Below are 72,089 nucleotides of genomic sequence, written 5' to 3' on the forward strand. Positions count from 1 at the left end.
AAGAAAGTGTTGCCTACCTTAAGGTCAGGAAGATACTCTATATTTTCTGCTAGAAGCGTTATTGTTTTACCTTCCATATTTAGGTCTCTGATACACTTTGAACTTTTTTTAAGAGTTGAGGCCTTGTCACATTGCCCAGACTAGACAAACTCCTGGGCTCAAGGAATGCTCCTATCTCAGTCTCCGTCTCCTGAGTAGCTGGAACTACATGCTTGTGCCACCACACCTGGCTTTGAATTGACTTTGTGTATGGCATAAAATAAGAGTCAAGGTTCATTGTTTTCCCCAAGCAGATATCCAGTTGCTTCCTCATCATTTATTGTTAAAAAGATCATTTTTCTCCATTGAATTATAATGGCATCTAAGTGACTGTGTATATGTGGTTTAGTTTCTGAACACTCTGTTCCATTAGACTTTTTCTTTATCCTTGGGCCAATACAATGTGAAATCTGGCAGCATTAATTTTTTTTTTTTGTTTTTCTTCAAGGTTGTCTTGTCTGTAGTAGGTCTTTTGCCTACATTATAAATTTCCACACTAGTGTTAGGAATACATTGTCAATTTCTATCCAAAAAAACTGCTGGAATTTTAATTGGGATTACATGAAGCCTATAGATCAACTTGGAAAGAACTGAAATCTTAACAATATTGAGTCTTCCAATTCATAATGGTGTTTATTTCACTTATTTAAGTCTTTCTCAATTTCTTTCCACAATGTTTTACAGTCTTTAGCATAAAAATCTTGCTAATGTTTCATTAGATGCATCCTTTGATATTTGATGCTTTTTGATGCTATTTTAAGTAATATTTAAAATTTTTATTTTCCATTGTTTATTGCTAGTATAAAGAAATACAGTGGATGTGTATTTATTGACCTTGTATCCTGTGATCTTGTTAAATTCACTTATAAATTCTTCTAGTTTATCACTTTGAATTATCTACATACAAATCCTTGACTGTTTGTTTATTTGTTTAAACAGGGTCTCCCTCTGTTGCCCATGCTGGAGTGCACTGGTGCCATCATAGCTCACTGCAGCCTCAAACTCCTGGGCTCAAGCAATCCTTCTTTCTGTCTCAGCCTCCCAAGTAGCTGGGATTACAGGCATGTACCACCAAGCCTGGCTAGTTTTTTCTTATTATTTTCGTAGAGACAGGATCTCACTATGTTGTCCAGGCTATACTCAAACTCCTGGCCTCAAGCGATTGCCCTGCCTCAGCCTCCTAAACTGCTGGGATTACTGGTGTGAGCCACTGTGTCCGGCCATAGCAACATTTCTAATAGAACTATTTCATATTGAAATCATAGATTAATCAGTGAACTTTTAAGTGGGATGGAACCTCAGAGACTACCTTGAATGCACTGTGATGCTTCTGAATACTTCAGTATAGAAATATAATGTATGCTTTCATTTTGGTCACTCATACCATGCAAGAAAATGAATAACTGAATACTTGGAACTTTGATTTTAAATGTAATTATGACCTTAAGGAATAACAACTGGTTTAAAAGTGGGCCAAAGTATAAGTAAGATAGGCAACTGACATACTTCAGTTTCCAAAGAACATTTATAAGAAACAGTTGTTTTCACTTTGCAGCTCTCAGTCTTAGAGAAAAGACTTCATCATCTTATATGTGATGAGGTTTTCTGGGCCCCTGACATCTTCAAGGAATTTGACTGAAATTTCCTTTTCTTGAACATGAATGGGCATTTTCTTGCTCTCCACGCTCATGAGCTTCACTCCCATGTGGCCCAATTGTACATAATCCTGTGGTGAACAGACATAGGAGAGGTTATTCAGCAAGTTACCAGCCTTGATAGATCAGGTTTTCTTTATTATAGTTGGCCTTTAACTGAAAGATTTCATTGCCCTTCTAATTGCCTGAATGCTGTCTCACATATGAAATATGAGAGCCACTATAATTTTTTAAAAACCCAGAACACTCAGTAAACTTACAGTAGGGCATACATAGTAGGCAAGATTTCCCAAAGAGCAGGCAGCCAGACTGTCAGGCTTATTTCAGGGGATTGAAGGAGAAGGGGTACTGGCTAGAGTGGGGAGACAGATCCTCTGCAAGTTCTTGAACTGGTGGAAGAGTATTGGCTATATAATCATGTGTTGCTTTACAACAAGGACAAGGATACATTCTGGGAAATGCATCGTCACTCTGTTTTGTCATTGTGTGACCACCACAGAGTGCACTTACTACACAAACCTGTATGATATAGCCTATTGCTCCTTGGTTACAAAACTGTACAACAGGTTACTCTACTGAATATTGTAGGCAACTGTAACACAATGGTATGTATTTATGTGTCTAAATATATCTAAAGAGAGAATGTGTTGCAATATGATGTTACAATGGCTACAATGTTACTAGGCAATAGGGATTTTTCAACTTTACTGTAATCTGATGGGACAACTATCATATATGCAGTATGTCACTAACCAAAACATGTAGCGCACGACTGCATATACATAGTCTTCTGCTGGCCAGGATATAACCACAGAAGAGTTTTCTATGTTATCCAGGAACAAAGGGAAAGATTCTGCATACACCACTTTGACTATAAATTTCCTAATATTGAGCAAATTCTCCATGATTTTCATACTTTTTACAGGATCTTAGGCTATTGTACAGATAATACTTACCACATTCTGCCAAACTATAGTCTAAGGTACCAACAATCAGAATTAGAAGTCTAATTTGTGTGAAATTCCACAGCCAACCCAAAACTGGGTTGACAGAGCTCAGGTCCTACCCAATGTCCCTTCCTCTGAGAAGACTTCCAAGCCATCATTCTTGCTTTTAAATTCCTTCAACACTTCAGCAAACCTTTTCTGATTGCCCACTATGTTCCAGGTCCTTTATCAAGTTCTGAGTGCAATGATAAGGTTACAGACTGGTCAGGGAGACAGGTACAGGCAGCACATTTCCTCTTATATAGTAATTATTGATTTTTAAAATCTGTCTTCTATGAGCCTGTAAGTGATTTGAGAGTAAGACCTACCATACAGTCATCTTTGAGACTTCATTTCTTCCTGTTCTCCCCTTATATTCTCAAGCATCTAACAAGTACCTGGCATGTTGTGGGTTTCTTGATAAATATTTGTTCAAATTTAGAAGAATACAGAATGAAAAAGGAAGATGATGTTTTATTTCTCAAAAATGCCTGTAATCGTATTTAGCTTTCAAAATATGTATTTATAGAGCTATGATAAATGTAAGATAGGAGAAATGCAAATTGATGACAGCTACCATGTATTTCAGAATCATCTGGAGGAAAACTGAAGTAATGCACAATGGCCATGTAGTTCCACCACATCAAAAACTCACAAGGAAAGTAAGAAGGTCTTTCATTCAACTAAATGGTATAGAATTTGGAAATTTTGTACACAATTATCTACTAGGCTGAGATCATCATGACATACCACAAATCATGATTCCAAGGTGCTCATGGGGGTATCTGGGTGCCAGAGAGACTAAAACTTTAGTCGTTAAATGGTCGCTTCGTGGTAGCAGGACTGAACTGTAGCTAAAATGTTTGTGTTGGTTTGTTTCCTCTGCTTTCTTACATCATTCTTTCTCCTACTTTTAAAGTTTTGGTAGTATTGAGAAGGAAAATAGCAAGGTGTGGCTGTGGGAATAATTGGAATATTCCAAAAAGAGGGTTTTTTGTTTTGTTTTGTTTATTTTTATTTTTAATCATTATGGGTACATAATAGCTGAATATCTTTATAGGGTACATGTGATGTTTTCATACAGGCATACAGTGTGAATTAATCAAATCAGGGTAATTGTGGTATCTATTTCCTCAGGTATTTATCATTTCTTTGTATTAGGAAGGTTCTAATTCCACTCTTAGTTATTTTAAAGTATACCCTAACTTATTGTTGATTATAGTCACTTGTTGTGTTATCAAATATTGTTCAATCTATCTAATTATTTAATCATATTTTTGCACCCATTAACCATCCCTAATTTATCCCCCCATCTCCACTACCCTTCCCAGCCTCTGGTAACCATCATTCTACTCTCTGTCTCTATGAGATCAACTGTTTTTAATATTTAGCTCCTAGATATAAGTGAGAGCATATGAGATTTGTCTTCCTGTGCCTGGCTTATTTCACTTAACATAATGTTCTCCAGTTCCATCCATGTTGTTGCAAATGGCTAGATTTCATTCTTTTTGTGGCTATATAATATTCCATTGTGTATATGTATCACAATTTCTTTATACATTCATCCATTGATGGACACTTAGGTTGATTCCAAATCTTGGCTATTGTGAATAGTGATGCAATAAACATGGGAGTGCAGATATCTTTTTGATACACTGAATTCCCTTCCTTTGGATATATACCCAGCATTGGGATTGGTGGGTCATATGGTAGTTCTATTTTTAGTTTTTTGAGGACCAAAAAGTGGTTTTAAAATTAAAATGTTTAATACTCCAGGTTTTTTTTTTTTTTTTTTTTTGAGACAGAGTCTCACTTTGTTGCCCGGGCTAGAGTGAGTGCCGTGGCGTCAGCCTAGCTCACAGCAACCTCAGACTCCTGGGCTTAAGCGATCCTACTGCCTCAGCCTCCCGAGTAGCTGGGACTACAGGCATGAGCCACCATGCCCGGCTAATTTTTTTGTATATATATTTTTAGTTGGCCAGATAATTTCTTTCTATTTGTAGTAGAGACGGGGTCTCACTCTTGCTCAGGCTGGTCTCGAACTCCTGACCTCGAGCGATCCACCCGCCTCGGCCTCCCAGAGCTAGGATTACAGGCGTGAGCCACCGCGCCCGGCCTATACTCCAGGTTTCAACTAATGATATATGTGACAGTTTGTACTTTCCAACGATGGCCTGATATATATCCTACCCCACATGCTTTTCCTACAAGGTGATGCTGACACTCCTCCATCAAGATAGGAGGAGCTATGTTCTTTCCCCTTAGGTGGAACTTTGTAACTATATCAACCAATGGAATATGATCAAAGTGATGGTATATGATTTCCAAGGCTAAGCCATATAAAACATGGCAGCTTTCATGCTGGTCTCCAGAATTGCTTGCTCTGGGAGAAGCCAGACACCCTAACAAAGAGAACTCAAAGTATTCTGTGAAGAGGCCCATATGAAGAACTCAGGCCCCAAGCTTAACCAGCATTAACTTGCTAGCCATATGAGTAACCCAGCTTGTAAGTGGAATCTCCTGCCCCAATCAAGTCTTCAGATGAGTGCAGCCCCAGCCAACAACTAATTACAAGTGCCTGAGAGCCTATGTGAAAACTGTCCAGTGGAGCTTCCCAAATTCCTAATCAACAGAAGCTTTGAAAAAGAATAAATATTGTTATAAGCCACTAGGTGTGGGGATTATTTTTTATATAGCATTATATAACTTACATTGTATACTAGTAATGGAGGTCTATAAATGAATATATGTAACAAATTGGACAAAAGTAGGAGTAAAAATATTATCCAATGACAGATATAAATGGTAGGCCAATTTTACTAATAATTGCAAATAGAATTTTTTAATATCCATATTTTAGATTAATTTTCTCAATTGATTAATAAAACAGCATCCTCTTAGTAATCAAAGGTATGTTCTCATGAATCTTACCTTGAAATCCCTCTCATCCTCATATAGTAAGTATGAGCCCCCAAACTCTGTGCATAAACTCTCCTCTTCATCTCTCTTCAGGTAGTGGACACTTCTGATACTATCTTTCTGACTAAGATGGACGATACTGCTCTCAACTGATGAGCCCATCGTGTCTTCCCTTTCCACTTCTGTGAGTTGCAATTCTGACTTCTCATCTTGGATGAAAACAAAGAAATTAACTATACATTTTGAACAGATAAAAATGTAATACATTGTCACATTTTTAATTTGGAAGAACTTTGAGAATTAGAAGTATAGAATTTAAGTATTAAAGTAAGAGGGGGTTCCATTTTTAGAAACCCTAAGTTATATTTCCTTCTGTTAGCTAATAAGTTACAGTAATCATATGGGAACATATGTATACATTGGCATTTTGGTTGGTTACACTGGTCCCCAAACCTTGCCAGTGTAGACAACACCCCATCCCTCATCCCTCTTGCCAGAATTTATTTAATTCACTGTGAAATGAAACATGGCGATTTTGATTTGAAAATGGAACTAAAAAGGGGAGACAGGTGAGGTGGGAAACCTATGGCCTTAAGGCCACATGTGGCCTTCTAGGTCCTTAAGTGTGGCCTTTTGACATGATTTTACAGAACAAATCCTGTTATTAAAAGGGGTGCAGCAGAGAAAGATGAAGCTTTTCTTGCCTGCTTTGGTGCTTAAAAAAGAACACTCTTGAAATCAGAAGGCCACAGGATCCCCATCTGAAGCTGGCATGTGTCTATTCCCTGAATAACTCTTGTATGTGGGGCACCTGCCCATAATAGATAAGTGTTTATTAAATTGAAAAATAAGTGTTTTAAAAGAAATCATCACCATTGCAATAAAATAATACCTATGTGTGTTTCTGGCAACTTCAAAGGCATTTTTTCAGGCGGCACTTCCTGTCCAGCAGCTTGGGTTAGATATAGTTGCCTAAAAGAACAAATAAAAAAAACTCTCTCAGTGAATAAATATTGTATTACGTGCTCACTACTGTCTGTGTCTCTGCTGGGTGCTAAAGATGCACAGATGAAAAATGGGACATAGTTTCTACCCTGAGGAGCATAGGGCCGAGTGGCTTTACAGTCAGTCTTGCATTAGTTTAAAGTGATGGTTTGTACCATGATGGGTAATTAGCATAGTGCGAAAATGCTTGTGAGCCGAAAGCAGCAGCACTTGAGTTCTAACACCTTAGGAGGTAAGGGAAGTTTTCCTGGAGGAGATGAAACTTGAGTTGAGTCTTAAACCTGGAGGTGTTCGCCAGGGAAGAGCTAGGGGTGAGAGAAGGGCCTTCCACGATAAGAAAGTAACAAACTTGGCCGGGCGCGGTGGCTCACGCCTGTAATCCTAGCACTCTGGGAGGCCAAGGCGGGCGGATCGTTGGAGCTCAGGAGTTCGAGACCAGCCTGAGCAAGAGCGAGACCCCGTCTCTACTAAAAATAGAAAGAAATTATATGGACAGCTAAAAATATATATAGAAAAAATTAGCCGGGCATGGTGGCGCATGCCTGTAGTCCCAGCTACTCCAGGGGAGGGGGGGGGGGGGGCTGAGGCAGGAGGATCGCTTGAGCCCAGGAGTTTGAGGTTGCTGTGAGCTAGGCTGACGCCACGGCACTCACTCTAGCCTGGGCAACAGAGTGAGACTCTGTCTCAAAAAAAAAAAAAAAAAAAATTAAAAAAAAAAAAAAGAAAGTAACACACTTGAAGTTCCGGAAATGGTTTCACTGATCATCACCTAAGAGCACATTTAGGAATAACATTAATCGGGTGTCGGGCAGATGTGGGGGGGGAGGGGATGGGTGTATACATACATAATGAGTGTGATGTGCACCGTCTAGGGGATGGGCACGCTTGAAGCTCTGATGGGGGGGGCGGGGAAGGGCAATATACGTAATCTAAACTTTTGTACCCCCATAATATGCTGAAATAAAAAAAAAAAGTTCCGGGAATGAGAATGAGAATGGCACCAGTTAGGTCACTGTTGTAGTAATTCAGGTGAGGAATGATAGGGACCTGAATGGGATGGCTTTGAGATGAAAAGAAAAAGAGGAAGAAAGAAAAGTGAGCAATAGGAATCCAAGATGTCATCTAGGTCCTGGCTTTCACTTAGTGGCACGTTTTGGCTACAAGCCCTGTGAACCGATATGTGCATGCTGTTGCAGCTCTCTGTGTGTATGTTCGGTGCTCTCCTTTTTAGAATGCACTGAATTTTTCAATAAAAAAATATGATGCCTTGAAAGTTCTGTAGGGCATTTCAATGATGTTTGCCCGAAAACAGCATGAAGCATTTGAACCCTTGCAAATATGCAAACACGTTATGCTTAGCAACTGAGCAAACAGTGAATCCCCTGAATTAGAGGCCGTCGGTTATTTTAAAAATATGAATGAAGTGTTATCTAGATGCTTACTGCCCCAGCAAATACTGTAACTACATGCAATATTTACATCTGTAAAACCTTCTAAAGACTTAACTTCGTAAAGACAAGTTTCATGTGTAGCTCAGGTCTGCACGTAGACATGTCTGAGGCCATAGAATTCTTTCCTTTCTTTGTTTTATCATTTTTAATAATTAAGAGCTTAAGAAATGCCGTCACCTTCATAAATCTAGGCTTCTCTCTTAACCATTAGTTTATTGTCACTTCTGTACCACTATAAGCAACAACACTTGATATTTAATGATATAGAAAATATTTTTAAAGATGTTATTATATTGTTAGTGTTAGATAGATGTGTAGGCATTGGCCCACTTAGTCTCAGCCATGTGGCACTAGAGTCCCAGGGCAGTCACCTCTGGCTGACAGTTGCCTCATCTTTTTACCCCAACATGTCAAACAAATCCTACGACATACCTTTTGTTTTTCTTTTTCTGATGAATGACAACTTTATTTTTTTACACTTAAAAGCTGATGAAAAACCATTACTAATCCTATTAAAGAAAATCCAGCATGTCAATTAAAAAGTATGCTAACTATATTTCTTCATTAAATATTATTTAAGTTTTCTAAAACACAACTTGAAGACATCCAGCATGCATGTTTAATTTCAGTACAAGGAATTCAAGACCAAGTATACCTGTTACATGCATCAAGGCTAGATTATAGGTTATCGTAGTCATCGTCATTATCATCCTCATCTTCATGTTTTACTTTCAGTGCATTTGATGATTTTGTGATGACACCATATTCGTGGTAAAATCAGAATGTTTTTGGACCCAATAAATGATGGATTAGTCAGAACATTCTGAACTGCTGATGTTGTGGGAACTGCTGCTTTTACAGCTGGGGACTGTGAAACAGGCCTCTGTATTGTAAACCTTTGCACTGTGAGGGACATTGGAGTCCCTACTTTAGTTGAAACAGACATGGTTTTTGGGTTTGGTGTGCCTAGTCTGCCACTACCTGAACCGACACATAACTGAGGAAATGTTATTCTTCCCGCAGTAGCAGATGCCTTTTTCTGTAAAGACTTAAGCCTATAGTTTGGAGCCGTTAAGCAATATCTATCAAGTGGCAATCTATAACCTGAATACAGCTTGACCAGTGGCAAACACGTTTGATTTCTTTGCCTTGAAATATCTAGTAAAAAATCTCTTGGGGGAGGAGAGATAACAGACTGGTCAGCATGGACACTGGATTGCCAATCAAACATCATCTGCATCAACAGTAGCTTTCTTAGTATGGCTTGAATAAATTTTTTACATCATCTAGAATTTTGGTCACATGTCAGAAGGCAAACTCCAACATCTGACTTATATCTCTCGGTCATATTGTGTAATCTCCATATCCTTCTGGACTTGTGCCATCATTGGTGCATGTTTTGGCATGCTCTTGGGAGAAGCCATCTTGCCAGACTCCATGATATCCGTGATCAGATTTCTTGAGCTAAATCATCCATATTAATGTATTTTAGTCCTGATCTTGATGCAAGTTCTTTGCACAGTATGGTTTTTCCAACCCTTGGTGCACTGGTGAGCAGGATGTTTGGAAGCAACATGGTCCTCATCACAATGGCTCCAAGCACCTTGCTATGACATCCTATGTGAGTTGTGATGGAAAAAAATTTTGACAGCTCTGCATGTGAAATGTAGTAACTCTATTAACCACAATACCCCATTCTCCATCCAAATAGGAAAATAGAACTTTTTATATATTCAGTGGGGACAGTTCATATGTATTTCTCATCACACTATTGGTATTTTATAGGACTTCTATTATACAGGAATTCTCAACAAAGAGGTGGAAAAGGCAGTTGTCATAAAATATACAATATATGTTATATTTCTTTAACTTGGAGATATGTACTGTAAAAGCTCCTGAATGTTCTCAGGTTATCTTTCTGGATAAGAAGTCAATGAATAATTGAGGGTTTACACATTTTCCTCTTTCTTTTTGCAGATCTTTCTAAAGTGTCCTAAATAGTTGCTTTAAGGAGTTTATAATCTAGCAAGGAAGCAGACATTAAATAAGTAATCAAAAGTGTGATAAATGCTGATTGCAAAGGAAAAGTTCAGGGTGCTATAGAAGCATATACCAGACACACCTAACCTAGGTTGTTTTTTTTTTTTAAAAAAAAATCTCCTAATATTCCCTAGGACCTAAACCAGTTCTTATAAATGTCACCCACACTGTTTCTTTTCCCTTGGAAAGATTTTTGTTTCATCTCTTCCAACTCTGAAGCAGGACTAATTACTCCATGCTTCTCACTAAAGAAAATCAACTCCTGAAGCGTTGATGAGCAATGTGGATTTTACTGAAGATTTTTTGTGGGGAAGACAGAGGAGAGGGTAAAATCACATACTACACAGCGAAATATTAACAATGATAATCCCCATTAGAAGTTTCTCATCTCCCTTCTTCTCCTTGCCAAGTCCTCTCTGGCCAATGGAAGAATTCCCTTTGTTATGATTATTAGCATTTTGTTATAATTACTAGCACAACCACATCAGCACCAAATCAGATATGCCAAACTGAACCTATTGAAGCAGAGAAGTGGGGCTGGCAATTTAGAGGGTAGCTCTTTCCTAAAGTTTAGCCAATTCAGAAAAGAGGACAGTGGACAGCAGGTATACCTACGGATAGAAGCCACACACGAGCAATGGCTGACAGAGATTAGACACGATCACAAAGAAGGCAGCAGCAGCAGATGACAAGGACTAGAGGCAGGACAGGAATGTGAGGCTAGAGACCTGATCATAGAGAGGAGGGCTGGTGAAAGAGCATTGCCTACTGGGAAACAATGAGGCACCTACCCTTAGGGGCCCTCCAGGGCATCAGCTCTAGAGACAGGAAGTCCAGGAGTTCAGTAATCAATCGATTCACTCAGCCTCAGCTCCTACATCATCTACGTTGGCATATACTCTTCCTGGAGTACATGTAACTGTGAAAAGGAGGCAGGTGGCCTCTTTCTCTATCCTGCCCCACCCAGCTTTCGGCCTATAAAGTAATTACACTCCCTCCCAATTTCTGTATCCTGACACCCATCATTTAGCCTGGCAAACAAAGAACTCACAACTTACCTGTACCCACCTGTCTTGGAAAACATTAGGAAGTTTGTAAATAATAAATACAATATCGTGTCACATGCATGTCACACATGCAACAGGAACTACTCGGGTAGAACATTTTTCCTAGCTCTTCTGCTGGGTTCAACGTAATATCTACTTTAATTCCTAGACCTAGACACTTCTCTCCTGTGCTTGCACATATACACCCTACATTTGTGTGATCGATCTCCTCTCTCTTCCTAAACATGCCACTATTTAGATTAGTTCCTGTTTTTGACTACTTGTCTAAATTATGAATGCCACTTTGAATTTGAATTTTATATTCCAGGGCCCTAGTTTTCCATCAAGATTGGTATATCAAGACTCTTTTTTTTTTTTTTTTTTTGGTCAGGTAAGAAAAACGGCTAACCTAAAATATAAAGCCATATACACCATTTGGTTTCTCTTGTGCAGGGATAAATGTGACTTGAAATGCCAGGCTATTTTCTCTGCCTACAAAGTAGCTTAACTCTTTCATCAAAGGAAATAATTCTATAGTCCACAAGATAACCAGAAGCCCAGAATACCTCCAAGAAACTTCCAGAAAGTTGATCACCCATTCCTTTGTGCTAACTTTGTACTTCAAGCATCTTCTGATGCACTGTTATGCATTTATTTTCATCACAATTTCTCCTGCTGGCATGAAGGCTCCTGATGTTGACAGTTGTCATGTTCATGTCGAGTGTTTGCTATTATGACTACAGTGCATTTGCTAGAATAAATAAGTCAAAGTTTACACTGTACTGATGGTCAATAGCAATAACCTTGTAACTTCATTGTGGCTATTTTGTGAGTTTCTTTCTTTTTGACTATTGCAATATGGTTGGAGCACTGGAGAGTTAAATCATCTTTTAAAAACCCCAATTTTTTACAGATACAAGTGTTTCCAACATACTTCCATGATATATTAACAACTTTCACCTGGGTATTTTGAGATCCACAAGTCTACATTTGAAGAGTTGATCAATAAGCACCAAATTTTCTTCTTCCAGTTCTTGAATAACACTTTCTAATTCTTCAACTTCCTTCCTGTGAATTTCAATCTGTTCTCAGAAGAAGAGAATGGAGATGTTGGTACTTACTGACTTAGGTCTATTAAGTCTTCTACAATAAATTCAACTTCTAAAAATGCATTTGCCTGAGGGTAAGATCTATCATGTATTATTTATTCCTGGGTTTGCTTTGTCCTTCTTCTCTAAGAAGGAACAGATGGGACTCTTTTCTAGATCATCAGCAGAACTTGTCTGCATGATTAGGCAGTTATTACAGAATAGCAGGAGGCGTCCTTTTCTACTCTTCAGAAACACTGCTGGACCTAAATAAGAAAACGTGGTTAATTAATTTAGCGATATGGTATATTAGTAGCTAAAGGAGGACCTATCTATGTGTAATTATAAATAATACAATTAAAACTAATAACACTGGGGAAATGCTATTTTTTTTAACATGTTTAAAAAAAGACGCACAGGTCTAATAGTCCTTTCTATCAGCCTCTACAATATAATTATGTTCTCTCTGAGTGCTAGGTAGTTCTGAGAACTGCCAGGTAGATGAACTATTATTTGTTCATTCGTTCATTTAATTGTTTTGTATGCCTACTGTGTGCCAGAAACTATAGTACACTTTGGGAACAAAGGATCAACAAAATACAGTAATCTTCAAGGATCTCATAGCCTAGTGGCAAAGATGGTGATGAAAACAGAAAACAATGTTATAAAAACTATAATGGAAGCTGTCCAGGTGCTGCAGGAGGAGAGAGAAGTTCACCTTATTTCTGTTAAGTATCAAGGGATAAGGGAGAATTCATAGAAGAGATGACACCTATTCTGGATCTTGAAAGCTGAGTAGGAATTCCCTAGGAAGACACGAGAGGGTGCAATCTAGGCAGAAGGAACCATGTGTGCAAAGGCACAATTGTTTTGATGTGAATAGATAACAAAGTGAGAGTGGGGATAAGTAGAAGAGGAACTGGATAATTAGGGAAGAGCCAAATAATGCTAGAGAGTCTGGTTTGTATCCTGTAGGTGACGGAAGGTCACTGATAGACATAGCAGACTTAGTTAATGTTTACTGAAGAAATATGGCTAACTCTGCCACATCAACTGGACCTGCAAAAAAAATAAAAAAGAAATATAACTAACTCAAATATAAACAAACTTGCTGGTTCTGTTCAGAGTTTTTATCAGTTATTAAAGAGTGTATTTTGATAACTTTTATCTAAAGAAGGCTTGGTAGTGGGAAGAATATATAGAAGCATGTTACCAGACAGAACCCTCAACCCACCTCTGCCATCCACAGCAGCGTGAGCTATGTAGGCGTTGGATCAGGAGGTGCTCATAGGGAGAAAGGAGGACAAGAGAAGAATTAGAAGTAAGAATATAAAATAGAAAGTGGTAGGCTGGGGAGAACAATAGAAAGATAAACTGGAGGAAGTAATAGGAGTCTCCAGGGATTATGATGAAACAAAAAAGACACAGGGATCTAGATTTAATAACCCCTTGTCAGGAGTTGCCAAGAGTGTAGCTGAGTGTCAGTGAGATGAGTACTTAGGAGATGACTAACATTTTCTGCCTTGTCGTTGAGATTTAATTGTATTTTAGAATTTTGAAGCATTCAGTATTATTACCACACATATATCTCTATCACATAGTCATTTATTAAATGCATGAATTCTTATTATAGGCAAGATTCTGAGCTAGATGTAGAAGGATACAAGGGTGACTAAGGCATGGCTTCTTCCCCCAAGAGAATTTACAATCCAGTGAACAAAAACACAAATAATTACAATATAAAGCAGTACCAGTGTCATAGAAAAGGCTCAAATACTGCTGGTGGCTTAGACTTAGAAAGAAAAACATATATTATTTACCTGCCTCGAACAATTTAGCAAGACCATTTAAGTCCATAATACTAAATCACAAAGCTAGGATTTGGTGTTTTAGGACCTCATATGTTGAGACATAATTAACCCGATTACAAGCTTGAATGCCTTAAGGAAAAGTTTATGATTTTCAAATGTCAAAGGATGAGAAAGAAATTATAGTTAGAGGTTGTAAACAGAAAGAATTAATAGAACATTTGGAAAATGTTGGACCTACGGGCTTGGCATGCTTGGGAGGCAGCATGCACAGTTCTTGGTCTCTTTCCAAAGCTGGAAATGGGGGCGCTTTTGGGGAGTTACATCAAATCTTTCAGGCTAATGATATCCTATGACATCACCTACCCCTTTAGAGTACTAAGCTATATTCTCCTCAATTGCTATCTCCCTGGAAGCCTTTTGAAATGTTAGGGGAAATAAAAACTAGTTCTTTTTCATAACCATATAAATACTTTTGGCTTTCTGGGGTAAGAAAGAGAAAAGGAGGAAAAAGTGGAAAATAACATGACTTCCCTGCCAAATATCCAAAAAATGCACCAAGAAATTGTGAAAGATAATTTAATTAAAACTATTAGAGGTCAGGGATCTCTGTATGTTCTTATATACATGTTCCTGAAATTTTCTCCTGGAAGATCCAGATTAATTTATGCCTCCTCATACTTAAAACTCTGATTACTAACTTCTTTCAATCCCTTTGTCTAATTTCTCTGGCTTTCCATTTGTTAAGTTAGTCTAAATCATTTGGAAATTTCAATTTTCTTCATTGTCCTAAAAACAAATAAATAAAACTAAAAACTAAATAAAACTAGAGAATGAAAATCATGCAAGAGAATATCCCCAGAGATCTAAGTTTTGGTTATTGTTGTGAGATAAATGGAGAAAGATTTTCAGGAGTTCCATTATTAAATACCCTTTGTTACTCATTCTAAACCTTCCCCAAAGAGATTAATTGACGTACATTGTTTTGTTTCCAGGCAATTTTTAATTCTTGTGATAGTACTTATAACCATACCTAGTTTTAATTAATTTTGTGAATGAATTTAATAATGTTAAAATGAATACTTATTGAAATAAAGAGATATTGTTTATTGGATTTCTTTAAAATAATTTTGTCTTTATTACAAAGCTTGTTTTGCTTATGACTCAATTAAACTTATCATTTTTTGGTCGGGTGTGGTGGTTCATGCCTGTAATCTTAGGATCCTCCCGAGGCGGGAGGATCACTTGAGCTCAGGAGTTTGAGACCAGCCTGAGCAAGAGTGAGACCCCGTCTCTACTAAAAATAGAAAAATTAGCTAGGTGCACTGGTGTGTGCCTGAAGTCCCAGCTACTCAGGAGCCTGAGGCAGGAGGATATCTTGAGCCCAGGAGTGTGAAGTTGCTGTGAGCTAAGCTGACGCTATGGCACTCTAGCCTGGGCAACATAGTGAGACTCTGTCTCAAAAAAAAACAAAAAACAATAAACTTGTCATTTTTTTTTCTTCTGTTTCCATTGAACTATGAGAAGTAAAAAATAAAACAAAACAAAACATAATTTGTGGCTTCAGTAGGAAGAGTCAAGGCACCAAAACAGCCCTTCTTATCAAATGCAAATTTTTGTAGTCATTTTCGCTACCCCTAAAATCTATAGCATCTTATAAGATTAAGAGTAGAATTGTTAAATGATTATGCTTAGGATCATACTGTTGTATTTATTAAAAGTATAAGAACTAAATTTCTCCCTAATATTCTTTAACTATTGAGCTTACCTTGAGCTTTTTCAATTGTTAATACCTTTTTTTTTAAAACTGGGGATTAAAAAAAAAAAACAAAATAAATTGGGGATTCATCCTGATTAGTTTTGGGGGATAGTATGAACTCCTATTCACCATGACTTTATAAAGGCAATTTAAAGATAATTGTCAGTTATCATAGAAAGCATAAGAATTTTCAAATTCCTTGTTTCCTAGACTTACTAACTGTGCTTGGTCAAATTGGGAGCAAGGGAAGGAAAGAGGAGAAGCTGACAGTGACATTTTTATCTTGGGTTTCTGGGCAGGTGGTGAAAAAGGAAATGTAGGAGGAGAAAATTTAAGGAAAAATTTAATGAGTTCTGTTTTAGGTATGTTGAGTTTGAAGTGCCTCTGGGACATCCATGTGGAAATATTTGGCAGGCAAATAAAAATGTAGGTCCAGAGCCGAGGACACGTACAAGTTAGTGCTGAAGATGTACATAAGAATAACTTGTTAACAAGAGCTGCATGTAGTTGGAGTGAGTTCTCTCAAAAAGCAGTGACTTTTGTTTCACAGATGGCATGCCAGCACAGGTTGGGTGGCTACTTGTCTGAACATAAAGCGAATGTCTAGTAGAATGGTGGTTGGGCTAGACAAGCTTAAGGTACTGCTGTCCTCAGTAACCAGAAACACTGAGGCTGCTAAGAAATAAAGTTCACCAACTGTCTATTACCTACTAGATACAGTCCAAACTTCCCTGCATGGCACACAAAGTGGGCCTGACCTACTTCTCCGGGAGACCCTTTCATGCTCCCTGGCACCTCTGAACTGATTGGAGAGTCAGTCATGGAAAGGTTTTAAGCAGCTGATTGACATGAGCAGGTTCATGTTTTAGAAAGATGACTCCGAGGCAGTGTGAAGGAGATACGGGAAGTTTCCAGTTTGCAGGGAGGAAAACCAGATATGACTAATTAAAAGATCTAGGTGAGAGATAATGAGGCCTGAACTAGGACAAAGGCAAAGAAGTTAAGGAGAGGTGGTCAAAAGGAGAGGTGGTCAAAAGTAGAAGTGATGGGACTTAGAGGCCTTCTGGATGTGAGAAGTGACAAGGACATTTCTCTAAATACAGTTGACCCTTGAACGCATAGGTTTGAACTTCGAGGATCCACTTATACACAGATTTTTTTCAACCAAATGATAATTCAAAGTGCAGTATTCGCAGGATGCAAAACCTGTATATGTGGAGGGCCAAATTTTTGTATATTTGGGTTCAGCAGGGCAGACTGAAGAACTTGAATATGCACAGATTTTTGTATGGGGGCGTGTCCTGGATCCAATCCCCCAAGTATACTGAGGGACAACTTTCTGATTTGGGTGACTGTATATTGGTGGGATCCTTAATTGGGACAGATAGCATAGGAGAGTAGGCAGTTTTGAGAAAAGGGGAAGATGAAGTCAATTTAGGAGTTTTGAGATGTCTGTGGTTGTGTGGTGCATTTAGGTGGAGTTGCACAACTGGTTGTTAAATATGTGGGTTTGGATCCCAGAAGTGAGATCTGTTTCAATCTGGACAGGATGCTTTTTAGGCTTGCAACAAAATTATCATCTTTAGACATTTCTTTCCTAGTACATTGGGAAGTACACTGTTTTCTGTGTGAAGTGAAACTGTAAAATAAGACCCAAGCTCTCCAGATGAGATAGACTCCTTGTGCCTAACGGAGATGCTCTAAATTTTTCTTTTTTTTTTTTTTTGAGATAGGGTCTGCAATGTCGCCCAGGCTGGAATGCAGTTATGTGATCATAGTTCACTGATCGCTTCGTGCTACAGCTAATTTAAAAAAAATTTTTTTGTAGAGATGGGGGTCTCGCTATGTTGCCCAGGTTGGTCTTGAACTCATGGTCTCAAGTGATCCTCCCATATCAGCCTTCCAAAGCACTGGGATTACAGACATGAGACACCATGCTGAACCAGAGATGCTCTAAATTTAAAGGAAGAACCAGGCAGCCATAGCAGGATGAGAAAAAATGGTTCTAGGTTCTTGTAAAAAGCAGCTCTTGATAAACATGCTGCTTTACAACCCTGAGCCAGAACAGATCCTGTAACCACGGCCAACATAAACTGCGGCTGGAACTCCTAGCCCTCACCAGCCGTCTGAAAGAAATATGTGAAAAAGACTTTTGGTTTGGGACTAGGAAACCACCCAATCAGGACTCAACTATTTTGACCAATCAGAATGGAACAAATTTGAATCCTTCACTTGCATAAACGGACCTGATTGAAAACCTGAGTGAGAATTTTTCCCTATTTAAGCCAGACATCTCCTTTGTTCTTTAGACAACACTCTTTCACTTGTTTTGAAGGTTGTGGCTTCCCAATTTGGAGAATTTTTTTTTTTTTTAATAGGAAATAAAGCTTTTCCTTTTTCCTCTGAAGATCTCGTGGTCTTTTATTAACACCTGTTGTTCTCTTACTCGGTTCACTTTCTTGTTTTGCAAAAGTGCATTGTTCAGTAAATTTTCCTGAAAAAAATTGACAATTAACTATTTTGAGCCTTTGCTTTTCCTAAAATAGTTTTATTTTGTCCTTAATCTAGTTTAGCTGAGTATAGAATTCAAAGTTGAAAATAATTTTCCATCTGAATTTTGCTATTGAAAAATTGAAAACCAATTGGCTCTTATTCTTTTGCAGTTAACTTACCACAACCACCAACTTTTGCCAGAAACTTTTAAGACTTTCCTTTTGTTCTTAAGTGTTCTAAAAACTCATGTCCTTTTAGTGTCCAGAAATTCAGAAATTTTCCTTATTTCATTGATGATTTCCTTCCCTCTATTTTCCCAATTTTTTCTTTCTGGAATTACTATGTATTAGTTGGATATTGTACATCTTACATTAGTACTCTATATCTCTTCTTTTTCTTTTTCTTTTTTTGTACTGTGGTATTCCCTCCCTGTTCTGAAAGAGTGTTCTCTGTTTCCTATTTGGTATTTGATTTCTGTCTTGAAGCATCTTGTTTTATAAATAAAATGCCTTCTCAGATATTTTTGATTATATTAATAGGAGACCTTTTCAGTCCCCTGAATTTTCTCTGTTTCTTCCAGGAACAGGTTTTGTTGTTATTGTTTGCTTTTTATTTTGTTGTTAGGTCACCTGGTCTTTCTTTTCTGTTGTGCCTATTGTATTTATATGCCTCGTGATCCTTGGCTGTCTATTCGTATTTAAGAAAGGTCTGGAGAATGGTATGGATTTTCTGTACCGCTGTGTTTTCATGCCAAGTTTTTCCTCTGAATGGAAATGTGGACCAGAGACTCTATGTAGTACGGCAGGGCAGGTGCACTGGCAAACTCCATTTTAGGATGAGAAAGCAGGAGTAGGATATTAGGTTGTGACTTCCTAAATGCCAAGATAGGAAGGATTTTCTGTGGGGCACAGAAATATCTAATGTCTAAAGAAACCTTAGCTTTTATCAGATAATTTGTTCTATGTTCTTAGAGGACGGCCATCAGGTTTTTAATCTAAGAGTAAACACACTTGTGTTGTATGTGAGGGAAATGGTAGAGGGTAATGGGAGATGCTTACTGATGCAGATGTTCCTTATTCAGACCATCAAGTAACCCCCTTGTTTTCTGCTGCAGTTCCCATTCCTACCATCTATAGCTCACGCAGACTCTCAGAAGAGAATCTTCCGGGTTTCAGAAACAGAACAAGTTTTGCACATCCTCTCTAGCACTCTTGTAACATCTGGACCAAATATCTGCTCATTTTATTCAGCAACATGCTCTCACATTTGCTTTTTGTATTCCAGAAAATTGTTGAAATCTCACCTGCCAGTTAACTCCTCCTGTTCTCTTTGTGAATAGGTTCCTTTTTGTACTTCTATAATTTTATTTCAGTGGGCCCTCAGGAGACAGACGATGCAGTCTGCTGTCTTGAATTACAACATAAACAATTCACAAAGGTTTTAAACATAACTGCTTCCTTCACCCAGGATCTGAACTATTTATTTGATTCATTCCTTCAGGGAGTATACTATATTCACTGACATTCATTCATCCAGTAACTAATGAGCACTGATTATTTCTCAGGTGTCATGGATATATAGTTGAAAAGACATAGCCTGCTCTGTGTGTTAAGGAGACAGGTGCATAAACAGACAATTTCAACATATTTTAGCAAGAGTTACAACAAAGCAAGAGAACACTGAGGAAGGAGCATCCAAGACTTCCTGGGGGAGTTACACATTGATTCACAAGGAAATTGATAATGAAAGTCCATGCCTGAAGGAAGAGTTGGTGTTTTTCAGGCAAATGAGAGTAAGGAGGTAATGGAGGTAAGGGCAGAGGGACCAGCATGTACAAGGCAAGGAAAACAGGGCAGTACCTGATGATAAAGAATGATCTGGCTCAGAATGTCAATATTGCGGATATTGAGAGACCCTACTCCTAGAAGTCCTCATGTGACCATATCCTGCAAGAGCAGTACTGTAGCACTGCTTTAGGGAGGTGGGTAGACAGCTGAGTCTAAGGCAGCACACCTGGGTCCAGCAGTTCCTGTCTGCTCTTGAGAAGGAGGTGTGAAGAGCACCTAAGGATCGGCTGGAGTGAGATATAGAGGCTGCAGTGGGCAGAGACACGTCGACCACAGGCAAATGCTGTAAGTGTGGGTTTGGGATTAGCTCCAACACAATATCCAAAAGGCCAAAGCATTTCAGAAGTTGCGAATGCAGGGAGCAGAGCAAAGCACTCTCTCCACAGCAGAAAGGCAGAGGGCACAAGGATCCAAAGAAAACCCCATGGATCTGAACCCTCTTTAGCAACACACCCACAAAAGGCCATGGAAGCCCCTCTTCCCTTATGTCAAGCGTCCATCTTGGAGACGAGCAGGGGAGGAAAGAACATCTAAAAGACTGAACCCTTATCCAAAGGACACCATGTCACTTCAAAACAGGAATTTAAATCAGCAGAGAATGAAGTTAGAATGATCCTTTGGCCTTGCCCTATCAACCAGGAGGAAGCAGGCTAATGAGAAAGACCAAATCAGTTTCAGAACCTAAACTTTGCACATGTGAGTATATTGTGTGAATTGTAAACCCTCAAATTATTTCTGGTTATTATTGAGATTATTTCTGGTATTTGCTGAGTAATGGCTTTTATTAAGAGTAGGATTCCACTTGAATTTCATTATATCTCAGTCATAGTTCCATGCATTTCCCGTGGCTTCAGTTCATAATTCAAAGTCATTTCTAGCTCAAAAAAATGAGAAGAAATTCTTGGTTTTGGCAAATTCCACTTACCTCTTTTTTTAGCCAATCATTCTCCCAGATCTCTCGATAACTGTTCTTGTCAATGAGCTTTACAGTGTTCTAAACAAAAGTTTCTGTATTAAGGCAAGTTGCCACATGGTAATTCACAATTTTAGCAATGGTGATGCACAATAAGTTTATCTGATCACTCATTTTAAATTATGTTTTGGAAATTATTTGAAAACATACCCAAGAATTTTTTATTCAGTTGTTCATTCTTTACTACCACATTGTATTGTTTTTTGCTGATTTACACAAATACAGGTGATTTGGATGATTGACTGTATTTCTCTGTGAGATGCTTTCATATGAATACCATATTACAAATTCAATATTCAGTAACTGAAGGACACAATCAAAAAAAGAGAAATTAAGAAACAATATTCCAGATCATAAACATGGACAGAAATTATTTAAAAGCATGTTAAGGGTAAATTTATCTGTTAAAGTCTTTAGAGTTGAAAAATTTGCAATAAAAATTTTTCTCTAAATCATGCTTATTGAGGGGGCCTATATTTCCTAGGAACCAGGAACTTTAATACTCCAGCTACGACTAATAATTCCAGTTTTTTCCAACATAGAATTTCATGTGAACAAAAGCAAAAAGTAGCTCCCACCTGAAGTTAGTTAGCTAATGGCTTAATTGGCTAACTGGAATTTGCTAACAGTGTCTTCAAACTTGGCTAAACATCAGAATCTCCTGGAAGCTTTGAAAAATCCAGAAGCCCAGGCAGTATCCCAGGGCAATACATTAGCTTCTCTATAGGATGGGTGGAACCCATGTACCATCTGGCTTAAAAAAAAAAAAAAATTTCTCAGGTGACTCCAATGTGCAGCTAAGGTTGCACAGCACTAGATCACAGCAAGTTGAACTGTGTGCTAAAATAGCCAGCTAAAAAGAGGAAAATTCATTCAGGCATGTGAGCGTTTGGCATTATGTAGAAAAAAGAAAACGTATAGTGTAGTGATTGTGAGCAACGATATGAAGGAGATCTCCTTAATTTAATCTTGATTTTCTCGGTTGCTCTGGGCAAGTCACAAAATTTCTCTGTGTTTCAGCATCCTCATTAACAAGTCCTTACTCTTTATTGGATTGCTGAGAGACGTAAATGCAAAATGCTTGGAAGAGTACTTGGAACAGTCCTCATGATATATGCTTGAAATCTTATGCTTATTTGATCTACATGTGCATTTTTAATCATCTTAACGATGGTCAGATCACTTTAATGGTTGATTTCGCCATTTAGTTAGATTCTGTTGCAAAGTGGCTGAATTGCATGGGCAGACAAATCATTGATCAGTTGTCCATAATCCTCTGTATTTGTGTAAATTAGTGGAAATAATTCAGTAAGAGAGTGACACTGACAGAATAACTGAACCCACAGGGATTCAACAAACAATAGCAACGGATATCCAGTAAAGAACTTTTTAAAAGAAAGACCAGATTTTTATGATTCTGAAAAAATGATATCCCAGATGAATAGACAATCTTGGTAGGGATCTCACTGATTTTGAAGATAGTTTGGAGACAGGATTGTGAAAAAAAAAAAAAGTCAGATATTTTGTGTAAAACAAAGGGATTAGAGAACATATAACATTGGAAATTATACCTCAAAAAATGTTTTATAGCCCCAATTTTTAAAGCACCAGCAATATATTGTATACTCTCTAAGGTTTATGTATGTAAGAAAGTACTTTTTAGACAAATTATGTTTCATTCTATAATTCATCCAAAACTTTTACTTAAATATTTTGTTATAGCCATTTTACAAGGTTGAGCATCCCAAATCCAAAACTCTGAGATTCAAAATGCTCCAAAGAGTATTTTCTTAGAGCATCATGTTGGCACTCAAAAAGTTTTAGATTTTGAAGCATTTCAGATTTTGGATGCTCAACCAGTATAATGCAAATATTCCAAAATCTGAAAAAATCTGAAATCTGAAACACATTTCAGATAAGGGATACTTGATCTGTATTATACTTAAGAAGTAACTGAATACTAGTTCACTGAGCTCATTAGTGTTCCTTAGGCAACACTATGCCATTTAAATCATCTCATTCAGTCCTCACACTATCTCTAAGGTAAATAGTATTGTTGTCCTCACTTTATAGATTAGGAAACAGAAGCACAGAAAAGTTAAGTAAAAAAATTAGCTGTATAGTCAGTAAGTGAAAGAACTGTGATTTAAACTCAAACTGCCTACCTTCAGAACCCAAGATCTTAACCACTATAATCTATCCAACAAAAAAATTGGGGGACATTTTTTTTTAAGAAAATTGAAATATACCTGTGTGGCCCATTCCTTCTTTTGGTCCAGTTGCAACAAAGTTTCTCCAATTATTTTCTTTCTAGCATCTTCCAGAGTGATTTTATACTGTTCTTTAAAAAGAAAATTAGAAGCCTTAACAAGGCTTATCCTGGGTAAAACTATGATGTTAGTAAACTTGATCTTCCATGATCACCTCTCCTGTCCACCCATTTTTGTCTGAATTTTCAAGGTATATTTTTACTGAAGCATCTAGTCCCTCCAATTGTAAGAAACGCTCTAATAATTTACTGACACCTTAACATGAATTAGTTTAAGATCTCTCTCCCAAGAATGTTTGAATTTTCAAAGGACTGTCTCTTCAAGGGAGAATTTCAAACACTTCAGTTTTATGTGCGACAGTCTATCCTTCATATTATACAACTTATGATTCTACAACAGAAATATAAAGAAGATTTTATTGCTTGCTTGAGTAGCATCCTATACATCTGACTCCATCTAACTAGATTTCCACTATATTTAGCATGTGTTTCCCGGGGCAGGAAAGGCAGAATGAGAGGAGAGTGAGGAGGGAGTAAGGGGCCTGACAATGTCAGTAGACCTGGTTCTAATCTAGACTCATAGCAAGAAAGGAAGACAGGGATGAAGTGCAAGATTCTCTATCCTCTCCAGAGTCCCTTTCCCTTTCCCTTCCCTTTCCCTTTCCTTTCCTTTCCTTTCCTTCTTTTTTTTTTTTTTTTTTTTTTTTTGAGATAAGGTCTCAATCTGTTTCCCAGGCTGCAGTGCAGGGGCGTCATCATAGCTCACTGCAACCTCCAACTCCTGGGCTCAAGGGACCCTCCTGCCTCAACCTCTTGAGTAGCTGGGACTACTGGCACATGCCACTATGCCAGGCTAATTTTTCTATTTTTAGTAGAGATGGGTTCTTGCTCTTGCTCAGGCTGGTCTTAATCTCCTGGCCTGAAGTGATCCTCTGGCCTCGGCTTCCCAGAGTGCTAGGATTACAGGCATGAGCCACGGCGCCCAGGCCTTCTCCAGCTCTTCGTAAGCTCATAAATGTTACTATTGAGACCGCAAAGAATCATACAATTTTAGGCCTTTAAAGATGCTTAGAGATCATACAATCAACACCTTTTTTTAAGGAACACGAAGCACTGTGACAGTGAGGCTGCTTAAGAGAGTGGAGACAAATAAAGCTGGATAAATGAGTCCAGTTTGCTCATTGTTTTTTTCAACAAATAATTATCACGCTGTTCCTATATACCAGACACTATTGAAGATGCTGGGAATATTGCGGATTAAGACAGACAAAACCTCTGTCCGTGTGATACTTACATTCTAATGGGTAAGCTAACCCATAAATAAGTAAACAAGTAAATAAATAATATTTCAGGTGGTGATGTAAGTGATGAAGAAAAACTAAAATTCTCTAAATTTCTCTAAAAACTAAATTTCTCAGAGAAAGCATTTTTGAGGAGACAACATTTGAGGAGAGACTGAAGGAAGTAAGGTAGTCAACAATGTGAAATACGAGGAAAATGTGCTATTCTAAACAAGATAATCTGTGAAGAATCAGAGTTAGTTGTGTCTTATTATAACATCTAAACACATGTCCCCAATAGTTACGTGTCCCCAATAGTTGTACTTTATTTATAACATATGCAGGACAATTATTTGGAAATCAGAAACTATTAATATTATCACATATAAATGATGTTGAAAATCATGGTTGCTAGATTTCTTCCCATCCACAGAGGCCCATTTAACTTATTCTGTAACCAAACAACAGTATTGTCCTAACAGTGCTGTAGAACCTAACTTCCATTTAGAACATTGTTTCACAGGGAAAATTTTCTTCACAGACCAAGGCAGCCAAAGCAGAACTCTCAGAGATCCTGTGCTGCAGGGAAGGAGATCTGCAGGCCTCGTCTTTCAATAGACCAGGAGCCAAACTTGAGGTGGCAGCTGCTGGAATCAGAGGCCCAGAGAGCTGGACAAGAGTTATTCAGCCTCATCTGTGCTTTGTACTGGCATAACTGTTTCCCCTACTCGATGAAGACTCTGAGAGCAGTAAGTCAAAACTTCTCTTCCATATCTTTCTATTCCTGTATCCCTGGGACACAATAGATATTGAAAAATATTTTGAAGAAAATTAAATTTGGCAAACTAAGTCTTTGGTGGACAGTGACCTGAGGCTTCATCATCAGGGTAGCAATCAGCAAATGTTGGCTCTTCAGTGGCAACTTTGGTGGAGACGGGATGGGGGAGTAAAAAGAGAGAAGAGGAGAGTTCTCCCAAGTTGTGGCGTGGCCAGAAAAGGGGGTCAGGAGAGGGCAGTTTCTGCCTCTATTAATAGAGCTGGACAAAGGTGTCTGAGGCAGTGGTTCATAAATAAGAGTTCAATAGGTTTTGAGAGCTAGTCTAACTTGACATCTGGAAAATAAGAAACAGAAGTTTTTATTATTCTAACCTACATATTCTTATCTATATAACCTGTGTTTTTCTTACTCTCATTTGAAGTAATCTCTTGAATATTTTAATCATTCCAATCTCATTTCTGATGAAATGTCTTTTTCAATTCAGGACCTAGCCCATCAGGTTAATGCTAACTTTATTTGAAACTTCTACCCTATAAAACACAACAATGAATCTAAAAGTTGCAGTGGATCAGGAGTTTAGCTATAATGGATTTTACATTCTTAGCATCTGAAAGAAACCATAAAACCTGGACCTTGGTAACATTAAATATTAATTCTTTGCTGTAAATCATAAAAAACAGATTACCAAATATGCTCTGATTAAAGTTGTAGCTCTCTTGGTTGCCATATTAATACTGAAAAAGCAATATTAACATTTGACTCTGTTCCAAATTCCATATAAAATTCTATGGACTGTTTTTCTTCTTAAAAGCAGAGTAACCAGCACAAATGTGAATGTGAAAATCTTGTTATCCTTTGTGATTCAGACAATGTTTCTAGTAACACCTATTAGCTATTCATTTGTGAATGTAGCAAAAGATAGTAGGGGTATATAAAAGTCTCTTTCTCATGAAAGTTTGAGAAGTGGGAGTTTGGGAGATTATGGCTTTGTGCATTAAGACGCCTTGCTTCTCAGATGCCCAGTCTAATGTGGTCACTTCTCAGAAACTGATCCCAAACCTCACTGGCTAATGCTTGTTTTGCATTGTTCTGCCTTCCTGTTGTGTCTGGCTCTGCTTTGACCTCCTCCTCCACAGCCTGCTGGGAGTCTTGTTATCTACCCTTCTCCGGCTTCTGGGTGTCACACGGCTCCATTGTGCTGATCCTCTCCTGTGGTGTTGGCCTCCTTTCACCTCCCTCTGGAGAAAACTGAGCAGGGGCCATGGAAATACTGGCCAGGTGGCAATCCCTTCAGAGCCATATCTAACTCACTGAATCACAGAGCTGGGAGGACTATTTGAAGCATATGGGTTTGGGCTCTAACACTCCTGGGTTCAAATCCCTGTTCCTCTATTTACTAAGTTTATGAGTTTGGCTAAGGCAGTTAATTTCTCTGGGTCTGTGTTTTCTTATCTTTAAACTGAACATAAATATTAATGTATCTAACTCAAAGGAACTTGTAAGGATTAGATGAGATAAGACATGGAAAAGCAGATGCTGGAATGAGTCCTCTTGGTGATCACCTGGGGACTCTAATTTTATAGACAGGGAAATTAACATTCAAAAGAAGTAATGTTATTTTTTGTAAGCAGATTTTTTAAACTCAATTCTTTTAACTTGCTGTTAGTGTATAAAGAACTTTTAAGAATCCCTGTCCTGTGCTCCTGGTAAAGGACAAAAATAAAAATGCTCTGTGACTATTATTATCTAATGACTTGTAATAATCTCAGACTCTCTCTACCCTGGACCTAATCTAAGGTCCTTTTTCCTATTAAGGAGAATTAGCCTTGGCCTGGGTATATAAGTGACTGTTTCCTATACTCAATATCCCAACTGCTCCTTCTAACTAAAGTTCAGGGAAGCAGCTATAGGTACTGTCTCCTCCTGCCCCCAGGGTTCAGGTGACCAAAGAACAGTTTGTGCTGGGCCTGACCAGTGACCCAAGAGAAGACATGGACAAAGATCTTTGGTCATCTTTGATTAGGTAGATGAAGACACCAGCTCTTTTCAGAATCTGGCCTGGGGAATACTGCAAGAATTGATCCATGGAAATCAAGAAAAGAATGGGGACAGGCACACTGAGCAAAGCCGAGGTGCCAGGAGAGGGACAGTCCTAGACCATGAGAGATAAATATAGGGAGGAGCCATCCCTAGAGCAACCACTGATCCGATGGCTTTCAGATTCTGTCTTTAGTCCTCCCATTCCTCGCGGTATGTTACACCCAACAAGCACGAACTTTGGGAGGTCAAACAACTTCATTTTTTCACTTACCCCTTAAAATTCACACTGTGAAGCAGATTTTAAGTGACTTCCACTCAATAAAACGTATGGCAAATCCTATGACTTTTCTGGTTCCTTAGTGGTAATGAAATGCCCTCTATTAAGTAATTAATATGTCCCATCTATTGCAATAATTAACACTTTCAGCTTCCTTCAAAGTTATGGCTATTCCCTTTCTAAATTGGGCCTGCTGCTATTTCTTCTGCCTTGAGATTTCATGCCTCTTGTCTCAGGGCTGAAGGGAGTTGGGAAGCATGGAAGAGGGCAAGAAAGCTCTCATGGACTGCTGCTGTCCACTCAAGCTCTTGTCCACTTTCTGCTCCTAGCTGGCATTTAAGGCTGACTCCTTCTCTTGAGCGGGTGTTTTTATAGGTTCTTCGGAGGACCACCTTCCCCATTTCAAGTGATATTTGACCTGCATTCCCTTGAAGCCAGGGACATACTGTCCTTGGTGATTGCTGACAGTTGTTCTGTTGGCCCCTGGCTCTCAGTGCTGCACTCCCACCAACACACACATACCAGCTCCCCGCTTTTCTGTTGGGGAACTATCACTCCTGCACCGCCTATTTGGCCCTCTCAGGCAAGATGCAACACGACTGTGCCCCAGCTCTCTCTCATAACAGGTCCACAGGAAACACTCCTCCACTCTGTGCCCTGACAAACTCTGGGGTGCAGGCCTAGCTCAGGGAGCAGCCACACTTCTCTGTTCTGCTGTTGGAATGGTTAGCTCGTCAGCCACTTATTCCCTAGATTTCTCAGAGATGAGTAATAAACTAGCCCTCAATGACCCCCAAACTGCAGGGGACTCATATTGAACAATCTGAGAAGTTTTCTTAAAGACCTTCCATCTTGATTTGAGGTGAAAGAGGAATTACCTTTTACCTGCTCCTTTGGCGGGTAAGTGTAGGACTTACAGCATACCAAGAGCTATTTCCAAAAACTGTCCCCTAATTTCTAAAAAATCTTTTCTTGGCCTCTCTAGCTTCTTTTATAGACTGGAATTTGGCAATAAAAGGTGTGAAGCTGGTTTTCTGTTTCATTATAGTGCGAGTCTTCATGGTGGTGTCTCATCTTACTTTGCAATATGGTATCCATGTTATTGCCACCTCAGTTTAAACTGAGACTAAAAAAAGTTTTATTTTAATAACCTGGGCTGGGCATGGTGGCTCACACCTGTAATCCCAGCACTTCAGGAGGCCAAGGTGGGAGGATCCCTTGATCCCCGGAGTTAGAGGTTACAGTGAGCTATGATCATCTGGCTACTGTAACCTCAACAAAAATAAAAAAAAAATAAAAGGCTTAAGTTGGACTGTTAAAAAATAAAAATTTAAAAAAATTAAAAAAAGGAAAAATAACCCATTTTGCTTATAATAACTGCTCCCCAAAACCATCCTGAGTCAAGCTCTGTTCCTTGCAGATAAAGCAGGCTAACTAACACAAACCCCATAATCATGGTGTCAGAGAAGGATTCCAGAAAAATCATGGAAGGAGGCCTGTGTAGAAGGGGGAAGATAGGAGAAAAAGAGGGGATAATGGTAGTAAGGCTTCAGATAGACTGATTTAGAAATTCTGTTCTTACACATTGTGTCCCACTAGTGGCCCCCAAAGTGTTTTAACAGCTCTCGGGCAGATTGGCTGCTGCTACCTAGATGGTTAGGAGAATTGCCTAAACTTGGGTAAATAGGGCAAATAAGACAAGCTCATAAAAATCATTTTCTCATGGCACCTAAAATTGGCTATGCCCCATGGCTGGACTAGCAAGTAACTCAATATATGAATGATATCACCATCCCAAAGTTAGACTTAACAGCATGAAAATTTTCAATTCAAAGAAATCATCCAAATTTCTGATCAAGATAATGGGTTAAGTTTATATGAGAAGATAACTCTTCCTACTTTAAAAATATAAAATAAAGAAACACTGGCTAAAATATTTAAAAATTTTAAAACACATCCTAACAAAAAGTATCATGCTGGGGCACAAATACATAGATCAATGAAACACAATAGAAAATACAGAAAGAGATTCAGGCATACACAGAAAAATTAAAATATGATTAAGTTAGCACTTCAAATCAATAGGGTAAAAATGGATTATTTGATAGATGATGTTGGGACAAGTGGAAAACCATCCGGTAAAAAAATAAAGTTGGACTCCTCACACAAAAACAAAGACTTAAATATCAAAGCCATAAAAATTCTAAAAGAAAATATTGGAGAATTTATTCATAGTCTTATAAATCATAAAATCAAAGACTGATAATTGGGTACTATAAAAGTACAGAATTTCCTCACTTAAAAAACCCACCAACAAAAGACTAATGACAAATGGGGTAAATATTTGCAATTTATATCACAGAGCTAATCTTAAAATGTTAAGAGTGCCACAACACAATAGAAAAATGGGCGAAGGATGTGAACAAACAGTTCACAGAAAAGGAAATTCATATGGCTCTTGAAGTTATGAAAAGACACATTCAATGTCACTTTTTTTTTTTTTTTTTTTTTTGAGACAGACTCTCACTGTGTTGCCCTGAGTAGAGTGCGGTGGCATCAGCCTAGCTCACAGCAACCTCAAACTCCTGGGCTCAAATGATCCTCCTGCCTCAGCCTCCCGAGTAGCTGGGACTACAGGCATGCGCCACCATGCCTGGCTAATTTTTTCTATTTTGGGTAGAGATGGGGTCTAGCTGTTGCTCAGGCTGGTTTCTAACTCTTGAGCTCAAGCAATCCTCCCGCCTCGGCCTCCCAGAGTGCTAGGATTACAGGCGTGAGCCACCGCGCCCAGCCCCACTCTCTCCTTTTGAGGAGAACATTTTGAGAAGTCAGAACTCCAAGCCCAGACTGATATGGAGCCAGGTTTACACTACCATTGTGGTGCAGGGCCCGGACTGAGAAATTTACATCAAACCTGGTCCAGAAGCAGAGCAGGTGACAGGGCCCCGACAGGGGATAACGGGAACCACCCCACAGGAGCCCCACCACGTCTCTGGGTCTCCAGTGTTCTTCTAAGCCACTACCCTCGCCTCAGCAACAGACCCCTGGCCTCAGCTGTCCAGATCTGTCCCGGTAAGCTTCGCCACTCCTAATGCCGTCTGCTCCACATCCTCTCCATTTCTCATGTTTGTGCTCTAGTTTTTTCTGAGTATGACTTAATTTACTTGGGCATTTCTCTATAATGATTTGGGTTATCTAGCCTGGCTAAATTGCCTTAGCTTGCCTCAGCTGAGTTCTCTCGCTAATACAACCTGGCCACAGGGCCCTTCTCTCTCTGTGGAATAGCCCCAGGCCCAGGAGTGGAAACCTACAGACACCACCCCCTGAATGAAGCTTCTTTCTTGACGTTAGCAGGTCGCAGGGTTTCTCCCCCATCCCCTATCCCTTTATCTCCCATGCTCAGTTTCATGGTGGTTCTGGGATTAGTTTTCTACTTCCTCTCGACACCTTTACCCTTAGGCTCACAGCTGCTTGTGCTGACAGCAGAGAGTAATGAATAATTCAGGGAGTAGCCACTTTTTCCTCCCCACCGATGTATGCCCTATAAAGATTATTTTGTTGAACTTGAACTGGCTTTGTTGCAACTGACCTGACATTTTCTCTGCATTCTCTTTAACTGTCTTGATGTCATTTTGTAAGGAGATAATGTGATTAGCATGTTGTTTACTCCCTACGTTCTTGTACTCTTCCCAATATTCCTTTTCACTGAGTTTCTCAAGAAATAGTTTCTCAGCATTGCTTATTTGTGTGCGCATATCTATAGAAAAGAAAATCAAGACACCATATCATTTCTATTATCCCTGTAACCATTATATGTTGCGATCTTGTTTTATGAAGTTAAGAGCTGATATCAAAATGCTGTTAATTTGAAAATACTATTTTATATCTATAATTTGGGGAAATATAAACTATTCAAACTGTTGTTTATTTATTCCTCATGATTCAAAATCAAGTAAAGTTAAACTTCCAATTATAAAGTAGATGTGTGGTTTGAGGCTTGATTGAAAGATATAATAGACAATTAACCCTAGGAAGCCGCGAATGTAGATTATTCCCATGATAGCTTAATAAGGGTCCTATTTTGTACAACCTACTATATCATATGTCTTCTTTATTAGTAAATTGTCATTTTTCTGGCCTTTTTGCCTCTGGGCAAAAGTGATTTCAATTTGTGTCCTTCCCAGGTCCTTGGCAGCCGTTTTTATAAGTAAATTGGTTGATTTGGTCATCAAAAGTTCATTTATTTGGAATTCCCTTGTGTGAAATGATAACATTGCGATATAGGACAAATTAGGATGGAAAGCAGAAAAAGTAAAATGAGAGCAAAAAAAGAATAATAAAAAAACAAAGAAAAAAACAAAAAAAAAACCCCATTATGATAGTTATAATAACATGTCTTCTCCCACCCCAACTTAGTAAAACTTTAGAGTGAAAGATAAGTTCGCTAGTTAAATATATACAAATATTGAGCTACCTCAAGCATATAAACTTTGTTTGCCCTGGTGCTCTTGCTAAACATGATATTCTATTTAGTCTTTAGGCCTGAGTATCATGTTGCTGAATATTTTGGAAAAGGAAGCATTTCAAAGAGCAAAGAGCTGATGAACTTAACGTCTGTTTGGCTCACTACCATACGTTACCTTGTTTGAGAGTTCCTTAAGGGTAGACCTTATCTTGTTCATCTCTGTAAATCCAGCACTTGGCAGAGAGCCTGGCAATTATTACTAGTTAGTGTTCAATAAATGTTTACTGAATGACCGAAGCATTCCAATCAGGCCAGAGGTATGTATTACAGTCCAGATGTCCTGGAGGATTCAGTACACATCCTTTTCCAAAGATGTACATAATACATATTTTTAATTCTCATAACAAATTGTGCTTGTTATTGTCATTAAACAATTAATACTACTATAACCCAGATGGGCAACTGTCCTTTCACTTGAGCAGACTGTTACTGTCTCAGCCCTGTGCCACATGCAGCCTTTGAGGGGACAGTTGGTAGAAGTCACTTAAGATTTTGAAAGAGAAATGAAAGCAGTGGGTGTTTTTCTGTTCTCTTAGAACCCCTTTCCCTTCCCTTTTAGTCATACACACACACACACACACACACACACACACACACACAAAGATTTTTGAAAAATAAGCTGAGCTCTGACAGCCTGTGAGGCCCACTTTGTTATTTCCCTCTCCTGTCTATTTACCTACATGTGTTTGTAGTTATGATGGCAATAATGTCATTTGAAATGTGTTCACAGCATTTTGAACATATTGAAAGACAAAAAACATTAATATATTCAATAAATATTTTGATACAACTTTATAATAATTTTCTAAGTTCCTAAGTCACCTTTCAAGTTTTTTTCCTGGTCTCTTTCAAACTTCCATTTTTCCTTCATTGCTTCTTCAACATCCTCTCTTGTTACCACTGCTAATCCCTGTGACTTGTCTTCACTCAGTTCCTTTAGTAGGTTTCGTATGTGCCACTTCTGTTCGTCTTTTAAGCGTCTATTCTGTCATGAAAATTGACTGTAGTTAACATCTGATAAACTATTTACATTGTTTTTCCTCAAAATGGAATCACACATTGAGGCTTGCAAAGTGAGAAAGAAACACTTAATGAAATAAATTATACAATATCTCTAAGAGCTTATGGATCAAGGAAGACCCAGCATATAATTAAATTCACCAACATGGTAACCACTGGATAGAATTTTACACTTTAAAAGTTGTGTCATTAATCTACAAGTCTATCACTCCATCACAGAATCAATTAACATTAAAGTTAAACCTTGATGTCAATTTTTTCAATTTCACACTAACAATGTTTTCTAATATTCATTATCCATTTAGTCAACTACCATGTGCCAAGGAGTATTCTGGGCATTAAGACTATATTAGTGAACAAAACAGAAAAATATTACTGCTCTTTTGGAACTTACATTATTCTTTGCTTTTCTCACAAATAACCCCCAATTCTGTTCTTTTAGGCTGATGGTTATTTCACCAAAACTTCATACTTGAAATATACACTAGGTTCCTCTTGTGGATATCCCATTTGTGTTTCTAACCTCATTTAATCAACTGAGAGTTCACTCTTGCCCTTGCGATCTTATTATGTATGTACAGGTAAGCAAGAACTGAGATTAGCCGGGTGTGGTGGTGTGTGCCTGTAGAGGCAGGAGGATCACTTGAGCCCAGGAGTTTGAGGTTGTAGTGAGATACAATGATTCCACTACATTCTAGCCTGGGCAACAAGAGAGAGACCTTATCTCCCCGTCCCCTGCACCCCCACAAAACTGAGAGAATTCATCACAAACAAACCTGCTCTACAATAATTACTAAAGGGAGTCCTTCACAATGATGTGAAGGACGGTAGACAGAAACTTGAAACTATGAGAAAAAACAAGAACACCAATAAAGGTAAATATGTAGGAGAATATGAGAGACAGAATAAATGTATGTTTTGTAATTCCTTTTCCCCCATCTGATTTAAAAGACAACTGCATAAAGCAATAATTATGAATCTATGTTTATGGGCACACAATGTATAAAGATGTATTTTGTACAACAATAACAACACAAATGGGGGTAAGGAATCAAGTAAAGTTTTTGTATGTTATTGAAATTAAGTTGACATTAATCTGAACTAGATTGTTATAAATTAAGATGTTAACTAGAAGCCCCAGGGCAACCACCAAGAAAATAATTCAAAAATATAATAAAAGAAACACTAGAGCATTAAAATGGTATACTAGAAAATATTTAACACAAATGAAGGTAGTAATGGAAGAAGAGAGCAACAAAAAGAACACGAGACATAGAAAACAAATAGCAAAATGTCAGATATAAATCTTCCCTATCAATAATTACATTAAATGAAAATTGATTAATTTTATTAATGGATTAAATGGCAATTAAAAGGCAGAGCTTGGGAGAATACACAAACAAAGACCCAACTATATGCTTTCTATAAGGGACACACTTCAGATTTAAAGAAACAAATTAGGCTAAAAGTAAAAGGATGGTAAAAAGATGTACCATGCAAACAGTAACCCACAGAGAGCCGGAGAGACTATACTAACATAAGATAAACTAGGCTTTAAGAAAAAAATTATTACTAGACACAAAAAGGACATTATATAATAATAAAAGAGTGAAACCATCAAGAAGATATAATAATGACAAACATATAATGCATTGTATTAGGTATCGGTGTCCCCTCAAAATTTGTGCCAACCCAGAACCTCAGAATATGACCCTATTTGGAAATAGTCTTTGCAGATATAACTAGTTAAGATGAGGTCATATTGCATTAGGGTGGGCCTTAAATCCAATGACTGTTATCCTTTATTAAAAGGCAATAAGAAGCCTGTAATCCCAGCACTTTGGGAGGCTAAAGCAGGAGGATTGCTTGAGGTGGGGAGTTCAAAACCAGGCTGGCAACATAGCAAGACCCCATCTTTACAAAAAAATAAGAGAAAATTAGCTGGGTGTGGTGGCACACACCTGTAGTCCTAGCTACTTGGGAGGCTGGAGCAGGAGGATTGCAGGAGAGTTTAGAGTGACAGAAATGGGTTGAGATTAGAACCTGGTAAATGCCACAATTAAGGAATGGGTACAGGAAAAGAGAACTGAATGGAAAACAAGAAGAAATGGTCAGAGAGAGAGGAGAGTGAGCTCCTGGATCCCTAAGGAGAAACAAGTTTTAAGATGAAGGGAGTGACTGCTGAAGGGATGAGGAGTAAAGTCTTGGTAGTCCTTACTTTAGTGCTTATTAATGGACCTGGCTAACTGGTCATTAATAACTTTTGCTAAAGCAACCGTGGTAGGGCTAGAATGAGTGACAATGAATTGGGAGGTAAAGAGGTAGACACAGAGAACTATGAAATCAATGTCTAACAAGGTGAGTGGAACAATGAATGCAAACAAAGAGAAAGATAATAAATGAGGTGATGATCCAAACAGAACTAAATACACATAGGAAGAGATGATGAGTAGGAAGGAGGAGGGGCATTTTTGATTTTGAAATAACTGAAGAGAGGCCGGGCATGGTGGCTCCCACCTGTAATCCTAGCACTCTGGAAGGCTGAGACGGGAGGATCACTTGGGACCAAGAGTTTGAGCCCAAGAGTGTGAGCTAGGCTGATGCCACAGCACTCTAGCCCTGGCAACAGAGCAAGACTCTGTCAAAAAAAAAAAAAAAAGAAAGAAAGAAAAGAAATAACTGAGGGAAAAAAATATCTTCCTATTGAGTCATGTTTAATTTAGCAATTTAAATATCTGTAATCTCAAAAATTTTTCCTTCCACTGATGTTAGTGTGAATCAATACAACAAACATTTATTAAACACTTACTCATTCTGGGCTCTTCCAGAGAAACAAAGATAAGTAAGATTTGACTGCTGCTACCTAAAGAGCTTTCTATTTAATATGTAGATATATTTTTACACAATATTCCAGCTTAGATTGGAGGAATAAAAAGGAGCTGTCCAAGAGAAAAGCATTCCAGGAAGAGGAAATAGCATGGGTAAAGGTACAATAAGAAAGAAATTGGTTTTTCAAGATTTAAAAGAAACAGTGGAAGCCAGAGGATGGAACAGCTGGAGACAAGGGTGGAGAAGAAAGCAGGTGTCAGATTTTGCAGGGCCCTGAAGACTTTAGTAAGGACAATACATTTTATTTTCTGTGCAATAGGAAGCCACTGAAGGGTTTTAAACACTGAAAGGTTTACAGTATTCCAAGAGTAATTCTGGTTGTACTGTGGGGAATGTACTGGAGTGGGAAGGAGGGGTAAGAGATGACGGTGGCTTCAAATGGGCCAGTAGCAGCACAAATGGAAAGAAATGGATGGCGTTCAGATATGTGCAGTAGGAGCTAGAATCAGCCTCTTCATGCTCCTCATTGCTGTGTCCACTAATTTGGAGACTTAAATCTGTCTCTTTCTTGAGCTAATCTTCATGGAAACAAGAACTTTGTTTCTGGCTCCCAATGGTGGGGTAATGGGGAAAGTGATTATTTGTTGTACTTCCTACAGCCAAGTCCTGACCTAGCAGTCCCAGTGCTGACCACTGGAGGGTGTGCATTGGTCCCTTGATGGTGTTCACTCTTCTTTCGTGCTTCAGCTATCGTCTTGTGGAACCTGCATTCAAGTACCTATGCCAAACTGAGTGTCTGTTTCAGTTCCCAATACAAGTGACCGAACCTTGAAAAGTGTGACAGTGTCAGAGTCACAGTCATATCACCACTAGGGGCTTGTCCAATAAATACTTGTTGAATGAATGAACAAATTGGCCCTATAGAAAAGACAGGAATCCCCATTTTGCAAGAGCGAAATTGAGGCTCATACCAATTTTGGCCAAAATAACATAAGCAGTAAGTTGTACAGTCAGGATGCAAACTCAGGTCTCTGACTCCAGATTCCATTAAAATTTGTAGATAGTCTTTTTAGACAAAAGTCAAATAAAACCATTAACTATGGAAGTTTCAGGGTCCATATAAAAAAATTTGTTAATCAGGGGCGCCTTCAGTATTTCCTCATTCATGAGCTCCCTTGAGGGATAAATTGTGTTATTAATAATTATCATTGACTGCTTCCAAACTTTACTTCTGTGGATCTTTAGTCCTGATAGTCAGATATAGCATCCTTTTGATATTCATTTTAATCTGATTTTATAAAAACAATATGTCATCTTAAATATCCAATTAGTCTTTTTTTTTTTTTTTTTGAGACAGGGTCTCGCTTTGTTGCCCAGGCTAGAGTGAGTGCCGTGGTGTCAGCCTAGCTCACAGCAACCTCAAACTCCTGGGCTTCAGCGATCCTACTGCCTCAGCCTCCCGGGTAGCTGGGACTACAGGCATGTGCCACCATGCCCGGCTAATTTTTTCTATATATATTTTAGTTGGCCAGATAATTTCTTTCTATTTTTTTTAGTAGAGATGGAGTCTCACTCTTGCTCAGGCTGGTCTTGAACTCCTGACCTTGAGCGATCCACCCGCCTCAGCCTCCCAGAGTGCTAGGATTACAGGCGTGAGCCACTGCGCCCACCCCCAATTAGTCATTTTAACAACTGAGGCTGTACTGTTCAAATGGCATTTACATATGCACACTCAGAAAATCTAAAAGAAAAAAGACACGGAGACAAAAAAAATAGAGAATCAATGTTTAATAGTTTGGTTACATAAGTAGTCAAAAGATAAATGTGGTTTCAAAGCTTTAAAATTTTTTTGAACATAGATTGAGTGTCCTCAGGATCTAAATAACATAATTCAAGCCAACTTCCATTGACATTATAATTAATACAATGGGAACAGCAGTACTCTCTTGCCTCACATGTACAAAGAAACTTAAATGGATTGTAAATCAACCAATTCCAAGCTTTGAAGAAGATAATTTCGTAGAGTATATTTCATCATAATTCACAATTTTTTAAAGCATGTGTGTAAATGTTTAATGACTATATGTACAGGCTCTAAGTTTCATACTCACTCTTTCATGATACTTTTTGTTCTTTTCCCTAAGTTTCTTTATTTGAAACATGAATCGCTCTAATGCATTTTCCTTTATTTGACAGCTGAGAATAAACAAAGATGTGTTACAATTATTTATCTTAGGAAAAATTAATAAGACAAAATTTGAAAATTAAACTAAATTATTTGAATTTATGTAAGTGATTAAATATATTATAAAAACCCATTTAGGGATAAGAATCTTTCCTAAATGATTTAGTATTTCTAAATCTATTTTACTCACTGAAATATATATTGAAGAGATAACTTCAAGGTATTTTGTTTTGTTTTGAAAAAAATCAATTTCTATTCATATTTTATAGTTGTAATTTTTATACTTTCTAATTGTCTATAAATCAGCTCAAAGGAAACCTAGGAGAGGGCACACAGAAAACATGCTTTCTAGAATTCTAAAAACATTAAGATAAAAATGACAAACAAAACAAAGACTTTATAAGGGCAAGCACACCTTCTTGCAGATGTGATACCATTTCTCCGTAAGAATGCAGCAGGCAAATTAACGTCAAGTACGTGGTCTTCATTAGTTGAGACTGAGTCTTTGGATGGGCTGTTTAATAGACTGACTCCCTGGCTGCTGCCGAGAGCTGCCTTCTTTGGTGATAACCGAGCATGCATGCAATGATCTGGCTGGAGACCACATCCAGCCCTAACCCAAGATATTGCATGGGACATACATACACTAAAAAAATTATTTGTTGTTTATCTGAAATTCAAATTTAGTGGGGCATCTTGTATTTCTATTTGCTACATCTGGAACCCCACACTTAAGCCCACCAACCTTCCCCCTAGAGCATGTAAGAGCAACTGGCCTAGGGCTTTGTCTCTTGTTCGTTTTGCAGTGAGTAGTTTAGGGTGGTCTAAGTGGCATCGGCAGGCCTCGGGAAATTCTGAGAAGCTTAAATGTTTTGGTGGCTTGATTGGCCCCCTTGTGGAGCTCATGGTAGTTGCAGGTCTAATTTAGCGGCTCACAAGGTGGATTTACCAGGAAGCAGATGAAGCTTAACTTCTGAACTACACGCTATTAGCCCCTGTGGGGAATTCAAACTTCACTGTTCTCTATATACTTTTTCCTTTTCATATCTCCCCCATCTACTCAGTTCCCTAATACCCACATGTCATATTAAATGCTGAAGCAAGTGGGATGATAAACCTATATATATCAAAGTTGTTTGAAAAGGATATAGCACTATTCCAAAGCACAGTGATATTAACTTGTTAGTAATATATAGTGTCACCTTTCCCCTTTCCTCTCTATGTTATTTATTTATTTTGTCTTTTTTTTTGAGACAGAGTCTCACTCTGTTGCCCTGACTAGAGTGCCATGGCGTCAGCCTAGTTCACAGCAACCTCAAACTCCTGGGCTCAAGCAATCCTTCTGCCTCAGCCTCACGGGTAGCTGGGACTACAGGCATGTGCCACCATACCTGGCTAATTTTTTCTATATATATTTTTAGTTGTCCATATAATTTCTTTCTATTTTTTAGTAGAGACGGGGTGTCGCTCTTGCTCAGGCTTGTCTCAAACTCCTGAGCTCAAACAATCCACCTGCCTCGGCCTCCCAGAGTGCTAGGATTACAGGCGTGAGCCACCACGCCCAGCCTCTATGTTATTAAAATGTTAGTAATGTTTCAACTTTCCCCCTCCATGGAATTTTATTGAAAATTCTGGAAAGGAAAATGAATAAATTTGAATTTGAAAAAATTACACTTTTATCTTTTTATTTTAACCCATAACCATACCCACACCTATTTCTACATCTATATCTGTACTAATTGTAGAAAATTGGGGAAAAAACAAGTATAAAGGAGAAAATAAAACCACTGTTACTTAGAGATGATCACTTTAGATAATATTATAGATTTAGCATTGAACATATCAGCTCTTCACAACCAACCCTAGAGGTTCACAACCTTATGTTCTTGGGATAGAGTGCCTATATCCATGAAATTACCTGATCAAAGGGCAGAACTGCTTTACTACCAATGTTTTCAGAATATTTGAACAATTTACACTCACCAGCAGGTAAGAAAGTGCCTGTTTCATGGTAAGCATTTCATCACTGAGTATTAGTATTTTAAAACATATATTTCCTACATCAATAGGCAAAAATAACATTTTTTTGTTTTCATGAGTGTGATCTTGTTCTCAGACAAGATCCAACAATATTTACCCAACAACACCACCACCACAATATTTACTGAACAAAGAAACTCTGAGCTCATACTATATACTAGGCTGTGCTAGGTACTAGAGATACAAAGAGGAACAAAATACAGTCTTCAGGTAGTTCACAGTTTTTAACGAAGAGACAATCAGAAATGATTGTCTTCATATTTTTTCCCTCACCTTAAATATCTAACTGCCTTATCTGCATAAAAACACAACTCCCCAAACCACCCACTCAAGCAAACTTGACTTTAAAAAACTCTATATATTTTACCCAAAACCATATCCACACCTATTTTTATATCTATATCCATACTCATTGTAGAAAACGTGGGGAAGAACAAGTATAAAGGAGAAAATTAAAGCCATTGTTACTCAGAAATGATCATTTCATAGATTTAACATTGGCATTTATCAGCTCTTCCCAAACAACCATAGAAGTTCGTGATCTTATCTTCTTGGGATAAATTTCAAAAAAAGTTCAGTTGCTCAAAAACTGTTAATCAACTAACCTACTATGTCTTCACTGCTTTGTTAGGAGCTGAGATAGCATAAGAGAAATTTAAGATGCTGCCAGGGACTCCTGGACAATCCTTCCTCAGGTGGTGAGAGGGAATGTCTTGTATTTGTAATGTGGCAAAAGTTCTGTCACCTAGCAACACATGGAATAAGTAAACTGTCACTAGCAAAGCATGATATAGTAAGACTTTGGCTGCTCCAGTCCATGAGACTATTTAGTTTTAACAAACGAAAAAGAACAAAGGCGTGGGATGTTCAGTTTCTATCTTTTACTAGATCATGAGAATTTTTAAATGTTTGCTTCTTTGTAAACTTTTGTTAAAGAGAAAAAGGTTGGCCTCTGGTTGACCCAAAAGAGAGGGTGAAACAGCTGTAACTTGATGTCATCAGTGTAAACCATGAGAGCCAATTAGAGACCAGGTTATTAATATATTTATAGAGCCTGACTTTTTGTCCACTTCTTCTGAGAGAAGATGAAGGAAGTTTTCAGTTATGTTGAGAAATGAGTGTGCATGGCATCTGGTTATGACTTGATATTATCACAAGTAGAAAATAAAAGGAAACTTTTAAAAGCCACTTCCAGTGAATGTTTCTTAGTGTTCTGACCCTTTCACTCACTGCCTCTAAGAAGAACACAGGAATACATTTGGAGTTTCTCAAGGAGACAGAGATGGATTCTCCCTGAATGCTGTTAAAAATAATTGTGTTAAACAAAGACCTAGTCACTAGCACCATAGGATCCCCATTTTCAACCTTGTACCTCCCCCAACCCCACCAATAAATGGCTTCCCATTTCCCAATCCCAAGTGTCTGCTTGATCTGACCCTCATCTAAATCACCAGTGTTTGCTCTTGCCCTCTCTCTCTCACTCTGCCTTCTCTCAGTTCCTGGACTGAAAAGCTCTTTCTCACTCTAGTGTCTTTTTTATAAGCTATTCTCCCCACCCCTCCATGTCTCCATAACACTGGCTCCTCTTCCAGAGATCTGCTCAAACATGGCTTCCTCAAGCTGTTCCTAACCCCTCTGACTAGGTCAAGTCCTTTCATGCTGTTAAACAGCACCCTACACTTTTCTTTCATAGAAGCTTCTATAGCTATGCAATTTCTTTAAAGCTCAAATTAGTTATTTAGTGTCTGCTTCCCATGCTTCATCAGGGCAGAGACCATGTGGTCCTGTTCACTGCTATATTCCAGCACCTGACACTTGCCTTGAACTTGGTAAACACTAAAGTACTTGTTGAATGAGTGCATGGATGAAGTACATTTCAGTCTTATGTGGGAAAAGACTAATATTTGTCCATTCATTCCCTAAGAATTACACATTAAAACACCTACCTTGTGCCAAAAGCTGAGGTTCACAAGCTCTAAAGGGACTTACTATCTATTAGTTGGAATAAAACATAAATAAATGTCACCTCTGGTTCTCCAGCTCCTAGGAGTGAGACATTCTGAAACATTCTTATTATTAAAATAATTCTCTCTAAATCACTTGGATTTGATCTGTAGCCATTTAGGAATAATGCAAGTTGGAATGCCTAAGAAATGAAAAGGTAAATAAAGGGAAATTTCCTCTTCTGCTCCTCTATAAATGTACACTAACCATACTATGTTGTATTTTAAGAGGTGAGCCAGCAAGCTATTGTGTACATAAGAGACAGTGGCCAATAATACAATGGAGGGAGCCCAAACCACATTAATGAATGCTGTTTCATAGCTGCTACTTGGACTACGTTATATTCAAAGTTCCAAAAACCTTTAAATACATGCACATTGCACAAGTGTGCAATTACACCTCCATTCCACCTCTATTCTTTTTGCAGTTGTTGGGTGCATCATCTGCATTTGGCATTATATGAGTCTTAACAATGATTGCCATTTATATTTGGCAACTTTTAGATTTCACAATACAAACTTACTGATAGTCTAGAAGTGCTTCGCTGGTAGGCAGTTTGACTTCTTTTGCTGGCCCATCATGCATATCCTTTTTATTTGCCTTCCCTGAGCTTTCCATTGTGCTAGGTAGCTATTAAGAAATATACCTGTTTAGAAAAGAGACATAAGAAAAGTGAATAAATTCCATCTTTGCCCCTCTACTTGTGTTTACTCTAGAGAAGTCACCGCTGGGAATTAATTTAAAACTGGCTTTTCTATACTGACTTCTTCCATGTCCCCAGATCTAACATCAACCACAATGCTGGAACATCATTAATCAATTAAATTCTTGAAGCTGGTGAATTCCATGTTTCACCCAGGTACAACATTCCCCTCACCCAAGACTTTCTAAGAGACTCCCTCTTTTATATTATCCATCTATATCTGTTGCCCCTATCAAGATCCTTTAAGGGCAAAGGACTGAACTTTTTCAATCATTTTATTTCCCCACAGTGTTGGCAGAGTGTACTGCACATAGCAGCAGCTCAATAACTGTCTATTAATTTTTTAAAAATTGAAACAAAACAAAACCGCAATTTTCTATGAGTACCAAGAAGCTAGGATCCAAAAGAATTAGAACTAGAACTCAAAAGAATTAGGCTTGCCCATGGTTGCCAGGAAAAGCAAATAAAAGCACACAGTGAAGTATTTATTTAAATGGTTCAGATTTACAAATGCAAATAATAATGTATTATTAACAGTAACTGTTCATCAGCTATTAATTGCTTTTATACCCAATAATAAAAAATCAAGAATAATATTTTTTTTAGAGGGACAATCAAGGCCCTCTGTTCACAGATGTTTATAGTAAGCAGGAATGCTTCATAGATTTGGTTTGGGTACTATCATATTATTGTCCTCCTTAACAGATTTTTATCTTTTAATCTCTACTAATATCAAAAGATAAGTGCTTGGTCTTCAGTGAATGTATCAGTAGTTTGGTGTAATAGAAAGGCACATGATTTTTGTAATTATTTGTTTAAATAGCTGGAAACTCCCATGAGAGTGGGGATGATGTAATTCTTGTGCATTACTCTATTTCCCCACCTAGCACAATAGACATACAATAAATCCTTGTCAAATGAATATGGAAGCAGATGCATGAATGAATCAGACAGATGTGTTTAACCCTAGATCCACCACCTATTATCTGTGTGACTTTGAGTAGGTTACTTAATTTTTGTTGAAGTTCAGTTTCATCATCCATAAATTGAGAATGATAATCTTACTCTAAGAGCTATTGTAAGGATTAAATATGCTAATATTTAAAGCACCTTGCATAGTGTCTGACATATAGAAACAGCTTAATAAATATTACACCCTTCCTCTTTCTCTTCACTTGTAGCTCCAGATCATGCTTCTTCAAATTATAGGTAACTCTAAGGCAGAGATGTCTGCCTGCTGCCAAGTACAATGATATGTGGAAAGACTAATCCATGAGGTTTGCCACTGTCAACCTTTGTCATTGATTTGGATCACTGAATTGGCAACCTACATAAATCTTCATCGATCATTTAGATCCACAGAGGAAAAACTTGCTGAAATAAACTTTTTCTCTGCAGACATGCTGCTCACCCACCCAGACCTCCAATGAGGCTGTCTTTGTGTCTGAGACTTTCTCTTTCTAGCCAAGTGTGTACATCTCTATGTGCTAACAAATTCGAGCATGCATGAATGCCAATATACAACAATACTTTCCAGCTGAAAAGCACACAGGTGACACAACAAAAAGATTTAATACATTAAGACAGGGTAATATATTATAAGTAGTGTCTTCTCAAATATGAAAGTGTTGAGGATAATTCAGTAAGCTCCATACCAAAATGTGTCATTATTATAGCATCACAGTTCAAAGAAAATTATCAGCTAAAAAAAAATTGCTCTCTTGTTTCAGATGTAGAGTTGAATTTCTATATTATTTTCTATTTTAGAATTAGAATTTTTACCTTGACTGTTATACAAAAAGATAGCATGCTGACAAATGTTTTATTTTAAAACAATAACTTACTATTTAATAATGCTTTTTATTGTAAATATTTTATTTAACAGTTAAAACAAATGTCAAAGCTAAAACAAATGTCAACATTAATCTCTTTCTTCCAAAGTCATACGGAAAAGATCAAGTTTATGGTTTCCACCTGTGGTACCCATCTGGCGCTGGAGGAAAAATGACCTCATCTTGCTCAATTACTTCAGTTACCTGGCTCTTATGTTTTTAACTCTCTGACTAACGTATAATTAGTTACCTAACTGCAGCTTATGGCAAAGGGTTTTAATAAAATATGAGTGAAAATGTGGATCCATTAAAGCCCAAATGATTTATGCATAAACTATATTACGATTCATTATTTCGCATACTTTTAAGAAAATTAGTAAACCAATTGGATTGCGTGCTTAATAGTTGCATTTCTGCAATGAGCTAATGACAGTACCTCACAATGTACTTTTGCATTTTATAATGTCTTACAAACAATAGGGACTTTCATAAACATATACAAGGATTTACAGTCCCTTACCGCCCAGAAGATTCCTATCTCGGTAAAGTGTGAGAGTCCTAGAAAAATATTCACAAAGTAAACGCAATGAACTTCCTTCCAGGAAGGTTACATTTAGAATAACTGCTGACAAACAAACGTCTAATCTGTCAGTAACTGCAAACACCTATTCAGTGCCTGCTCTGTGCATGGCCCTTTCCTTGGCCCTCGGTTATAAAATATAGAAGAGGCAAGACCCCTACTCAGACTGATAGGAAGAAAGAAGCATACTGCAGCAGAACTTTAGAAAAAGAATGAGCAGATTTAAAAGACTTTAGCCAAACCGTGCAGGTAATGCAAGGGAGATCTTCATCCAGCATGTGACTTCTGTTTTGTGCCCATGTGTATTTTTCCTCTCCCAACCGTGTTCGGGCACCCTGAAACACACCATGGAGTAAGGGTGGGTGGGCAGCCTGGCTTTGAAAGACTCAGGTCTCCAGCCTTTCCAGAGTCTACTCCATTACTATTTTCTGTCAGAAAATGTTTCGATAAATATTCCCTGAATGCTTTTCAGTGAAAAGAAGTCTATTTAGTAAAAATGGACATATAGCAATCACCTTCTTCAAATGTACTGCTATCCCACAAGGCTTTGACTCTGCAAAATCACCCACACAACACAGAGTACGTCCCCTTCCTGTGCAGTCTCAGGATCCTGGCTCAATATCTAGAAAGCTCAAAATGACTCTTTTCATGACTCTGTGAAGTCATGAATACCCAGAAGCCTCTTAATGACCCCTGTCATAATTTTGTGGCGGGTGGGAGGGATGGCAGCTCTGTCCTAATAACCTTCAGGACATAGGAAATGCATCCTGAGGTTTGTTAGCTGTTTTGTAAAATATAGATTAAAATGGAAGATATTTAGTTAATAGCATCAGTAATGAAGATTCTGAATAAGATTTCATCAGGATGACAGCATGATCTAGTTAAAAGATGTCTACACGGGTGCTGGGAGTCTCGAAGTCTAGTCCCGGCTCAGCCATTAACTAGCTAGAAACTCAGCCATTAGCTAGCTTGAAACTTAGCCATTAACTGCGAGGTTTTGAATTGCAGTTCCCAATTATATTGGATTCTTACCTATAAACTGTAAGGCTAATAATAATGGTAATAATAATAATAATAATAATGCAGTACTTCCAAAAGCCTTGTTAAAGAGCAATCTAACTTAAAAGGCACATAACTCACTGTAGTGTTAATTGCAAGGCTGAAGTATGTACATATTCATTGCACTCATGTTAAACAAAATATAATTCCTTGCATGCTGAATAATGGCTAACTACTTCAAAAAACTCTCATCTTTGCGAATTCAGAAATAGATGTCATATCCTTTAATGGTCAACTCTAAATTTATCTTCTAAGCAGCGTCTTCTGCTTGTCCCAACTAGTGGTAAATAACCTCTCTTTGTGGTCTCACAGCAATTCTTTTTTTTAAAAAACTTTTTACATTATGCCTTGTAATATCAATTTGTGTCCATTTAATTTTCCTCTGAAGATTGTAAGCTCTTTAGGAGCTAGCTAGAATTGTATCCCTCTTAAGTGAGCCTAGAATCTTTCATATGAAACTTATAAAACTTTCCCATTTAACAAAATAAATCAGGTGTGATAAAAATATCATTCAACAGAGGATCAAGAGACTCAAGCTCTATCTCAGTTACATATAGTTGATGAGACTTTGGCTTCTCCTGGCTTCAGTTTCCTCATCTATAGAATGAGGATCTCTGAAGTCACTTCTGAAGATATTTAAAGGGCCAGCCTGGCAAAATTATTATCTACTGTCTGATATCTGAAAACACTTAATTAAAGACAAAACTCACTGATTTACTAAGTTATTCAATAAAGATTTATGGAACACTGACAGTAGACAAGGAAAATGACAATGAATAAGGTATTCTGCTAAATAAATAAATAGATAGATGTTGGCACACAGGCCATCTCCCATGCCCACAAACTAGATGTTCAATAAATATTTGATTAGAATGATTGACTTGCAAATAATGCATGCTCACTTACTTTACCAATAGCCCTATTTATTTGCTCATAGGTTGTATATACCCTAAATTTGGAAAGTAAATTACTTTTTCAAAAAAAATTTTCCTAACAACTGGCTGTCAGAAACTTAAATTACTTTTAAACTCAAATTCTCACTTATGCTAGAACACATTTTTAATGCAATTAGAAATGGTCTCCAGCATATGTTTAAAAAATCCTGAATTCATTTAACTCCTTTTAGTAGCAATAGCAATATTACCAAATAAAAGTTAATTTTTAAAAATCTCAGACCTCTTTTTGTATAGATTATTTATATATAGCATTCCAGTTTGGAGATACAGTGTTAAAATTATATATTCAAATCAAGGTATTTAAAAACATCTGGACAAATGGCATTTTCAGCTTTCGCTTGGATGATTGATGATGTACTTTACACTGGCATGCATTTTCTTTACCAATGCAAATCCTTTAGTTAGTGGCACATTTTTAAACTGCAGTTCCCAAATTACATTAGATTCTTAGCTTTAAAATTGCTCTAACTGGCATCTCAGTTGGGCTTATTATAAAAATAAATAAATAAAAAGAATAAAATTGTTCTGTCTTCTGATCCAGAATTGCTAATAATAAATATTTTGAAATGCAGTGTATTACACTAACTTACCTAGTAACCAGAACCACATTTTTTTCCCAACTCCTGCTGTCTTTCAATTTTAGAAATGTCAAAAAAGAAAAGAAACATAGGCTGGGCACAGTGGCTCATGCTTGTAATCCTAGCACTCTGGGAGGCCAAGGCAGGAGGATCATTTGAGGTCAGAAGTTTGAGACCAGCCTGAGCAAGAGTGAGATCCTGTCTCTACAAAAAATAGAAAAATTAGCCAGGCATGGTGGCACACACCTATAGTCCCAGCTACTTGGAAGGCCAAGACAGGAGGATCAATTGAGCCCAGGAGTTTGAGGTTGCAGTGAGCTATGGTGATGCCAGTGCACTGTAGCCTGGGTGACAGAGTGATACTGTCTCACAAAAAAAAAAAAAAAATCAAACTAAAACCAAAGCCACCCAACAAAACAAACAAAATACCAAACATGAAAATAATATTGTGAGGATAATGGAAATACATGCAATACTTTTATACTCTGATGGTAGAAGAGAACAAAAGGGCTTCTCTCTATCCTCAACGAAAAATAGTAACTATAAAGAGGATCTACTGAAGGTGGCTGTCAGGACATCCATGAGCAATTATCACACAGACTGATGAATATCTAGTCATATTATTTTCCTTCTCTGCCATCCCAGGAATCTTTCTTTTTTCTTTTTTGGCTTAGAGGCAAAGAATAAAATAAGTTTCACCGAAATAATTCTCCCAGATTGACTGGCACAGTTAGAACATTAGTATGCCATAAGGGCTAAACTGATGGCTTCTATGTTCATGATTTTGTTCTAACTTCCCCCTGCCTGACTGGAGCCACTACTGCATGAGGCTGGTTTGCATCTTTTCCCATCTCCTAATTACTTCAACTTTCTCTCTGCCCAGCAGAAAATTATGGGGCAAGGAGGGGAGTAAGGAAACAAATATGGTACTATACAAATCTGACAAATTCATAAAAGAAAGAAACCACATGTTCTCTTTAGAAGAATGTTGTGGCATCCAGAGCAAGGAATTGAAACCAGTCTAGGAATTGGGAGCATGAGGGTGAAAGCCATCCACACTGAGCACATACGAAGTACCAACAGTGGGAAGAGCATTGTGCTGGTATTGAGAATTATGCAAGGATGTATGAGGTCCCCACTCAAAAAGCATTCATTAGACTGGGAATTTGGTAAGAAAGGCAGTAAGACAGGGGTGGGGAACCTGCAGCCTTAAGGCCACATGTGGCCTTCTAGGTCCTTAAGTGTAGCCTTTTGACTGAATCCAAATTTTACAGAACAAATAATTTTATTTAATATTTTTATTAATATGTTGTTGGTCATCTTTTATATTTTATTTTATTTTTAAAATGAATGTATTTGCAATATCAAAGAATAAAAAAATAAGTTTCACTGAAATAATTCTCCCAGATTGACTGGCACAGTTAGAACATTAGTATGCCATAAGGGCTAAACTGATGGCTTCTATGTTCATGATTTTGTTCTAACTTCCCCCTGCCTGACTGGAGCCACTACTGCATGAGGCTGGTTTGCAGAGAGTTTATGTGGGTCGAGTATGCCAGTCTGTTATCAGCTTTTGACAACAGTGCACAGTGTTTCTGTTTGATGTGGAATTTGTGAATAGTTGCACAGCTCAGCAGTATTTTTTAATTCTGTCTGCTTAATACCCCATCATATTGAAGAAGACCAAGAGAATGCTGAAGGAAGAAAACAGATTTTTTAATGAGGATTGGGAATTGCAATATTACCTTGTTTCTGCTAAAGATAAGGTGATTTGCTTCCTTTGTGATACTGCAATATCAACATCAAAAAAATTCAATGCTCATAAGGACCACAAATATTTTAAATTAGAGGAAGAGGTGCAAAAGGTTGTATTGCAGAAATTAAGAGATGAAAAACAAAAGGAAGACAATTCTTTCAAGCAGAGATAAGACCTGGAAATAATGCCACTGAAGCAACTTACAAAGTAAGTAGCTTATATACTCGGGAAAAAAGGGAAGCCATTCAGTGATGTAGAAATTGTGAAAGAATGCATTATTGAAGTTGTAGGATGCTTAGACCCTGATAATGTTTGAAAGTACAAACAACTGCCCCTTTCAAGAACCTTAACTGATTGGCAGCATGAATTAGCCTTCAACTTAACAGAAAAACTTCATGCAATACTTCAAAAAGAAAATATATATTATTCAATCCCTTTGGATGAATCAACTAATACTACTGATTCGGCACAGGTTTTATACTTCATTCAGGTCATAAAAGAAGATTTTCTTTGCTAAGAAGAGTTACTCGCTTTGGACATTCTTGTGAACAGAACACAGGGGATAGATATCTTCAACAACTTTCAAGATAAATGTGAAGTTAGACTGAATTTGGTATATTTACTGAGTGTATGTATAGATGGTGCACTTTCCATGACAGGAAAACACGAAGGGTTTATTGCACAGATAAAATAAGTATTAACAAATCCAAATGCTCTCATTTCTTTTCATTGTATCTTGCATCAGCAAAATCTCTGTGCTAAAGCTACTCTTTTAAGTGACACTTTGCAACAAATTATAAGTATTGCTAACTATATTTCTGCAAATGCAACACAGCATCGTCAGTTTTGTAACATGACGATGATGAGTGATGAGGTATTCAGTATGGATTTCCATATCATCCTAAAGTGTGTTGGCCATCACAGGGACAGGTGTTGGCCAAAATTTTATCTCTGCAAGAACAGATAGATTTTATTACGAACATAATCAGCAATGTGAATTATTGAAAGAAGATTTCTATAGGAATGCAGCATTTCTGTGTGATATCATGTCAAATCAAAATGACTTGAATATTTCTTTGCAAGAAATAGACTTGTAAAACTAAGTCTATATATGATATGTGGCAAAAAAAATCCAAGCATTTTGAAAAAAGCTGTATTTTTTCAAAAACTTCTTCAAAAGAAAATTTTGGATGAACATTTTCCCCAGTTAGCAAAGGTCACTGATGAGCAGAATGATATATGTGAATCATTTGAAGAATACACAGCTGTTATACACCTATAATTGGACAATACAGTGAAAGGTTCATTGACTTTGAGAATCGTGACATGACACTCAAATTAGCATTTCAGTCTCACCTAGTTGACATCACCAAGGCACCTAAAGAACTACAAATGGAATTGATTGGGCCCTCAGTAGATGACATTTTAAAGTCATCGTTTGAAGTTAAGAAAGATCCAGTTGAAATATGGAAAAATGCAGTAGAATACCCACACCTTCGGCAACATGCCCGAAAAATGCTTTCTTGCTTTTCAAACACTTCTTGCTGCAAATCTACATTCTCCTACTTAACCCAAATCAAGATGCCCTTAAGGTCACAAATGACTGATATCCATCTAGAGGATCAACTGAAACTGCGGACCTCCAGGCTGCAATCAAATATTCAAATGCTTTCCAACAAAAAGCAGACAAAACAAAGTCATTAAAAGGTTAGTTAAGTTTAAAATTAACAAATGGTTTTCATTTTTTTGAAATTATTAAGTACATAGTAGTTAGATTTTTACAAAATAATGTACATTTTTAAGTATATCTAATTGAAGTTTCTTGAATATGGCCTTATTTGATTACAGCTAAATTAATACAGCCTCCCAACATGAAAAGGTTCCCACCCCTGCGCTAAGAGAAGCAAGACTGAGTCTAGTCTTAGCTCCTTCACTGAGTTTTACAACCTCTGACAAATCTTTGAACATCTCCAACCTTCAGTTTCCTCCTCCATCTGCCCGGTCTCCTGTCAAGCTTATTAATGAGGCTCCCGATGCTTTGGGAAAACTGTCAAATGATAAAAGCCCATACAAATGGAAGCATTAGATTCAGGAGCATCTACTGTATGCCAGGGGCTGTGTGGCGGCACCGTGACAATTACAAACCTGAATCAAATTCAGATCCTGCCCTCTGGGAGGGCAAATAAGCAACGTGTTCAGGGGTTCTACTGCAAAGTGGAAAGACAGGCTAATGTGATCAGATCAAAAAGGTCTGTCTCCTGTTTCCTGGGTTGAGAAGAGAGCTGGGCTTCTGAGAACCCTTCCCGGGGGCCCCTAACGGCCCAAGGTGGTGCCGCCTCGTGGAGACCAGGAGGGCGCGACCCCAGGCCCATCTTGGAGCGGAGCAAACCGCAGGGTCGTGAAGATGGGCCTGTGCGGGCTGAGAAGAGGATGCTCATAACGCCTTCAGCGTCAGACTGGAGGGAGTCAGGGGCCCAGAAAGGAGGCCTTCTAGTCTCCGACTTGCCCTCGACGGCTTCCAGGTGCAGACACACAGCGCAGGCGGACAGCTAGCACTCCCGTTTCGCCTGCCCACCTGTCCCACCCAATCCCGCGGCCGCCGCCGCGCCCAGGGTTTCCATGGCGACTGACATCCTCCCTCCAGCCCCCGCCCCAGCCCAGCCGCCAGCGGCGGGTCGAGCGCGCCACCTGGTGGTGCCGCGGGGAAGAGTCCGGGTCGAGGCTCCGAACGCCTGCGGTCCCCGCCTGCCTCCGCGCTGGATTGCCGCCGCGTCCCACCTGGGTAATCCCGCAAAACGCAGACGCGTTCCGCGCCTCCCTCTAGTCGCAAGCCCGGCAGTGGTGAATGTGTAGAGACGGGGCGAACCGGCCCGGTGCTGTGACCGCCGGCAGGTCACTTTTGTGTCCGTATCTGTGGCTCCCGCTGCGAATCGAGGACGCCTGGCCTCGGAGGATGGGGACAGGGAGTGTGTGCGCGGACGCGGGGTTCTGCGCACCTCTGCCCTCCCACTGGGCAGCTTTTCTTCTGCCTACTTTTGTGCACGAGTTCTTTTGGTTTTAGCTCAGACAGAATGGCAGACCCCTGGACTAGACGTTTAGAGGGTAACTTCGGGCTCTAAAAGTCCCTGATTATGCCTGTTTCCTTTTTCGCTTTACTTTTTTACTTTTAAACCTCAAGAAAAGCATTACAGATTCCGTATTTTCTTCTCTTTTCACTTTTGCAGCTCTGTCCGCTTTTGAGAGAAAAAAAAAACCCCACAACTACAGGTTTTAAGGTTCGTCTTTCTTCTCCTACATTTTTCTCATTCTCTGTCTCAAGACAATTTCTTACATCCTGGGAGCATCTACTTCCGCTAGTTACATCTGAGTCAATTATTTATTTTTTTGTCCCAGGAACTCAGAAGTGAGGGTCCTTTCAGCCTCTACTCTTTTCATAAGTCACCTAAAGGGAACTGAAGCAGTTAATAAAAATACTAATTAGCTTTTGGTTAAGGAAGTTTTTCTCACCGATATGAAGTCATCCAAAAATAACCAGTTTGAGATAATTTATGTGTTCCATCTCATTTAAATCTCCCTTTATTCTATCACTGCTATATTTATGAAGTGCCAGTAATTTGCTGTGATCTACACATCTGATGATTAAGGTATTCCAGTTACTTGTTCTTCCCTAGCATAACAACAGGTGGGATTATGGGGTATAAATTATTAAATAGAGTGCAAATGCAGGAGAAAAAGAGCTACCACTAAAAAATTTTAAAGTATGGAGTTTTTTTTAGTTAAATGGATAAACAATTTGTAATGCTTCAGCACTTTGAATTCATTGCCACATCATTTCCTATAAATCTTAGGCCTGCTTCTTTTATGAGAGCCTGGGCCCATGGTCAAAAATGTACTTTTACCCTATCATTTATCTCCTGTACAGTTTTTCTTATGGTGTTTGCTAGTTGGTGGTCAAACAGTGAAGCCAGATAAAAACCATTTGCCGAGTTTCCTCATTTGACCTTGATTTTCTGTTAGCTTTGCCATGTTGGCTGATGCAGAAAGAGAGGTAGGAAAGTACGTATGGTAGAAATGGCAAATATGCTGTCTGTTTTTGGCAAAACCATAAAGAATCTATTTGGCATAAACAATTGCTACACATCTTATACTTTAAAAAAAATATGTACAGTCTTATTTTGACAATATGATTTTTAAAAATCATGAATGTACTTGTTTTTGCATTATTTTTACTTGTTTTCACTGAAGATTACTACCTCTGCAAACAGACCCTACGGCAATCAACTAAATATTAACATTGAATCTCAATAATTGCTAGAGACTTGAACTAGAGAGTAACCTATTGACTTTGTAAACTGATTCAAATTTGTAGTGAATCAGACATTTTACTGACAGTAGTTCTGAGAAATAGAAAAGCTCTGCTACAAATTCTTATCCAAAAACTTTGTTCCTGACAAAATTGAAACAAATTGGTGCTTTGCAAAAAAAAAAAGTCGTGAATTGAAATACTGTCTTGATAGGGAAAAAGTTTATGCTACCTTTAAGAAGATCCAGAAGTTAGGGTGACATACAGAGGGGATTATGTTTTGCCCCGACATGCATTGTCATTTTGCAATTTTATAGAATGGATGGTTCCCTGCTTTATTTGTAAGGGTCATGGTTTTTCTCTTTAAGCCAGAGACATATCGTGCAATCCACTTCCTTTTCTTCATCTCTTCAAATCAAGTTTAACTTGAATAACCAGAACTCTGGCTAAATGATATCACATCTCTTTTTCCCCTTACCTCCTCTGCCTAACTGATTTTTGAAATTACTTTTATGATCTCTTTGTTTTCTTAGAGGAAAGAAGAGCCCAGGACAATAAGCTGGAGCCAGGGTTTCTTGTCTTGGGAACCTGGACCAGATGATGTGAATTGTGCCTGAAGGCTTTAGCATATGCTGTCATGAGAATATTCAGCAACAATGAATTGCTACATGCTTGCAGCAGTCTTAAACTATGACCACAAAAGGATAAGCATATAGTTCAATAGAACATAACAAAAAATCCAGAAATAGACATATATGTCAATTGCTTCATATAAAAGTGCCAAAGTAACTCAATGCGGAAAGGATAATCTTTTTAACAAATACTACTGTAACTATTGGATGTCTATTTGGAAAACAAATGAACCTTGACTCTGACCAAAAACCATACAAAAAATTAACTCGGAATGAATGATAAACCTGAAAATAAAAGCAAAAACTAAAAAACTTCTAGAGTAAAACAGAAGAAAATCTTTGTGACCTTGGATCAGCAAAGAGTTCTTACACAGAACAAAAAAAAGCATGATTCAAAAAAGAAAAATAATGATTTAGACTTCATCCAAATTAAAAACTTCTGTTCTTTAGTTTTGAGAAGATGAAAAGGCAAGCTACAGTCTGGAAGAAAATATTTGCAATACACGTACTTGCCAAAAGACTGGTATTTAGAATTTATAAACAACTCCTAAAGCTCAATAATAAGAAAACAGAACAACTAGTTACAAATGCCAAAAGATTTGAACAGGCACTCCACAAAAGAAGATGTAGTCATGGCTAATTAGCACATGAAAAGATGCTAAACATCATTAGTCATCAAGGAAATACAAATTAAAACCACAATGAGATACTACTACATACCCATTAGAATGGCTAAACTTAAGAGTGACAATTCCATGTGTTCATAAGGATATGGAGTAACTGGAATTTTCATGTATCGCTGGTGGAAAAGCAAAATGGTGTAACCATTTTGGAAACCAATTTGGTAGTCTCTTATAAACTTAAACATATACCATATGACCCAGCAACTCCACTCTTAGATATTTATTCAAGAGAAATAAAAATGAATGTTCATTGCAGCTTTATTTATAATAACATAAATCTGGAAACAATCAGATGTCCATCAACAGGTAACTACATAAACAAAAAATGATATATTCATACAGTAAAATACTACATAGCAATAAAAAAGGAATGAACTATTGATACATGCAACAACATAGATGGGTCTCAAACGAATTTAGCTAAGTGAAGAAGCCAAGTGTGAAACACTGTATACTGTATCATATGAAATTCTAGAAAAGCATGAAAGCAGATCAGTGTTTGCCTAGAGCTGAGAGGCTATGGTAAGGGGATTGACTGCAAGGGGGGCAGGATTGACTTTTAGGATAAAGAAAATGCTCTATATCTTGATTGTGGTGGTGGTTATGAGGGTGTATACATTTGTTAAAACTCATTGAGCTATATATTTTAAATGGCTACATTTTACTGTTTGTAAGTTATACCTCAATGAAGTATATTGTAATATTTTTTAAGACTGGTAAAGTACAGTAGTGAGAATGGGGAAAGAGCAGAACAAGGAGTTCGATCTATAACTGAATGTGAACAATCGATTGAGGTAACTTACTATCTTTGGACCAGCCAATAAAGTTAATTTTTTGAAAAATAGCTTCAAATTCTTTGACACCCTTCCCATCAAGAGGTGGGGTGTCTGTTCCCTCTTCTTCTTCTTCTTCTTCTTTTTTTTTTTGAGACAGAGTCTCACTCTGTTGCCCAGGTTACAGTGCCATGGCGTCAGCCTAGCTCACAGCAACCTCAAACTCCTGGGCTCAAGCGATCCTTCTGCCTCAGCCTCCTGAGTAGCTGGGACTTCAGGCGCATGCCACCATGCCTGGGCAAGTTTTCTATTTTTAGTAGAGATGGAGTCTCACTCTTACTCAAGTGATCCTCCGGCCTCGGCCTCCCAGAATGCTAGGATTGCAGGCATGAGCCACTGCGCGCCGGCCTGTTCCCTCTTCTTGAATCTACGTGGTCTTATGACTGCTTCAACCAATAGAGTATGGGAATGACTGTATATTATTTTAATACTTCTGAGGCTAGGTCATAAAAAGTCATGCAGCTTCCTCCTGGTTCTTTTGGGATACTTGCTCTGGAGGAAACCAGCTGCCCTATAAAAAGTCCATCTATTATGAGACAATCATCCTGGGGAGGGCAAGTATAGGTACAGTGGTCAACCATTCTAGAACCATCTTCTAACTCACAAAATGCCAGACATGCAAGTGAAGTCTTCCTGGACCCTCCCAAACAGTGCATCCATCAGCTAAGTATTGCTGAGGTGATCTCAGCTGATGCCACAGGATAGAGGATTCACCAGTTACTACAGGATCTGTGAGCTATAATAAAGTGGTGGTTATTTTAAACCATGTATTTTTATTACTGTATTAGTTGTCTATTATTCTATAACAAATTACTACAAAATTTAGCGATTCAAGACAACAGTAATAATTTATTAGTTCAGCTTCTATGGATCAGGAATTCGGGAGCAACTTGACTGGGCACTTGTAGCCTGGTGTGTGTCATGAGGTCAGACTTTGGGCAGATTCTATCTCTGCCTGAAGGAGCTTTCAGTCTATGGGGAGGAAGAGGTAGTTATATTAATTTGTAATTATGACACATTTGGATAATTCCCAGAATAGGGTAAAAGCAGGGTTCTTTGGGAAACCTAACCCAGTCTCAAAGGTCAGGGAAAATTCCTAGAGGAAGTGAGGTCTAAATTGAGACTTGACAATGAGCAGGAGTTAGTCAGTTTGGAGTGTTGGCTGGAGGGGCTTGGACAGAGGGCATAGCACATACAGAGTCCTAGAGGTCAAAAATGGAAATGATGAGTCTCTAATGGAGCTAAAAAAATTTACTATGATTAGGTAATAGAGTCTTAGAGATAGGAGATGAGCGAGACAGGAGGCTGGAGAAGCAAGTAGGAACAGATCATGATGTGTCCTCTGAACGATGCTGAGAATTACAGGCTGTGTTACGATGACAACATTTTGCTCTGGCTGGTGTGGAGGAGGGTGGAGAGGGTCAGGACAAGGTCAGGTTCCAGAATGAACTCCACTGACCACAGTTCCAATCTTTCTTTTGCCTGAGGGCCTCTCACTTGGATCTAGTTTCTGGTCCAAGGAACATGTCTCAGGCTCTGCCCTTTGCAAGATTTCTGTGACTGGCAAAAGAATGATCTCATCTCTCTGGCTCAAGTTGTCAGCTTGCCTAATCTCTGGAGGTTTCTATGACTCAGGTGAGATGCCCACCCCCACACCGGGAAATAGTCTATGAAACTGTACCATCATCACAACACCAGCAAACACATTAAAAGACTTACAACATATGGAATAACACTACCTCACATCTGGAGAATGAGGCAGTAGAAATTTTAACTTCCATCTTTTAAGAACTGTATTTGTTTGCAGAAGGGAAAATAAAAGGACATTCTCAGAAATATCTACCAATATTAACAAACCTAAGATAGTGTGCCACTATTTTTTTTTTTTTTTTGAGACAGAGTCTCATTCTGTTGCCCAGGCTAGAGTGCCGTGGCATCAGCCTAGCTCACAGCAACCTCAAACTCCTGGGCTCAAGCAATCCTTCTGCCTCAGCCTCCTGAGTAGCTGGGACTACAGGCATGCATCACCATGCCCGGCTAAATTTTTACATATATTTTTAGTTGTCCAGCTAATTTCTTTCTAATTTTTTAGTAGAGACAGGCTTTCACTCTTGCTCAGGCTGGTCTTGAACTCCTGAGCTCAAACGATCTGCCTGCCTTGGCCTCCCAGAGTGCTAGGATTACAGGTGTAAGCCACCGCACCCAGCCCACATTTTTAAATAAAAGGACTAATGAGGTTGTGGACTACTCCCCACACACTTCATATGGTTTTGAGAAATACTATTTTACCTCTTATACAGCACACTAGCTAAGAAAACCATTGCCAAAAGACCACATTGTAATTGCATTTAAATGAATGTCCAGAAAAGGCAAATCTACAGAGATGCCGAAATCAAGAGAAGACTGCAGCTAGGGTTATACACCATAGGGTTACCAGCAGGGGGACCACTTGGAAAGAGAGCTGTCCAAATGAAGCCCTGAGCAGCTAAAAGGGGTATTGCAGAGAGAATAGTCTTTGGACCTTGAAATTGAAAGATCCTTCTTCTAGTGAATACACCCGACTGTGGGCACTGATCATTGTAGAACTGGTGTGACTGAGAAAGAAAGTTTACAGAACCACACTTTGTTGACGTTTCTTTTCTTTTTTTCTTAAATTTTTTTGTAGAGATTGGGTCTTGGTATGTTGCTCAGGCTGGTCTCAAACTCCTGGCCTCAAGTGATCCTCCCACCTTGGCCTCCCAAAGTGCTGGCATTACAGGCATGAGCCACCACACCCAGCCAGATGCTTATTTTCTTTAAGAACATGAAATTTGAAGCTGAACAAGAGTGAGACCCCATCTCTACTAAAAATAGAAAAATTAGCTGGGTGTGGTGGCATGTGCCTGTAGTCCCAGCTACTTGGGAGGCTGAGGCAGGAGGATTACTTGAGCCCAGGAATTTGAGGTTTCAGTGAGCTATGTTAATGCCACTGCACTCTAGCCCTGGCTACAAAGCGAGACCCTGTCTCAAAAAAGAATATGAAATTTGGAATCAGTCCAGGGTTCTTCTGAAGGTGTTTATTAGTGGTATGACCTTGGACAAGTTACTTCACCTGTCTACACCTCAGTTTCCTCATCTGTAAAATGGAGATAATATTGCATACCTCTCAGGGCTCTTCTGAAGATTAAATAAAACATGGTACTGTTTCTGGCATATAGCAGGTTCCCAATAAATATTCGTTCTCCTTTGTACCTCTTTTAAAATGTTATGTGAGAATGCCAGAAAATAGGAGAATGTGGAGCTCTTCTGGGTCACATTTCCCATGTAGCTAGTGAGGGCTTTACTCCATCCAGTTAGCATCTATATTTGATAGGACCCAAATGTGCATCTCCAGTCCAGCTCCAAACCTGCACACCCAGCTACCTACATCAGTTAAATGGCTCAAAGCTACATCATGCCCCAAACTCATCATCACCCCCACTAACTTGTCCCCTCCCCAAGGCTATGTTTCATATTTAGTAAGTGGTGCTGGCATCCACTTAGCTATTCAAGCCTAAAGACTGGGAATCATTCCAGTCTCTTTACTTTTCCTCACTTTCAGATCTAATCAACGTTCAAGTTTTTTCAGTCCACCCAGACATTGTGTAGATTGAACCCATTCATTCATTGTCATCCAAAAACATTTGCTGAGGCACCTACTATGAGCTAAGCATTATGTCACGCGTTGTCTTCACTGCCTCCTTCCTAGTACAGGTCTCAATCTTCTCCTGACTTGACTGAATAAATAGCTTCCCACTAGTTTTCCTGAATCCAGTCCTTTATCCACATTCTGCTGGAGACTCATTCCCTTGTTTAAGACCTTAGATGGCTTCTGACATAGCCCTCTGGAAGAGTTTCTGACATGGCTGATAAGGCCCACCCCAGTCTAGGTCAGATCTGCTGTTATATATGCCAGTCATTGGCTGGGTTTCCCCAGAAACATACCCTGAGATGGCAGTTTGAGTGCAAGTCTTTTATTTGGGAGGTAGTCTCAGAAAGCTCTGGTAGGAAAATGGGAAAATGAGGAAGGAAGAGAAAGAAGCCAATCTGAGATGCATTAATGAACGTTACCAGGAGATGGGTAATGGGCTTGGTTTTACCAGGAACTCTGGGAGACAGCATAGAATACCCTCAGAGTTGTCCCACCCGGAGGGTGGGGAAGCTGATGGCTAACCCTTATTTGTCATTGGTTGAGGACTTCTCTGGAGGGCATTGATTGCCTAGCACTTACAGCCTGCTCTCTGCAGGCCAGAGAAGTCCCCACTCAGGACTGAGTGTCATGGGTACTTGCAGGCAGAAGCCCTCAGTTTGCCTGGTGAATGCTGAGGGGACACGGGCAGGGCACTAGAGTGTCCACCACAGCTCTCACAGTGCACTGTACCTGCCCTTTGTAGCTCTCCTTACCTTTTCAGCTAATCTGTTAGCTCCATAAGAGTGTAGACAGTGTCCCTCTGCTTCACCATCATGCCACCAGTACCCAGCACAGAGCCTGACATGTAAAAGCTGCACAAGAGATAATGAATATATGTTTGGATAAATGAATTAATGTGCCCATTATTTCTCATCACCCACCCTCCGCTACCCCCTCACCCTTTTGAGTCTCCATTGTTTATCATTCCACTCTTCACATCCATATGCACATGTTTTAGCACTCACTTATGAGAACATATGATATTTGACTTTCTTTCTTTCTTTTTTTTTTTTTTTTTTGAGTCAGAGTCTCGCTCTGTCACCCTGGCTAGAGTGCAGTGGCATGGTCACAGTTCACTGTAACCTTAAACTCCTGGTCTCAAGTGATCCTCCCATTTTGGCCTCCCAGAGGGCTAGGATTACAGGCGTGAGCCACCGCGCCTGGCCTGATATTTCACTTTCTGTGTCTGGCTTGTTTCACTTAAGAAGATGACCTTCAATTCCATCCATGTTGCTACAGAAGACATGATTTCATTGTTTTTTGTGGCTGAATAGTATTCTCGTGTGTATATATACATTGTCTTTATCCAGTCATCCGCGGATGGACACTTAGGTTGATTCCATATCTTTGCTATTGTGAATAGTGCTGTGACATTTGCTATTGTGAATAGTGCTGTGTTAAACATACAAGTGCAGGTATCTTTTTGATAAATTGATTACTTTTCCTTTGAGTAGATACCCAGGAGTAGGGTTGCTGGATTGAATGGTAATTCTATTTTTAGTTCTTTGAGAAATCTCCATACTGTTTCCCGTACAGGCTGTACTAATTTACATTCCCACCAACCAGTGCTCTTGCTCTGTAAACCTTGTCCTTCCTCAATAAACTTTATTTCATGCTTGCCTTGCTTTTGGTGTGTCTGGTCATTCTTCAGCCAAGAGTACACCAAGAACCAAGAACAGACAACTATGACTTGACAGGTATGACCTGACACTATGAGACTGAGAGACTTCCAGTTAAATATGGCCAACTTTATCTCCTCTGCTTGCTTAAAACTCATTAAATGTGTGTGTGTGTGTGTGTGTGTGTTTAGGGGTGGGGAGGTGGTATAAATCCATAAGGACAAAGAATTGGAAAGGAGATATCAGCAATTGGGAAATTTTAGAAAAGAATTTTGGAAGGTGAAAAATTAGTAGAGAAACATGATTTTGAGCATAGGCAGTTATTATGTGAGAACCCCTGTAAGACACAGGACTTCAGGTAGTCCCAGTACCATGGAAGGTGAATGAGGTGCAGGGATTGGTTGAAGTTTGTATATAGCTATTAGAGCCAAAGGACCTCTTGTCCATCTCATGACACCAGGCAAATTCCCTCCACAGTTGACAAGAGACATGTTCTTTGGAGATAATGAGCCAGAAAGATGCAAGACAGACTTGGGGACACCAGACATATAGGGGTGAGGTGAGGTGGGTTTGAGTTTGTGGCAGGAGGCTGAAACATGCTGATTGTGGGAAAGTTCAAGTGGTGAACGGTGGGATCCCCAGGCTTCTTTCTCAGATCTTGTCCCAGAAAGATCTATTTCCAAATAGCCATTAGACATATGGCCCCTCCCCCCTTAGGCAGGAGATGAGAGGCTTCTTATCTAAACAGAAAACACCTCTGCATGCCGACATTTGAAGGATACAGCACAAGAATGCAGGGAGGAAATCCCAGTAGGATTATTGTGCAGTAGACCTAGAAAGTAATCAGCCCGGACTGGACCAGGAGAATTGGATGGTTTTGAGAGGAAGAATACCAGGAAAAAAATGGAGTAGAATGATTATTTGATATGTTTGAGTATTTGACAATAATAATAGGTACTTGACAGGTCCAATCAAGCATTTGAATAGACTCATAGAAACTGCAACTGAAAATAACAAGGCAATTATCAACCCCTGAAAAAATAAAAAGTTGTTCAAGAAAGGAAACATAATCATAGTATACTACCTGGCTTAACATAGCATAATATTTGCATGTTTTTTGTTATATAAATAGTGACTAATGATATAACCAAAAATTGAGAGGATAGAGGATGGAGTGAGGTCAGAAGTTGTAGGAGAAGCAGGCTGGGCATGGTGGCTCATGCCTGTAATCCTGGCACTTTGGGAGGACAATGCGGGAGGATTTCTTGAATGCAGGAGTTCAAGACCAGCCTGGGCAATCACGAGACCCTATCTCTATCAAAAAAAAAATTTGTAGGAGAACTAAATTCTCATCTACCATAACAAGAAATTAATTTAGTTTATGTTAAAAGTGGTATTTCACATTAGTGAGAAAGAAAGATCTATTTAATAAACCTTGATGTCTTAATATAAAATCCAGATTTAAATGAATTAAAGTACAGATGTTCCTCAGCTTATAATGGGGTTATGTCCTGTAAACCCACTGTAAGTTGAAAATATCGTAAGTCAAAAATGCATTTAGTAAACCTAACTTAGTCAACATCATAGCTTAGCCTAGCCTACCTTAAATGTGCTTAGAACACTTACTTTAGCCCATACTCGGGCAAAATTATCTAACACAAAGCCCATTTTATAATAAAGTGTTGAATAGCTCATGTAATTTACTTACTACTATGCTGAAGTATGGTTTCTACAGAATATATATCACTTTTATGCCATCATTTTTTTTTTTTTTTTTTTTTGGGGACAGAGTCTTGCTGTGTTGCCCAGGCTAGAATGCCCTGGTGTCAGCCCTGCTCACAGCAACCTCAAACTCCTGGGCTTCAGCTATTCTCTTGTCTCAGCCTCCCAAGTGGCTGGGACTACAGGCGCTTTCCACCATGCCCAGCTAAGTTTTTCTATTTTTAGTAGAGAAAGGGTCTTGCTCTTGCTCAGGCTGGTCTGGAACTCCTGAGCTCAAGCAATCCTCCTGCCTTGGCCTCCCCGAGTGCTAGGATTACAGCATGAGCCATCTCGCCCGGCCAACATACCATCATAAAATCAAAAAATCATAAGTTGAAACATCCTAAGTTGAGGACTGTCTCTAATAAACCTTTTAAAATGATGGTTTTTAAAAAACCTTGGAATAAAAATAGACTTCCTAAGCAAGACACAGACTGCAAAAACCATAAAGGAAAATGATGGACATATATGACCTCAAAAGAACAAAAAATTTAGGTATGACAAGAACTGAAGTTAAACATAAGCAACAAACTCGGGAGAAAACATTTGCAACATATTTAAGAAATAAAGGATTAATACTATTTACATATATCATTTTTAGTAGTTCTATGTGATTCTTTTTCAAATCTATCTGATCAATTTTAAAATATATTGCTCCTTAATTATACTTCTGAGATTCTTATTTCTTTAAATATATCAAACAAATTTATTTTATATTCTGAATCTGATAATTCTAATATCTGCAGTCTTTGTAGTTTTTATTTTGTGTTTTGTTGTTTCTGCTAACTCTTGCTCATGGTCGCTTGTTTCCTGATGTTTTAATTGCAAATTCATGTTCATTGAAACTTTATATGTGAGAACTCTTTGAACTTTGGCTTAGAGGTTCTTCTGGAAATTTGTTTTTACTAACTAAATGCCTAACAGCATTACCAACCCAGAACCACTCTGAATGATAGTGTGAGGTTTTCTCGTGCTACACAGGCTTATGGATTCTGGTTCCAAACCTGCCTGAGGGCTGAGCTTATAGTTAGCAATTTTCCCCGCTTCACTGATCCCCAGCGTCCAAATGGCTTTTCTATAACCAGTCTTACAGATCTGATCATGTCATTTTGTCCTTAAAAACCTATAGATGCACTCATTTGTCAGGTGTAAGCTTAAACATTATTTCCTCATAAATACCTCCTCTACCTGCCTGTCTTGAAAATAAGCCAGGCTTCCAATGCATGTTCTTACAGCACCTTGTATTGTTATAGCTTTAATAGCAATTGTAATTAATCATTTGTATAATTATGTTTCAATGACTCTCTTAACCACTGGGTGTAAACTTAATGATGTTAAAAAATGTGTCAATTGCCTTCATTGTTATATGTCCAACATTTAACATAACATCTAACGTAGGGCCTGGTGCATATTTGTTGAATGAATAAAAAATGAATACCTGAGCCTGGTGGTACATGCCTGTAGTCCCTGCTACTCAGGAGGCTGAGGTGGGAGGATAGCTTGAGCTCAAGAGTTCGAGGCCAGCTTAGGCAACATAGTGAGACACTTTCTCTAAAAAAAAAAATAATAATAGTAACATAAATTAATAGTTTAGGAAATATTACCATGGAACAAATCTAATTCCCAGCTCTGTCATTTTTCTAGCTGTGTAAATGTCTCTAAGTTATTTGATGTCTCAAAGGCTCAGTTTGTTCCCTTGTAAAACAGAATTAATAATATCTATCTCATGTGTTTGTTGTAAGGGTTACAGACGATGTATGTAAAGTACCACAAAATGGAGCTTGGCAATGACAGATGCTCAGTAAGTGGTAGCTTTTATTATTATTCACCAGATATGCTTCTTAAGTTATGGGGAATTGTGCCAACTGGTGATTTTGCGCATATGCACTTTCAGCATACTCATGTAGCCATTGCAAGGAGAGAATAATTTAAAGAGACTTTAGCCATTGATGAATTAGCACATAAAGACAATTAATGAATTATTCTAGAAATTGTCATTTTAAAGTAATATAGACTTAAACTAAGTAAAACTTCTCTTAAAAATAAGCTAACATGATGGTTTCATAGGTGTATATATATATAAAAATTTATTAAGGTGTATATTTTAATTATGTGCAGCTTATTATATACAAAATTATATACAAAAATTGCCTACATTTAATGTATACATCTTTAAGAGTTTGGACATATGCATACACCTATGATACTTTTACTGCACCCAAGCTACTAAACATATCCATCACCTTCGAAAATTTCCTTGTGTTTTTAGAAGACTTTTTTGAAAACAGAAACAAATGAAACCACCAACAATGAATGGAATACATCCATTGGTTCTATTTTTTAGGATGAAGTTTGAGTCATTTAATTATTTTTTAACCAAAATATTCTATTTCCATTAATTGGCTTCAATTTGAGGATAGTTTAATTGATTCTCACAATTAAATAGTTCTTTTTTCCTTGAAATTTGCATGGCAGTTTGACAAATGTTGATGCCATCACTGGTGAGACTCTACTCCTCAAATGTAAATATTTGCTGAAGGTTAATCTTGCTTTATACAAAAGGAAACTTATCTACATTTAAAAATTGACAGGTGCTCTTTATAGTGGTGCCCTGAAAAATTACACATAATGCTAGATGTTTTTTTTAGCTGGTGTCTTTCACAGATCTGATAATGGTGAACTTGAGCCTCTTTCTGAAGAGTGACTACTTAAGTATACAAATGATGAATCATGAGTATCCACACATGATTCAACAGTCTGTATCTCTGTTACTGTTAAGGCAGCAACAATCTGCCCTTATTTATTAACACCCATTGAGTACACCTAATATGGGTTAGCCAGCCCAAAGACCTGTGAATAAAACCCTAGGGCATAGAACTGAAAGTTTAGCAAAAGCAGGTGCTGCTTCCATGAATTTAGTGAAGAACTTTGAGATAGAGCTTCCTAGTTTTTATTCCCACAAAAGCTGACCCTGAGATAAGAACTTGGAATGTAAGTAGTTTATTTAGGACCTGATCCCGGGAGGAACAAATGAGGAAGTAGAGGAAGTGGAGAAGGAAAGGAGAAATGCCAATAAAAGATGCATTAAATGAATTACTGCTGCAGGAAATTGAGGCTCCATCTCACTAGGTAGGGACACTCTAAGGAGTCATTTGAACAAGCTTCAAAATTGTCCCACTGTGGAATAGGGAAGCTAGAGTATTTATTAACAGATTCCTGTCTTCATTGTTTGAAAGATGTCCCTGAGAAATAGGGGTGTTAATTCTGCACCCCCACCCCCAATACACACTTGTGGGCTGAACAAATTCTTGCTGGCTGAAGAAAGTTCTAGACAGAGACACAAGGAGTTTCTAGTTGTTGAGATGGCACTGCAGGTAAACTCACAGGTTAGACAAGGGGGTATGTCTGGGGCACCACCATCTTATCATATATGGGGGTTTAAGATCTTCGATGTGACAGAATATCAATGCTAGGTGTTGACGGCTGTGTAGTGATGTGGTGAAAGTAATGGGTTTATAAATTCTTTTTTTGTTGTTGTTGTTGTTAAAAATACTTTAATAAAACAAGGTCTCAGTTTCGTCCAGGGTCTCCTGGGCTCAAGTGGCCCTCCTTTCTCAGCTCCCACTGGCTGGGACCACAAGCACACCACGGCCTGCAAGGCTCGGCCTGGCGCTGGCAGGGCAGAAACCAGGGAAACCGAGGTCAGAGCTGCCGTGAGCAGCAGGTGGGGCCAGCAGGCTGTCTGGAGGAAGGTCAGTTAGTGAATCCTAAATGCAGTTGGTCTTGGAAGGTAAGATGCCTTCCTCAAACAGCGGGTTTATAAATTCTGAAGGAGGTATTTCCTGTCACCGTTATTTTCCCAGAATGCAATAAAATTGATGAAATGCACAATTAGCTGGTCGATTCAGTTGTTTGGTACCCTGTAGACAACTGGTTTTCAAACTGTAGTCTCCAGTCCAGCAACATCAGTATCACCTGAAATTAGTTAGGAATGAAATTTCTCAGGCCCCACCCCAGCCATATGGAATCAGAAAGTTTAGGGTCAGGAGTCAGAAATCTGTGCCAAACCTGCCAAGTGATCTTGATACACACTAAAGTTTGAGAACTATGGCTACAGACAAAACACCGTACTGAGAAACTTAACTTTTATCCCAATCACAGGGCAGTAGGCTATGTATGGAGAGAACTTTCTGGTTTCCAGTCTTAGTTGGGTGTAACGGACAAATTACTTGACATTTATAAATTATTTCCAATCTGTAAAATGAGAAGTTTGGACTAGTATACTGGGGTTTCAAACTTTTTTTTGTAAAGCAGTGGAATACTTTCTTCCCAAGAAATTTTACTTGAAACACCAGTAGATAAGGCTTATAAAAACAGAGCTCTTTGTTGGGGATAGGCCCAGTACCCTGTCTTCTTCCCTTCCCTAAGGTGGCTTCCCATGCACCATTATGGATCTTTAGGGTTTTAAGAAGTATAGTTTGAGAACCACTGCACTAGAAGACCAAGGTTCCTCTCCAATATTATCTAAGATATCAGGCTTACTTGCCTATGATTTACCTGATGATGATGACACTGAGGAAGACCTGAGATCACAAACCTTGGGTTCAGGCTTTGGTTGTAACCCTACTAGCAGGGCAACCATGAACAAATCATGCAGTCTGAATGGCCTCAGTACCCTTATTTATAAAATGACAGTTACTCTAATTCTTGTCGTACCTGTCTTAAAGGACTATTGAGAAGATCAAATGAAATAATGCATGTGAACATACTTTATAAATTGCTAAATCCTGTTTAGTTGAAAAGGATTATTGTGGGAGGAACTATCCTTCCAGGTAGTTTTCCTTTGTATCTAGTGCCAAAGATAGGTAGAGATAGACATAGAATGTATTTTACAGATAGTTAAACAGTCTGTAGTTTCTACCTTATCTTACAGGGATGCATACATAATTTTCCTTTTTAATTAAAAACCTGTTTACCAAGATGAGTCACTTTAAATAAAATAATGCTTAAGCAGAGACCTAGTTAATTGGTTGAATCATTCTACAAAGCTTGTAAAAGTGATGTGTAGGTAACACTATCTAAAAAGACAATTAGTTTTACGTAACAATTTACTGCCCACATACTAATAGAGAGAGTCAATTTTGGGATATGTTGACCGTAGCATTTATAGCTGCTTGCATATTCAGAAAAATTTTAGGATAACATTAATTCATATTTATTTGGCTTTTTTGTTTGTTTGTTTTTGGTCAGATGAGTGTTCTGGGAGAGATTCATTCATCCACCACAGAGATGCCTAAGAAATACCAAATACCATGTTTTATGGCTGCATTTTGCCATCAGGAAAGTCATGAATAATTCCCTGTGAAACTTTTGGAAGACTGTCTACTAGGAATGTCAAATATGGTTACTGGAGTTAGAAGGTAGTCAGATTTAAGACTTATTTATTTCCATATTCTCAGGATGGCAAAAGCTCAGGATAATGTCTGAAAAGTGGCCTTCTGAGAAACACATCTGCCAAAAACTCTCAATGGCCACTTTGAAGGCAGCGATCACCTGGACCTGCCAACATTTTCTAAGTGTGTCTCACTTTGCATTTCCTACACACATTCTTACCATTACCGGGAGCTTCAACCTGACACTGTCGTATTCCTATCAGAACTTTCTGAGGAAGAATCAACACAGACTTGACAAGAATTTGCTTATAACCACCCCATATTCGGGTAGAGGGGCTGTCAACATTCCTGAACCTCTGAGCTGGCTGGCAGCCACGGAGCAAGCTTCCTGTAAGAGTGCTCATTCACTCACTCAAAAAAGAGACAGATACCTGAACTTACTATTTATCGGGTTCTGTGCTCATCACAGTGAACAAAACAGGCCTCTGCCGAGAAGGGCAGGATGTGGAGGAGGCAAGCAGGCAGGAGGAGGGGCGGGAAGACAAACAGACATGGAGGGAGCAGAGAGTGTTTCCAGCAGAGACAAAAGCACATAGGAAGGCCCCACAGAGAAAGCACGGCATGTTCTGAAGACTGAAAGAGTCCACAGTAGGTAAGTTGTAGATCACATGGGTAGTGAGGTGAGCTGGTGCCAGGTCACGGAAGACCTCGTCAGCCTGGGCCTCCTTTTCCTCATTTGTTTAAAGATGGGACCAGGGCAGAGCAGTCCTTCTTAAACTGCTCCATGGAATCCAGGGGGCTCCACCAAGGGCCCTTGGAGGGCTTGGGGAACAGGGGGTGGGAGGGAACCTCTCTGGTCTCCAACCTCTGCTCCAGTAAGAACAGCTTTGCTAAGATCCATTTCAAATGTTGGGGATCCAAGTAAGAAAGTATTGGGAGACAGGGCTCCATGGATAAACAAAAACATGTTTAAAAGTCACCAAATCCCCTCCAGCTCTGACATTGTTAGATAGTAGGATTCCATGCTTTTCCTTCTGAGACAACGTTTTATGTTACTGGGTTATTGGCCTATTGCCTCCTGAAGAGCAGCCTAATCCTGACTGGAAACACTCAGGGCTGTGATGCGAGCAAAGGTCCTGGGATTTTCTATTCTGTTTTCCATAGAACTTTTAAACATGGCCTCTGAAATTTCTACTTTCCCACCTTCATTGTTTTTTGGTCACCTGGGCTGTCACCCGGGCTAGAGTGCCCTGGTATCAGCCTAGTTCACAGCAACCTCAAACTCCTGGACTCAGGTGATCCTCCTGCCTCAGCCTCCCGACTAGCTGGGATTAGAGGCACCTGCGCCACTACACCTGGCTAATTTTTTTTCGGTTTTTTTTTTTTTTTTTTTTTGAGGTGAGGTCTTGCTTGCTATGTTGCCCAGGCTGTTCTCAAACTCCTGGCCTTGAGCAATCCTCCTGGCTTGGCCTCCCAATGTGCCGGGATTACAGGCATGAGCCACTGGTGCTTGGTGATCTTGCATTTCTAAGAAGTTCCCAGGTAATGTCAGTGGTTCATGAACTTCACTTTGAGTAGTAAGAAAGAGAATGTGTAATAGACTGGCAATTTCAGCCTTACCTGGGGGATAGGGTCTGAAATCAGGTGGGTTTTTTTCCCCACATATTAGTAAACATTTATTAAATACTCTCTCTATGTGGCAATTGCTGTGCTGCTAAGACCCATTCTTTGTTTTCAAGGAGCTTACGACCTAATAGAGCAAAAGTGTTTATTTTGAGCCTATATCCTTTTTTTTTTTTTTTTTGATACAGAGTCTTCCTCTGTTGCCTAGGCTAAAGTGCTGTGGAGTCAGTCTAGCTCACAGCAACCTCAAACTCCTGGGCTCAAGCGATCCTCCTGCCTCAGCCTCCCATGAGCCTATATACTTTATGTAGCTTAATTTTCACTATCCCTCTGACATTATTATTCTCTCTGTTTTATATATGTGAAAATAGACTCTTAAAATAGTTGACACTTGTCAAAGGTCGCACTAATAGGAAATGACAGTCTGGATTCCAGTTCATATCTCTCTCTGACTCTGAGCCTTCATGCTTTATAGGATATCTCAAGTACCTTTTCCTTAATCTTCTTGTGTTGCCAAGATCCACTGTTGGGTTTCTGGCTCAGTTTCCTTGCTTAACACTTTAGTTTCTGGCTTGGGCTGAGCCCCGCTCCAAACCCCAGCCAACCCTTCTAGAGATCAGGGACGTAGCTCTTTCCATTCCTTCATCATTCCTTCCATGGGGTTCTGCTATATATAGTTCAATTGCCTGGAAACACAAAACATTGTTCCATGTTGCAAAATAGCTTCTAGGAACTAGCCAGGGAAATGTTCCATTTCCTCTCTAATTCACCCTCATGGTTCTTTAGAGTTGCACACTTAACATCAGGCACTTCATAAAGTAAATAAGCTATGTATTAGGCATAGCGAACAAAGAAGTAAGTGGCACTAATTTATGCAGCATTCATTCTTCAACCTCTTAACCCAGGGCACTCTACTAATGGTCCAGGCATCCTTTTCCTAGGGATGGATGTGGCAGCTAATAGAGCTCCTGGTGTGACTTGTCCTAAACCTTATCTCAACTGTACCAGTTTCTCTGCCAGAGCTCTGGGGAGAGCAGAAAGGGTGGTGTAGGTTCTGGAGGAGTTGTGTGAATAGGATGAATGTTGTGTGGACCACAGCGGCTCTGCTCTGTGGTCATGGCTTTGACTTCTCCTAGTGCTCTCACTCTCTCTTCCCCAGCCCCTCCACATAGGGCCTGCTTCTCAGGTAAGAAAGGAGCTTACTTCACATTGGTTCATTTATTCATTTAATTTCTCTGGGGGGCAGGGGAAAGGAGAAATATTTGCTGTTGTCTCAACTGCTTTATCTAACTTAGATTGGCAGAATTTATAAATAGTTAGGGATTGAAATGTGTCATTGCAACATTTTCTCTGTTGGTTACTCAATACAAAGCATTCTACCCCAAGATGGTAAGATTTTTCGTGGGAAATCCTCAATAAACTTCTGTAACCATTCCCCATACTCAGGCTGACATTTTCTTTCATATTCTACTCTCTCAAGGAAGATGATCATAACCCAGACCAGACTTTAGGCAATCTTCTGTAGACCCTATGTCACTTTGATTGATGCCTGCTACTTGTGTAAGTGTTCCTCCTCCTCTTACACACCCAACAGGTGGTAAAATACCTGCCCAACCCAAGCCAGAGCTTGCCGTGGACCTTTAGACCCCTGAGCCCAGTGTCAGCTGAATACTCTGATCCCATTCCCTCCAGTCCTCTTCCCCACCTCCATCT

At 38.7% G+C, this 72,089-nt stretch overlaps 1 protein-coding gene, 1 long non-coding RNA gene and 1 pseudogene across 2 annotated transcripts; 1 reads left to right on the forward strand and 2 right to left on the reverse strand.

Moving 5' to 3' along the window:
* Window positions 1-1,260: 1,260 nt before the first annotated feature.
* On the reverse strand, window positions 1,261-52,146 carry CCDC83 (coiled-coil domain containing 83). The gene is made up of 11 exons (XM_045557207.1): window positions 51,966-52,146; window positions 42,880-43,002; window positions 38,239-38,323; window positions 33,101-33,263; window positions 31,343-31,510; window positions 23,359-23,450; window positions 21,062-21,130; window positions 12,102-12,223; window positions 6,492-6,571; window positions 5,612-5,808; window positions 1,261-1,765 (listed from the first exon to the last, which is right to left on the reverse strand). Exons 2-11 carry the CDS (start codon window positions 42,972-42,974, stop codon window positions 1,604-1,606), a joined length of 1,233 nt encoding a protein of 410 aa, XP_045413163.1. The 5' UTR covers window positions 42,975-43,002; window positions 51,966-52,146; the 3' UTR covers window positions 1,261-1,603.
* LOC123642262 lies at window positions 3,262-6,284 on the forward strand. The gene is made up of 3 exons (XR_006736417.1): window positions 3,262-3,342; window positions 5,693-5,783; window positions 6,250-6,284. It is a non-coding gene; the product is annotated as an uncharacterized LOC123642262 (long non-coding RNA).
* Window positions 8,734-9,494, reverse strand: LOC123642261 (annotated as a pseudogene).
* Window positions 52,147-72,089: the final 19,943 nt, after the last annotated feature.

This window comes from Lemur catta, chromosome 7 (assembly GCF_020740605.2).
Source record: "Lemur catta isolate mLemCat1 chromosome 7, mLemCat1.pri, whole genome shotgun sequence".
Taxonomy (NCBI): Eukaryota; Metazoa; Chordata; class Mammalia; order Primates; family Lemuridae; genus Lemur; species Lemur catta.

Bases quoted from the DNA above. Each gene is read 5' to 3' on its own strand.
- CCDC83 (XM_045557207.1), bottom strand. From the start codon at position 42,974: ATGGAAAGCTCAGGGAAGGCAAATAAAAAGGATATGCATGATGGGCCA. The intron at 21,131-23,358 runs GTATATTTCAAT...ACTTTTGTTTAG, and splicing joins AGAAGGAATGGGCCACACAG to AACACTGTAAAGCTCATTGA. The intron at 5,809-6,491 runs GTATTATTTTAT...TTTTCATCCAAG, and splicing joins GTTGCCAGAAACACACATAG to ATGAGAAGTCAGAATTGCAA.